The following is a 72,089-nucleotide window of genomic DNA, read 5'->3' on the forward strand; positions in this document are numbered from 1 at the left end:
AGTGTTTTTCTGTTCTAATCAGGGATTGTTTTACTATGATATTCTGAAAGACACCGCTCCTAAAATGGTTGCATTTGCTAAACAATCTTTCCATTGCACCCCATTCAGATATAACTCCCCCTTCGGGAAGCTGTTGATTACCATGGACAATCCTCACCTTGATGAAACAGGACTGTTCTTACTTATGCCAAAAGAAAAGATGGCTTATCTCCTTCTCAGAACATTAGTCGCCTTCCCAATTAGTCCTGCATCAGAGCCAACAAAATAAGGCCCAAAACAAAGTAGATGTAATTGCAAAATGTTAGTGTTGCAGTTTTCACAAACACCTGGCAACCTTCTAAGGATTGCAGGATCTATTGAGACATTTCAGGGATGTATCCTGGCCATAAACATCTTCCTGCACTAGTTAGTGACTGCCAGGAATTCCTTTTGAGTCTTACAATAATTTAAGCTCAGTTTTAAGAGTCCTCAACAACTGTCCCCTGAAGACTTTTATGTTCTTGTGTCAATACTGCTCCAAAGTGCATGGTCCAGCGTCTGTATTTAATATGGAAGGGTTTTGAAACATAGATATACTAGAATAACATTTGCAATGGGCCTTTCAACTCTGAACTTGCTAAATCACATTCCTACTGGTGACTGAATTACTTTCCTTTTCCTCTACAACTTATGCATGTTTTGCAACATTGGCAAATGTACCATCTTACCTTCTGTAATAATAACAACATAATCCTACAAAACTCTGCACATCTGGTGGGTTTAAGGAATTCTGCTCAGCTTCTCCTTTTGTTCTTGCTTATGTAAACCCATTCTCCAATGACTAAATCACTGGCAGAAAACAAAAAAAAAATTTGTATCCTTAAACCAACACACATTTCTTTGGGTTCAGTTTCAGAGTAGCAGCTGTAAGATTAATACAGATCATTTGAAAATACATCTGTCTCTGTTCATCAACTGTAACATTTGCCAGGTTATCCCCTATGTACACTCGACAAGCTGGAGGAGTATACTGACCCTTCTTATTAACCTTTCACATCTGACCTGTGAAACACTAAGTCACAAAATGTGCCCTCAAAAAACCTTCAGGTCTAATTCCACTTACTGGTAGCCACTTTTAAAACCTTCCTCTCTTTCCTATTTGTAATAAGTTAACCATTAGATGGAAAATCCTGGCCTGAGCAACACTACAGCGCTGCCTGTACCTGGCCATGCCCCACGCCAATCTGTCCCACTGGTTTGCTTCCCTCTTTAACTTTGCATCTGTTCCAACATTATGGACTGTTTTGATGATCCCTACACTCTTGGCTAAACTGGGCTATCCACCCCAGGCCTCTCTTTTCACCTCCCCTGGGCACTTTGAAACTGTGTACTTGTCAGTGAGGCCAGTGCCTTTGTCTTTCCTGCCCTCAACATATTTGTCCCAAGACATTTTTAGAATCAAGGAAAGGTTTTTACCTGCCTTCTTTACAGAGGAAGAAACAAAGGCCAAAAGCAGAAGTGTTTATCTCAAAGCCATATAAAATCCAGCATGAAACCCTATCAAACCCTAATCTAACTTGTTCTTCTTGTAGAGTTCTATTAAATTGTAGCCAGGTTCACTTTGGACTTTTAGGTGTCAGGGTAGAGTTGCACACGTGCTACATAGGAGCTTGTTGCAACATGGAGAGAGCTCAGACACACTTATTCCTTGAGCTGACAAAGGTTTTCTACCCATTTTGAGCAGAATGGGCTGTAGGCACCCAGCAGGGCAGCTCCAGTCCAACAGAGCAAAGGGCAGTGGTTTAGTAACCCCTCTGTCACAATATATAAAAAGCAGCCATGGCTATAATGAAATGCCACAGCTTAAGCACTTAACAGACAGAGCAGCCTCAACTGTGAATCATGCTTAACAGTTTGTGTCTCACTAACACTCTGTATTTGTTAAAAATACATTTTCTTTCTGCTACTCTGTCATGATTTTACAAAGCAGCAGTTACCCATAAATTTAAGCAATTGACTGAAACTGTGCTGTTCTTTAAATCAGGAAGAAGTAGGCCCTTCGGGCCTATTTTGGACAAATTATTTCTATTTATGAACTCAGACATGCATGTTTCTAGCAGCAAAGAGTAGGGGAATGAACATTCTCCTGCTTTGAAAAGAGCTAAAGCCAGCAAATGAGCAGGCACTGGACTCTGTGGGATCACTGCAAACGCAGACATTTACATGTGCAAGGGGAAACTGACTTTTTACTGACTATGCAAAACACTCACAAGTATTAAGGTATTTCCAGGTTAGGAACTATAGTAAGAACAAAAACATAAAACAAGAACAACCCCCAACACAACAACAAAACAAACAGTTCTGAGACTGCCAGAAAAACAGTACAGTCAGGCATAACTGAAGGCATCTGAGAATCTGCCAGCAAGGTTTCTGCATACCAAGCCTGTCAGAGGCACATGCTGCTACTTGAAACACATCTCCTTCTGGCATTGCCTTTTAACACAGAATCACATCTTTGGGTAAATTGCACAGTTGTGAGACTTACAATTGCACACAAACAGCCACGATTCCACACACAACTAGACAGGAAGCTGGGAAGATGGCTTTCCCCATCCCAACTGAAACAGCAAGTGTTTACCTGCAGGAAAAATGGGCTCAAATCTTCCAGGTATGTGATACTCAGTATGAACAAGAAAATTCAACAACATTCATTCACTCCCTTAATTTAAAAGCATTTTTAGTAAGAACTCCAATTAGTCTTTTCTTAATCAAGAAAAATATTAAGAATATCTCTTACTGTCTCAGAACTTAATCCCATGGAGAAAGATATGGCATGAACCATAACCCAGAAGATAACAGAATCTGAAAAAACTCACACTTTATTAGTGGTAAAAACAATAATGCTATATATCAGGCTATGAAAAGAACTGAAGGGAATTATTTTTACTTGTTTGTTTTTGGGGTTTTCATGTCTTCACATCAAGACTCCCTGCCTTTTTAGAGAATATCCTTAACCAGACATTTTATTTCCGGTGTTAATACAGCATATTTGAAAAAAAAATCTTCCAGGCCTGGACTAAGTAGGGAATGGATTAAGTGAACCAATGGTCTCTTCTAGTCTTGGTCTTCCTTCAACTATGAAATTAATTTATATAATTTTAAGCACATATAATAGCTTTTTAAATTATGTATTAAATGTACACCTGCATGTGTCCCAAAGAAATAGCTCATGGCTATATTAAAATATCCTATTTAATACTAAGAATTTAATATGGATGTTAGAATAGAATATTTGTGTTTGAATGTACCTACAACAATCATGTAGTCCAACTCTCCAGATGCTAATTGACCTTAACACATCACACCTGTTTTCCCCTTCTCCATAAAATATGCCACAGTCTGAGCAAAGGACAACACAGTGAGATAAAAGTACTAGTATTCAGTCTGCAGGGATGTTCTTCCTTGATAGCACTACTAGAGATAACAGTCAAGAATTTCAAAATAATCAGTAGTTTATTTGGTTTATTGCTCGAACAATTTCTCCATAGCTGTAATAGATAAATGAGAGGCCATTCAACAGGTCACAGCAGCTGCTTCCACCACTACCAGGTTGGTCACCCTAACTAAGGCTGGGAGAGCTGTATCCACACTGCCTGCCAATACCATCACTGGATTATTCTTTCACCCTGTTTTGCAAGTCCTCAAATTCCCAGTATATTCCTAAAGTTCAGCTTAAGCCAGATTCACCATGCACTTGCTCATACTCTACCAGACAACCAACTGGTCTGAAAAAGGGACACAAAAGGTCTCATGTCACTACAGGTCTGCATTTCTCTTTCTAACCCTGCTGCAGATGCTCCACACAATGAGCTGGAGGGTGAGAAAACAGAATCAGTTGAGCTTTCAGCTGTCTGTTACTGCCCAGTTCTTTCCTCTGGGGTTTCTCAGAATAACTTGCCTTGCTGTTAAGAATTTGCTAGCATTGCCAAAATAAACTAAAATTGTAAGAGGATAATTGTTTTAATTTAGATTACCCTGGAGCTTGGCAGTCTGTCCCTGGAATTATTTGGAGGTGGTCTCCACTTTCTAAAAGACAGAAATTCACAATATTAAGTTATAAGCTATCCAAGTGGGCTCTTACCACTGCTTCAGCCTTGGATTACTTCATAGCTTTACTCTGCCTTCCCTATGCCTATTACAGCATAATACTGCTGCCAAAAGGGCTCAAACTAGAAAGCAGCTTCACACTCTGCAGTTGGGTGCCTGGCAATGATGTAGACCCAGCACCTCCACTGCACAAAGCTAATCACCACTAGTCAAGGAATTAGGAAATTCAATCACAGGTCTCCCATCCAGTGTCACATCATTCATTTAGTTAAGCCATGGAGACATTACTTTTTCTGTGGTTGCACTTATAAGAGGCAATTGTGGCTATGGCCTCTCCCCTTTGCTCTGACAGCACAATCCCAGGGCAGCAGAGTTCACTGCCTCTGGACAGCAGTAGACTGGTGAATAAGGCAAACCAAGTCAAAGCAGTTCACCAAGAGGCAAGTCATGAATACAAAAGGAAGACAAGTGCTCTGCTTTTTCTCTGGGCAGTGCACTAACTGTTGAACCCTCTAAGGAGAGAGATTTCTAACTAGTTGAAGACCTGGCAAGGCTCATTAAATTCTTACATTTTCCTGATTTTCCATTAAGAGAACGTACTTTTCAAGGCCACTGACAATTCTGTTGTTCAATAGCTCACAAGTATGAAGTAGGAGGACCTAAACTTAAATTTGCAAAGTCCTCATATTAAAACCACAAACAAATCAAGTTGTTAAAGATGTGATAACTCCAGAGCTTCACATTTCCTCTTCAGGATCTGAATCTGTATTTCTCCTTCACACAGGATCTCCCACTGACCTTCAGGGGGAAGAATGTAGTAAAGAACAGATTCACCATTCGTGAAATTCTGGATCACGGGTGCACACTGACAAAGATGACAACATAAGGCACAAGAAGATTTTAGTAGGGAAATTAAGATCAAAATCTCAAATTTAAGGAATATTAACATTTCACTATAGGCCCCTTACCAGGTATCTCTCCAATCACAGACATAATGGTGAACACAAACTCCAACCCAATTGGAAAGACACTCTCAGATGACATTCTTGTCAGGTTACCTTCAGGACAATAAATACCATTGATTTCTCCACCGTGTTAGCAATTCTTCACATTAAATTATTGAAAGCCACCCTTACCCTACAGATAGCTATTAAACATAGATTGCTTATAATGCAGAGCTACAGTGATGAGAAGGAACCACACAATGGGCAACCCCAAGTTAAAAAAAAATATTTAAGAAATTCTGCTGCTCAAACATCACCAAAAAAGCACCTAGAACACCAACTGAGTGTGACTGCTGACTAGTACTGTCCAATTATCTTTCCCAGTGGAGAGATCTTCACCTGTGACCTTGGAAAGCTTAAAAATACATATGTTCCACCATGCTTTACAGAAGTGTGACAAAATACATTGGAGATACAGACAGTAGTCAATAAAAACCATTTGCACCCGCTAAGTGAGTTCAGAGAACTTATTTGCACTAATGGACAGAATGCACAACTCCAGCATTTAAGCCTGGATTCAATCAGGGAAAAATCCCATAACTAGATTGACAAATGCCAAAAGTATCTGAAAACACAGGAAAGAGTATGGCTAAAATTAAAAGCTGTGTGGATTCTGAAATCTTACAGGGCCTCTGCGTGTGAAAAATCAAAATTTTTTTTAAATAATTCTAGTCCTTTGAAATTTCTGCTCCATAAATTCTGGCCATGCACAACTGAATGTGGTCTCCGAAGAGTAACACTAACATCATAATAAATACTGCTAACATATCTTTAGAATATTTCATTCTTCCTCATTTGTATTTTAATCACTGCTAGCAAAGGCTAAGATCTATGGAACCTGAGGGGCTTAAAAACACACATTACAACATCCATTTAGTTGCTCATTTTTTGCAATTAACTTCAGTTTTTTTCATGTTGAATTGGCCCTGGTTTCTCTATTTAAAAAATTTAGAGATAATGACCTTCTCTGCAAGTGTACCATGAATCCTAACTATATTTTGCAAGATAAGTGCAAAGATCTCTCAAAACCATAAAAGAATCCAGACTCACAGCTCCATATGCTTCACCAGCACAATACGGCCCCACAGGAGAACCCACCTTCCCACATTTCCAAATCAAAATTTTATGAGAAAATGGGCCCTCTTAGGTTTCACACTCTTTGTGGGAATTCATGCAAGTTTTTCAAAAGTGAAAAACCACCCAAAATGGACCAAAAGGAAACACATTGCTGCTTTCAGGTATATCTGGAATGCCATGATTAGCAAACTATTCAGAATTTCTATTCCATTTTCTTGTTGAGAATATACACAAATAAAATGAACTGCTGCAGAGAAAGCACCTAGAAAAAAACCACTGTTTTAAATACCTGTGTCTCCATATAAGATGTACCTCGTTGCTTACCAATGTTTACATTCTTAAGAATTATACTTAAAAAAGGAGTATGATGTGAATAACTGTGACATGAGCTGAGCTGCTGTAGACACGACATGGCACACTGAGAATAGGCCAAAGGAGTCTCTGCAAAAATTACAGTGGAAATAACACAAAGTTCATCAGACTTACATAATCCTACTTTCTCCTCAAGTTTGGAACCAGGCTGCATTCTCGCTAGACTCCCACATACAATCCCAAGGTAGGCAGCTTATTCAGAAGGTCATTTAGGAAATGTGGATGTAAACATGAGGTGTTCCTGAATTTCGAGAAAATCCTCTGCAGAGCCAAGAAGCAGCTTTACAATAATGAATGGGTTTAAAGCAAACCGAGGGAGAGTTATTGCAGTTGACACAGCATTGCTTCTAGTTTGATTTCAGTTCGAGTCAGCAGACGGGCTGTCACAGGCAAACATTTGAGGAGTTATTTTGGAATTCCTCCCTCCCGGTGCGTTTTCCCGCAGCCCGGAGCGCTGGGCCGTGCCCGGGCCGGCAGCGCCACCTGCGGGCGGCAGCGCCTCCCTGCACCGCCCGCCTCGGAGCCCCCGCACGGCCCCGCTGCCCAAAGCCTCCCAACCGCCACCGCCCCGCAGGAAAGCTCGGCCCGGAACGAGCCTGTGCACCAAAGACAGCACAGAAAACAGCTGTATCCCTTCGAGTCCTCGATGCACAGCAAAAGACTGCCAAGTAGGAGGCTTGGAGGATTTTGTTCTTAGTGCCAGTAGTTTTGGGGAAATACCAAGCTATTCAAAAAGATAAAGGGTATTTAAACATCAGAAATAAAGCATATTTTGTTGGGAGTAAGTGTGAAAATTCATTTACAAAAGCATTTTTTTAAAGAGGAGGAGAACTGTTGTACCATGTTGCAATGTACACTTTGCTATATATACACAGTACTCATTCTGGGGAAATTTTTCCCTGAGTTTGTCTGTCCTTCTCTCTTCTCAGTGTCCCTCAGGCTCTGCCTTTTAGTGACCATTCCCTCAAGCCAAAGAAGGAAAGTCATCCAAAACCGCACAGTCTTCAGCCAGGACAGGGTGGGGAGGGATTGAGTCGAGTTCAAGGCATTTCCTTATTGTAGGAGGTAAGTCCCCCACAGCAATTCCTGCCAGTCTGAAGAGCAAGTATCATCTTTATAGCAGCACATTGTGTTGCCAGTAAATCTCTGCTCTGGCCACATCCCAGAACTATCTCAGCCATGCACTATGGATATTCTAACCCATTATCTATATTTTTTTCCAGACATTGTTAAAGTCTTTTTTCTTTAAACTGGTACCACTTGAATGTAATTTGAACAAGTCACCTCACTGCAGTTCTCTGGTATAATTCAACACATGAAACTGTTTATTTAATTCTAAAATTCCTTTTGCAAAGTAAGTTTTTAGAGATTTTGGTACATGATTGGCATTCCAACTTCTCAGCCTGGAAAATGGGAAATGAGGCAGGCTTTGCCTCTATGAATAAAAAGCATGGCACAACACTGGCATCACAGTGGAAATACAGCCTGAAATATCTTTGTGTGCTTGAGAATACAGGAGATACAGTGAGAAATCTTGCTAATTAGGGGTGATGATGCTGCACACTCACATCCCTAACACACGACTTTGGAGAGCATTGAAGGCAGAAGGGCAGTGCAATCCACTCTCGCATTAACAGTGAAACTACAGAGCTACTACCCAGTTACTTCACAGGATGAACCAAAATGTAGGTGAGAATGGCCATAGAAAAAGAGCAAGAGAAGTGGTAAATTTATATCTGAGATAAGTCGCCATGTGGTTCATCTTCACAGAGATTTTGTTCCTGTTTCACCCTTGAGAAGCCAGCCCTGGCCCCGCTCCCCCTGCCATCCCACGTGAACATCACCCAGCACTCACTGCTGAACCCTAAGGGGCTGCAACACAAAGCTACACTTTGAGTCCAAAAATTACTCTTCTTGACCGAAGAGCTGCTACAGCTGCTACTGCAGTTAGGCAGATATCAAAACTTCAGGCATCATGGAAATATTAACAAAGTATTGACAGTATAAAATAAATATTCAGCAAATATTTATCTCAAAACTCTGGGATGAACTACCTTGTCATTAGAGGGTCAAAGTAGAGGTCTTCCTTCTGCTATTATTTGCAAGAGGGAAGAGGAGGGAGAAAAAGAATAATCAGAAGCACGGTAACAGATAAATTATTGCTAGAGACAGAACTACTGAATTCCATTCCAGCACTTGGGCATGTTTCACATAACCATGGAGAGTTATCAGGATATAAAATCAATTCAAAACATAGACCATGCTCCTGGAAGGCTCTTTACTGCAGCAGATGTGTGTCAATAAACAGAAATTTAACTGTGCCTTGATGGCATTTCATTATCTGGAGCTGAAGAATACTACTAAATACTTCACATTTATATAGATTAATCCATTCTCCCTTACTGTCTAATATCCATCACAATCTAATCTATACTGGCAAGACCTCTCCATTTCCTTGATGGGATGGGTACATACTATTAACATGAACAGGTTTTATCTGTTTCACAGTACTGGTGGCTGTTCCTAAACACATTTTCAGTTGATTAAAATGCAAGGTGTCATTGTTGTTATTATCATTATTAATCGACCTGGACTTAAACACAACAGCATTACATTATGAATAAAGGAGGAATGTTCTTTTTTTCCTTCCCAGTTGCATGGCACTTTAAAATAACTCTATATTCATGCTGACTTTGGGGAAGGGAGGGTTAAAGCAAAGGCCCCATGCTCCCCCCAGTGCTTTAGACCAGTAGATACTCATTTCAAAATAAATGTGGTACATAAAAGTCTGATTATGCATATGCACAGTGTTGCTTTTGCAGCTTTTACTCTTGAAGGAACACTGTGATAATTTAGCCTGATCTCCTTAAATGTCCCCTCAAATTTCAACCACTGATTACCACATCAATCACAGTCACTTTTAGATAGCCAACATCCCTTGATTTAAGGGCTATAAACAACAGAAAATTTACCAAATCCAATGACTGTCTTTTCAAGTAGTTCAGTTTCCACAATGCCATGAATGACAGCTTATTTTTCATCCAACATGAAGGATATGAGGAAACCATAGGACATGACTGGGTTCCAAATCATGCTGTTTACGAACTATGTGCAAACATACAAACCCTGGTAGCTGAGTGTCTATCCAAAGCCTGTATCAGACCTCCAGAGCCCAGGAATTATGCTGTTTATATATATGCACAAGAATTTCATATCCAATATAGAGTATGCTTTCAATGAATTTCTCCATAACACTCTGTACCCTTCTCAAGATTATTGACTTCAGACGTGTTTCTTAAAACAAGTTTCATGTTAGATTGTTAATGGCAACTTTGTTCTATAATATTCACTAAATCAAGCTAACCCTGGTGCCCTAAGCAGAAGCCAGAACTACTTGGTCTTCCTAGAACCAAACCATTTGGGAAGGTTAAATTCACATTTTCAGAAGATAAACTAGAACAAATAAATAACACAACTATTATTTTTTTAATCAGTGTTTCCACAATATTACTCTGTCCATCTTTTCAGGCAAAGACATGTATGTGGTCTGGACTTCTCAAGCTCAGTGAGACTCAGAGTCAAGGAAACAGCTCCTCATTAGAGAAAAAAGGAAAAAGAAGCTCTTGCTTTCATCACTTTACAGCGTTACGTGTGATTGACAGACAGGGAAATGCATAACTTTAAACCAGACAAACTATCAATCATTCCACAGTAATCCATGTTTATTTTACCAGTTATACCATTGGCCCACAGCAAAATCTACTTCTAACCTATCCAAGGTTTCTGATACAAAGCAACACAATGAATGAGAAATAATACACCTTACATACAAATAGATTTCCCCTTTCTTATAGTTATTCGGGAAGTCAGCAGCATTTTCTTTCAAGATTTACTTTAAAAAAACCAGCAAAAAGCCACTTTCATGAAATGCTTTCTAGCCAAGCAACAGAGACAGACAAGGAATTTCCTGAAGAGCTGAGCACAAGTACAAACTCAGCCTACTGGCATGGGTTTTTTCAGTCTAAATATTTTCAATCAAAGCAGCACTGTACGTAATTAAAAATAAAATCAGAATAAATCTAAATATTTTAACGTCAGGCAACTTCCATTCTAAATTTAAATAAGCATTTAAAAATCATATGTTCTGAAAAGTTAACTGGATGGCAACAGAAAACCACAAAGAAAAGGTCACTAGAATTGAAACAATAGAATTGTTATTCTCAGGATACATACTTTTTGTAATTAAAACCTATTAGTTTTGTATTTCTATACCAAGAGGTTGTTCAAGAGCTTTAAGTAACAGCAAAAACACTTTCTACCTTATGGCACATTATAAACATGAACTAAAAAACCCATGGGGCACTTCTGGAATCTTCTGGGAGTTTGTTGTAGAGCTGCGGAGTTGCAGTTGGCACAGGAAGAGGCACCAGATCCAGAATGTCACCTTCTCTGAAGGATGGCAGAGCAACCACAGGCATGTGCTAATCCTTCCCCCCTGGAATACTTGCATGGCAAGCAACAGGCAGGGCAGGGCAGAAGAAAGAATGGCTGTACTCCTCATAATTATGGAGCTTCTTAATTTTGGTGCAATTATGGGCAGCTAGTGGTAGACTCCTAGTGCTAACCGAAAAATCAGCAGCACTACAATATCCAGCCAGGGTTATGACTGCCCTTGCAGAATGTGTAGAACAACAGAATACAGCCTCCCTTTCAGAAAGACAAGGTCAGAGTACTCAGCATTCAACATTATTGATAAAAATCACACAATTATTTATTGGACTTCCCTCCAGTAAACATGATAGAAACTTCTGCATCTGCGGCAGTACATTCTCAACTGTTACATGAGACATTCCCAAATGCCTAACTCAATCAACCCAATGTGTAACAGTGTGACCCAAAATAGCAATTAGCTTTTTCTTTATTTCAGTAAGACTTCAACACATGCTGTACCAAGGATCTGCTCAGTGGCATTTGATTAGACCACTGTGTCACACAATCAGTAATTCCGTACATTACTTTTTCTCCATAAGGAAGCACAACAAGCTGCAACACTGCTATATAACTGTGCATGGTAAAATCCCTGGCTGTTCATCTCAGACTTCCTTAAACATGTTTATTTTCCCCTCAGAAGCTTTTAAACTCAGCCACAAACTTTGTGCTCAACCTTGCTATGACAAAGCCTGCTCATTCTAAGCTACCCAAACATATTCAGAGGTCTTGACATCCAATTCAGCTTTACTCATTCAAAGACAGACTGTTGTCCTTTGAGACAGAGAACAGGAAGACAAATTTCAAAAGAAACCCCAAAGAATTCTCCAATGTTTTTTATGCCTCCTTTATTAAACTACCTTCTTCCACAACATCATCTCCAAGGGAGATGGGCCTTAGATCTATGCAAGCAACTTTGCTTCCATGGATAAGCATTGCAATTGTCAGTCTTAGCCACAGAGAAACAGGTCTCCTAAACCAGATTCAGACCTAATCCAACCTCGCCAAGTAAGCCGTGAGCAGCCTTAAGAACACTGCAACTCCAGCTTTTTCTAGTCCATGCAAAGCTAAACAGTCGCCGCACCACTCAGCGCAATACAGGCAGCCCTATGGTTCTACAGAACTCCCTTACAATGTTCCTCTTTAGAAAGAACGAGGAGAGAAAGCTCTGCATGACAGATAACAGTTGTCTTGCCTAAAAAACTACACAAAAGCTCTCAAATGACATGTGGAAGAGAGTAGAGCAAAAGCACAAGCAGAATATAAAACTGAAGTGGAGGCTCTGCCTTTCATTCTGAAAATACTACTCAAGAGAGATTTCTTCAAAGGATGGAGTCACAAACTGGACCTGTTACAACCTACCTTTTACACTTGATTCCCACTTGGTTCCTAAATTGGCCCTCCAGGGATGCAATGAAACACATTGAAAGAACTCCCAAGGAAAATCAGGTGTATCAGCAAACATTTACAAAAACAGTTACAGATACATCTTCAAACATTCAAGGCTCAGCCTGATTTCAAAGTGTTGACTAGGAGAGTTAGTAGAGTTACTGAGGAAGACTTCAGCCAAGGACAGCACTGGCCTTGCATTTAGGAAAGGAAGTACTTTGACACAAGACACAGCAGCTCTGAAACACAAGTGCCAGCAAAGCATTAACACCTCCAGCAGCCAACTTTAATGCATTAATGGTTACACTAACCCTTGCCAACCCCTGAGCAGTGCTCTAAGTGATGCCTCAGGGTAAAGTAAGTGGATAAAAATGCTATCAAGGAAGATGTGAATAGAAAGCATTCTAATGGAAAAAACATAAAGACTTTCTACTAAGGACTGATAAGCACTGAGAAATAAATCCTGTGCCATACCATCTCTGTTAAGAGTGAAGCTATAAAATCTGGCGCAAGACATAAAACAAGGAAGAGACAAAATGAGCTTATTAGCACCCTTTTGTGGGTTTTGGACTCCTCCTTTTCTCTTATTTTCCAAACTTGAGCATAGATAAAAACATTGTGAAAATTGGTTCTCTAAGGCATTCTTGCTCTAAGACCATAACTGGCAATCCAACAAGCACAGAGAAAGGTTTCAGAGATTTTACTCCATATCTCATGGCCTAAACCATGTTTTAGCTTGCTTGTAGGATTTACCACTGCGGTGGGATACAGTTTTTAAAGAAAAGGCAAACACTGCTATTTACATAGAAAACACATCTCCAGTCCTCCTGAAACACAAGCTCTCATGAAAAGTGTTTATTGAAATTTAAGTAAAATAAAGAAGTGGTTCAGTAGATTTCAGATATTCATGGCAATACATTTTCCTTCAGAGGTTCTTTGTTTTCCTTTATCACTCCTGACATTTCATATAGCCTGTTATAAGCTTTTGCAGAGAAACAACACTTTTACCAGAGCAGCAAATTCTACAGGTGGGAGAGGTTGATGCTAAACATTATTAAAAGATTTTCCTTTCCTAAAAAAGAAATGAATGTAAAGGCATAAAATCATCTAGAAACACAAATCCTTTAGAAAAACACCAGAAATGAATGAGGGAGTCTGTTTTTTAATAAGAAAGTCACCTGTGCACCTGTCTGTTAGCTCTGCTTACTGTACAGGTCTTCAATGGTCAGATGAAACACTGCATTGTGATTTAACAAGACAGCACATGTAGTTTAGAAAACTTTCCAGATTTCTGTCATTTATATGTCAAAATATTCCAGCTGACATGGCTACAGCACAGTTTTCCAAGACCAATTCCAAGGAGTTATAAGCCCCCATACCAAAATCAAAATCACATTTTATTTAAAATATAGACATTAATATTCACTTCTGTAGCAACACTGAGATTAACATTACTTTTAAACTCTGATAATGGCAGTTTCTGGAAATGATTTGTTGCTTTGCCTCTCCAGCCCATTTGGTGACTGCTTTGATATATAAATTGCTAGCAGATTTATACACTCTGAAATTCTTCAGAGCAAAAGCCATGCTTCTTGTTTAATTTCATAACTGTCAGAGGTATCTCCCAAATATTAATACATTTTCAATTAATTTTATGTTGAGGTCCATTTCCACAAGGTCTTTTTTGTTTGGTTTTGGGAAGTTTTTGCTATTTTTTTCTTTCTGTTAGTTTCTCCCCATCAACTGTCACTTTTCAGTTTCCACAACAGCGGTGCACTGTATTTATTTGTAAATTCTCTCATGGATCATATGACCTATTTTAATGGCACACATCCTTCTGAATTACTGTCCTCTATTCAATTAACATAATTTATCTTATGTTCACTTTCTGCCAAAATGCCCAGGGTATTCTAACATTCTTCACCCTGCATGTTTTGTTTGCAGACAGCAATGAAGAGAGCAGTTTTCCTTAATTTTTTAAGTTAATAAATCCCTGTGTAATTAGTTGGCATGAGTGTCTATACTATACCATTGGACTACCAGGGTGAGGACTGGCATGGTGTAATTTAGCCTTCGAAAAAACCCAGATCCTTAGTCTTGGAAACTCCTGTGTTTACCTAATGCCTCCTGATAAAGCAGCCTGATCCTCTTCCTGCTGAAATCAGTGACGGAATTGCTACTGACCTCAATAAGAACAAGGTTCCAACACCACTAAGCCAAGGCTTTATTGTTTTGGTACACATCACAGGCATTAAGAAATGTGTCTCCACCTCAAAAGTAAATCCTTTGGGTGTGCAGCAGTAGATAAAACCACTTTGCACTGAGATAGCACTTTCTGTTTCAATACATTTTACATTTGGTTATGCCTTTCAATCCCTCCCGTAAGAAAACTGCTTCATACTCCAGACCAGAAAAACAGCAGTCACTGTCATTTGCCCAGTGAAACATGGGTGAAATTCCAACATACAGTCCCTGTGGGTCCATGGCCCTCTACTGCTGGGAAGGAAGTTCACAAGTCTCTGTAACTAATCGCCATTTCTGTTCATGAGAACTGGGCTACAGCTCCATAACCCTTTGTTAACATCCACATCTGTGATCTTATTCCACAGAAGAAAGAGGCTATTTTACCATTCAAGGCCAATCCCAGTCTGTTGAACCTGCCTCACATATCAGTGTCCAAAAGCTTCTCCAAGCCAGCTGGGTAGTGTTGAAGCAGTGTTTCTAATCCTACAGCACAACTCCAGACTCAAATCTTCTTTGAAATAAGGAGTGAAATGCTTGGAAAAGCACCTGTAACCAGCATCTGAAATGTCCCGGTTACACACTCACACTTTCTCAGAACTTCCTCTGCCTTTTGGCTGGCCACAGACTTTGGCTACAGTCAGCAGAAAAAGCAGAATGTTTATTCTTCATGCACAAATAGTAGCACATCCCTGAAAACTGTGAAGCTGTATCAAGCCTGTTTCCTAGTATTCACTCCTTTTTTGCAAGATTGTCATTATTTCCATCCTTCCTGCCCTTTCCTCTAGAAAAATATTTGTTTTAACCTGTACTCCAATGCTCACAATAGATCTCCTCTATGTGCTCCACAGCAATATTCTAGGCTGTTCCCTCTGTCATATCAACCTTATCTGTGAGTACCTGTGCAGAAGAGACACTGCCATGATCTTCATGTGTCTGGGCTGCCAAACAGTACAAATTCTTGGTCTTGCTTTAAATTACCCAGTGTCCTCACCATCAGCAACGAACCTGCAGTATTTGAAAAGACAGAGGAGCTCAGAGCAAATTGTATCAGCTTTAACTGAGTTCACACACCTGAATTTTGCTGCTCTCCTTACAATCTTGTAGCCACACCTGTCACATTATTTGCATTAGGATGGCTTCAGTGTTAGCAATTAAAAAGGCATCCAGAAACTGGTTTGAGCAAAGCAAATAGCTGTTACACTACACAATGGACAGTCTTCAGTCATATCCAGACTTACATCCACGCATAGGGTAAAGTGGACTTCATGGTTTGGTGCAACCCAGGCCATGTCCTAGGCTTTCCACTGTTTTTGTGGAGTCAGTGATACCACTGAATCTTCAGTTTTCTACTGCTAAAGCAAGTTCTTCGTGATTTTCTTGTTCTACCCATGGCAAGAAGCCCATAAACTTTAAAAAAAATAATCTGAAGTTGGAGATCATCTTCCTACAGTTGCTAGATAAAAAAGGCTGATTGCATGCCTTCCTCTCTGAAGTGAGTCACAGTTACTGAGTCGGTTGGAAATGCTTCACTTGCTCTTGCTTGTTCACTCTCAAGTCCATTCTATTTCTTGAAAATATATAAAAAGGATTGGCCCATCTGCATACTCTCCCTTTAAAGTGGTGCACTTAAGACTTTAAATATTATGACAAAAATATGACTCACATATCTTTCTGACATGTGGATGGAGTTCTGGAGGGCACATAGTTGTGGTAAGAGAAGTTTGTTTTCGTTAGCTGGAAACACATGAGTTATACATTAGTGGGAAGCAGATCATATTTACAACTGAATGTGCCCTATTAAGACTTTCATACCCTCAGATGCACAGCAGAGCTGGGGCTGCATCTGCCAAGTCAGTTTGGAGATGTTAATGAAGCACACAGAATTCTGCTGCTGGCCAGAGAAAAACTGATAGTAAACCAACAGACACAGTCACATGGGTTTGTTATATAATTTTGGTCTTTACTAAAATAGCCGAAGTGCCTGACTGTACTGAGATACCTGTGGGAAGGAGCTTGTGTTTAAAGTCATGCTCCCAACTTGGGAACTAATGGCTGTGGCAAGACACCCGTTAAAACACTCTGGGCTTTGGAGTTGAGAAAAATCAGTAGAGGCCATACACCTAGCCTGGTGATTAGGAAAGGAATGGGGCAGGCTCTAATTTCACTTAAATAGAGTACAAGTTTTTTCTCAAAACTCCCATCTGCATCTCTTCCAAGTTCCGCCTGTTGCCCAGTCACGCTTGTGTTTGCACTCAGGTGCCAGTAGTGCAGGAGAACTGTTGCTACAGCCAAGGACAGCACTGCCCTTGCACTGGTGCAGCCCCTGCAGACACCAGTGGTGAGGGAGGGGTGGAGGTGAATTGTGAAGGTTGTTACAGGCAAGATAATATCAAAGTAGATAAGCAATTGGTAGCCCTGCTTTCTTACAGCTCCCTCATACTGCAGGCCTGAGGTAATCAGCAACTGGGCAAAGGGCCAGGCAAGGCTCAGTCTCTGCAACCAGAGACAACATAAAGTTGTTGTTGAAAGTTGAAAGAAGTTGTTGAAAGACAATATAAAGGTGTTTTCTGTCTCATCTGACTGCAGAAGGAACCTCAAGAGCCATGGACCTGTCTCATTATTTAAGAGCTATGTTGGAAGCCACATTATTTGAAGCTCTTAAACTCAGTTGGACACTGTATTAACACCTTGAGCAAATGCCTCAGTGCATTGCTAGAAGCTTTCGGCATTTATTTTTCATATTAAGACACAGAGTGAAAACATTCTTCAGAGGTCATACTATACTGTAAATTATTAAGAATTTGTTCCAATACTGACATATTAAAAATTGCATGGGCTGGGTCATGGAACTTTAGAGCTGGAAGAAATTCACCTCTTTCAAACACAGGAGCTGGAATGAACTCAAATAACATCAACAGTCATGAAATTATTTAGTACACTGAGCCAGTTTTTCTTTTGTTTTCCCCTTATTTCTTATTCTGTGTAAAACTCCTGAAATTATTCTCATCATGAAATGTTAAACAGAAACTATTTGAGACAATGGATATGAAAGTAAATAAATCTAAATATTGAAAATATAATAGCATAGTAATAAATTAAAAAATTTTCTACACATACAGAAAAATCACAGGACTAATGGCAGCTTTCCATAGTAATATTTTCACCATAGAAAGGCTTGTATTTGGATGAAATAGCATTGTACTTAAGGGGGAGGTTCAACAGAAAAGATACTTTAATTCAAGCAAAGGATTATAGTTAAGAAATAGAAGATTCTGATTACCAAAGAAACTTTCACTATGAGTTAAAAATAAACATACTAAACAACCTTTAGGCTATGGGAAATTCTCCTCAATGGTATTTTGAAAATCGGGGGTTTCTTAAAGCACTTGACATTCATCTGAATTTAATATTTGTTTTTGTACCATGAAGAAAACACATTTTTACTGTGTTTGGAAGGGATATGACAAATAACTTTTCCACATCTAGTTTCTACTGACGGTAGGGTCTACAGTGGGATGAAATGAACAGAGCACAGCCTAAACTTCCCATAAATCAAAACAAAAGGCATTGCAATATTTTATCGAGATTGGTATACGCACACATATATATATCAGTTTTCTGACAGTGAGCTGCTCTTTATGTCATTCTGCAGTGAGGTACTGATCACTTAATAGAAGCTGGATAAAGATGACTGGGTATTTATCGCCCTCTTGTGAATAGGGAAGAAGTTGCAATCTTTTTGAAAAAACATCCTGTAGTATAAACACATCTGTACAATTAGCAACAGAAATTCAGATTACTAAAGGTAGGACCACTGATTTACTGTAATAATCTATAATATTTTTATCAGAAAAGGATAAATTGCAAAACTAAAAATAATTCAAATGCAAATCAGACCAAGCAAGATATTTTTCCATTTAAACAGGAAGATAGCAATCTAAATTTCACAAAATCATTGCCTAAAGCACTGACATCAAATGGCACAGATTAACTCAAAGGTGTGCTAACCGTCCCCGCTTACAGCTCCAAAACATCCTTCAATTTCATAGTGAGCAGGAGAATGAAAACATCTATTTTTGCCATGCTGAAGATATGGCCTTTCAACTGCAGTAAGTAATCATGGGCCTAAGTCAAAATTTTTTTACAAATGCCAGGGAAGTTCCCAGTCAGGAGGAGGTGTGTCTTGGTATAGCCCTCCACAGCAGCTCCAGAAGAAAACATGCTAAGTAAACACTAGGAAACCATCAGACCTCTGCTGAGTTATTTTTAAGGATCTTCCTCTGTGTGTCACTTCTTTCTTCCCTGCTGCTCTGCACCCACTCAGGGTGTCGCTGCTCCTTTCCTTCTTCTCTGTCTACTGTCCCTCTTCCTTCCCAAGAGACTACTGAAATCATGGTAAAAGCCACAAAATGTTCAGGAAAAGCCAGCCCCCTTATCTCACAAAACTCCAGAGTTGAGGGAAAGCAAAGGTGAGCACCAGCTGTTGGACAGGAGGGTTTCATTTCACACCTTGCCCTAAGTGTGGGCAGCCACATCATCCCTTCCCTCTGCTTTGTCCTTCTTCATGCACCCTTTACTAATTAAATGATCTAAAGGGAACACTTCCAACCTAAGCAATTTTGCAATTGCTCACTTCCACACACTTCTCTATGTCCCTTCATCAGATGGAATGCCCACCACCCCTACCAGTTTCCTCCCAGGCTCAGCCTTTGACAGAACCATAGACTTTCCCAGGCAGGCACAGGCCCTTCCTGGGTGTATTCACAGCATATTCACTGCAAATATGACCAAATTCATTCTGCTCTTCTGTCACCACATCTAATAACAAGATGGATCTCTCCAGTAGATCTGCAACAAAGAAACCTTAGCAGAACTCTCTCCTGAGATTATTATCAGGACATAATATCAAGAAGCCAAGTGTCATCTGATCATGAGTAACAGAGGACCCTCACCCTGAGAAGCAAGGATAACACTGTCTTAGAGGAATTCGAGAGCTTCTATTTTGGATGTGCTGCCTTCCTTAATCTATAATAAATAAAGCATAAATCCTGTCCAAATGAAAGCATCACTGAGTCCTACTAGCACAACATAATAACCATTTCTCTGAAAAGCTATGTATTAATACCACTTAGCATAATAAATGTTTAAAACGATACTGCAGTAAAGAATACAAATTCACCTACATCTTTGCTGTTCTTAGTAGTGATTCTTAATAAACACAGCTTTATAGCTACTATATTTAAATGCAATTAGTTCCATACATTTCCAGCTTAATAAGAAATAATACATATTCATTTCTGCTCATTAACAGTCAGTATATAACTCTTAGCTAATGAACATTCAATTATGTTCTCTGAATACATTGTGGGATAAATTCTCTTTTTGTTGCTCATATCAGTTCACTTCAATTCAGTTGCTGCTAATTAAAATTCTTTTGCCTCATGTAGACAAACCTGGGTTTTTTGGAGTCCCTGGAGAATTTTTTAAGAGTTCTGTTTTATCTTTATGTACAGTCAGCTCCCTAATTAATGCTTTAAATAGGGTAAACTTTATGGAGACTCCTGGGTTCAGTTCAAAGGGAAAAAAAACAACTGTTAATTTTATATCTCATTCTCACACAAATCACTAGAGTCTCTCTTTTTCTTGTAAATCTACTTTTTTCTTTTGTTTTCAAGTGAATTCAATAATCAGGGAAGGTGCCAGTTTGAGAGCACTGGGAGTTGGAGGTCCCCTATCATCAGTCTCGAGCTTTCAGAGGAGCAGAAGAGAAATTCTTGTCAAGTTGTCTAGTTCTGCAGCCAGCTCAGGTGAGGAAGGAGGATTCTCCAAGGGGACATACCCAACGGACTCCCTGAGATAATCCTACCTTTGTTTTCACTCAGCATCAGCAAGAGCCAATGCTATTTTTTCAGAAGTTTTTAACAGAGCTGGCTCAGCAATTTATCTGCCTGTCTAGAACCAAAAATTTAACCAAGTCTACTTACTCCACCACTGAGACTAACACTATTCGAGATAGGCACTTACTGAAGGGCCTCCCTTTGCAGAGGTCATTATCAGGTATGAACTGCTAAATGAACTGGTCAGAATCTTGCCTCTGATTTTGCTTTTCTTATGTCCATTAAGTAGTGCACAGAGAAAGTAATTCAGCAGAAGAAGCTTCAGGGAACTCAGCATGAGGTTTCCTTCTTTGGTGCAGCATGCTAGGACTACTTGAGCCGCACCTATGGACTGGCATGCTTAACAGCCTGGGGACAGCAACTTCTCTCTGATAAAAGCAGTTAGAAACAACCCTCAAATTAAGTGAATCGTTTGAAAACTTACTAGGCAAACACTGTGAACCTTCTGTGCACCAATAACACTAACAGAGAAAGTAACGTTTACAGAAGGGAAAGACGCAGAGAAAGGAATGTCTGGAAGAGAAAAAATTTAGGAATATCCAGGAGAAAGGTTAGCTTTAGGGGTGTTTCAGTTCTATTTAACATTAAATGAAAACTCCAAGATACATGTATCTCTGCAACTCTCTTAGCAGAAAAGGAAAAGTATGTCTGTGTTTGTGTGTACATTCATGCACCTGTGTGTGCTGTTGGGATGGGTGCATGTGCCAGTCAGCACCCGCTCCACTCCACAGGTGCCTGAGCACTGTGAAATGAACAGTCCAGAACTGCTTTTCCCGCTTGAAGTCTCATTAAATCAATGAATTCCACTGAAGGACAATGCAGAGCTGGATTTCCAGGAGACTGAATTTCATGGATAGAAACTTGAAAACATTGGTCTAGTGAAAGTTTAAGAGAATCATAACACTGCACAAGTGTGCAAAAATTAACTGCAAGGAAGAAAGGGAAAAGTTCTCATGTCCATTGAGGATGGGTATCATTTGCAAGGAGACTCTTTTCAGATACAGAAAAAATCATTTCAAGACATTACCAGAGAAGTGCTGGAATGGATAAGCTAAGGAAGTCATGGGGCTTTAAAACGAGCTTGTACAATCATCTGTCAAGAGTAATGGAGGTAGAATTGATCTTTCTCCCCTGGAGCTCTCCGCAGCCTTACTCTGCAACAATTGTGCTGATCTAGTGCCTGCACAGCTCTCAGGGTTTTTCAGAGGACAGTGCTGGTTGCAAGGACAGGCAATCACAGGGGAGATCCTGGAAACCAGTCACAGGAAATCCTACACTCATAAAGCTTCAGTTAGCCCAAGTATATCATTATGATGACTCCTTAAGCACCTGCAGTTGCATAACACAATTGATTTTATCATAATAAAGTTTTATTAATAGTGATAATATCTTTGTGGAAGCAGACACGTCAAAGTGGAAACTGAACTATGAGACATTTATTTTTGTTACAGCAGTATGAACAGTCCAGCAGCATAGACTAATCACAAAATCAGCTAGATTGGAAAAGACCGCTAAGATCATCGAGTCCAACTTTTGGCCCACCACCACCTTGCCTACTAGGCCATGACACCAAGTGCCACATGCAGCCTCTGCTTAAATACCTCCAGGACAGTGGACACCACCTCCCTGGGCAGCCCATTCCAATGTCTGACCACTCTCCCTAAAGAATTTCTTCCTAATGTTGTGACAAGCAGGACCAATATTTTCGTGTGAAGGAGAAAGGGAAAAGCATCCTAACAAAACAAAGTAAACCAAAGTCACATGGGAGCCAGCGCTCCTAGTCCAGCGTTCTCTGCACAGACAGGCTGGTAGCTCAGCCCCACGACTGAAGAGGATTTCCGCGAGAACCCAAGAGCCTGTTGCTAAATATGGCCAGACTGGAACTTCCTTGTGGGCTGCAGTAGCAGCGGCAGCAGCAGCAGTAGCGGCGCTCCCCGCGCCAGGCCAGCACAGTCCCGGGGCGCGGTGTCACTGCCAGGCCGGCCCTGCAGAGGCTGCTCCTGCCGCACCCTCGGGGCGGGTGCGAGGAGATCCCAAGGGCACGGCGGCTGCTGATCCATAGCCCGCGGCTACTCAGGCCAGAATCTCTGTATCAGGCTTATGCAGTGATGAGAATTCACCATCCTCCTAGAAACGACCTCGGTCGCGTGCGGTGACCGCGCTTGCCCCTCTCCTCTCTCAGTGCTCATGCACATGCCCTGAGATGGCACGCAGCCGACCCGGCTCAGCGCTGTGCGCACACGGGCAGGGCAGGGCAGGGCAGAGCAGGGCAGGGCAGGGCAGGGCAGGGCAGGGCACAGCAGCGGGCACCGCGGCGCACACGGAACAGCAGTGGGCAGGAGACGGCAGCGAGCGGGTACGGCCGCGCAGCCCCGCCCGCCCTCACCTGCCCGAGGCGGGGCTGCCGCGGGGGCAGGGCCGGCCCGAGCGCCGCTGCCCCGGGGCTCCGCCGGCGGCTCATGCGCAGCCGCCCGGGATGGCGGAGGAGATGGCGACGCGGGTGCTGCCGCTGCCCAGGCAGCAGTCCTTCGGCCCGCCCACCGTCCCCAACCCCTTCATCCATCCGCGCCGCTTCGGCGCCACCGACAAGCTGTTGGTAAGGCTGGCGGGTCGGGCGGGCCGGGCCGCTGGGAACGGGCTGGGGCTGCCCCGAGCTGGGATGCACATCAGAGCGGATGGAGCGCGGCGGGGCGGGCACGGTATCACCGGCCGTGCTGGCATCCCTTGCCGTGCTGGCACTCCCGGCCGTGCTGTCGCCCCTGGCTGTGTGTGCTGTCACTCTTGGCTGTGCTGTGCTGTCACCCCTGGCTGTGTGCTGGCACCCTTCGATATGCCGTGCTGTGCTGGCATCTCCGACCGTGCCGTGCCGTGCTATCACCCCCGGCCGCGCTGGCACCCCTGGATGTGCCGTGCCGTGCTGTGCCGGGACCCCCGGCCGTGCTGCCCGGGCGCGGCTTTAAAGCAGCGGTGCGCTCCGGGCTCCGCACCCGCGCGGGGCTGTCCTCAGTACGGTGCGGGGCTCACTGGTGGCTCTGAGCAGCCTCCGCTCCAAGAGGATGGCAGGGCCATCCCGGTTTGAACCTCCCGCCCAGCACCGCCGGTACCCCGAGCCCCGAGGGGACGGCACCAGCCCTGACACTGTCACACATCCCACATCTACAGCTCCTGGCTTGGCCAGGAACACGCATCGGGTAAGAATACTTCCTTCCCCTGTACGGCATAGTTTGCTTCCTGATCAAGTCTAGAGATAGAGAGCAGATCCTGAAGAAGTTATGTAAGCAGTCAAAGAGCCACAATGTGGTCAGCGTAAAAAAAGTCATTGTTTTTTGAAATTAAGTTCTTCAGGCCAACACTCTTCAGAGTCCACAAACATGTTTGCTCGACACACACCAAGGCAATGGACTTAAAACTTTTAACACAAGATTTGTAGAATTTTGAAAACATTTGCATAGTCATTGCTGATAACACATAATTCCTAGAGGAAAAAAAAGAGTCCGTTTCAAAAATTAAATACTATCCATCAATCTATTATATGATGCCTCAGCTCTAGAATGAAGATGATAATTTCTCTCTGATATGAAAAGCTAAAAGAGAAAATAACTTTTTCCAGTCATCCTGTTTCAGAGGCTTAGCTCACTTTATGTTGATTTGGGGCTGGGGTGGACAGTGTTAATCTCTTGGTTCCTTATAGCAAGGTGCACAGTAGAGAAAGATAATCCAGATTCCACTGGGTTACTCACTGGCATCACTGCGCGAATTGAATTAGGCTTTGAGCTGAATTCTATCCCACTATGGCTTGTGCACAAGCACACACAAGACTTACAGGGTACTCATACTATTAACAAAGCTAAAAACAGTATTTCTGGGCTTTAATTTTTAAAAACCTTCTGTGAAAATTAGCTGATGAACCAAACATGAACTGACATATCAATGAGGACATTAGTGTGTAGGTGAAATTACAGCATTTTCTGCTGATCCTTATAACTATCTGAGCCTGACATACAACTAAATATTTTATGTTTTATATAGCTCTTCAAGTTATAAACAATGTTTGCCCTGAAGGTAACTGGGTGGAGGAAATCTGAGAAACCTGGAAAACAATTTCAAATCCTTTTATCTGTTCTGTTTTACTAGCAGCCTGGAACACATTTCAAGTGCATCTGAATCAGTAGCTTTAGGCATGAACCCTGAGGTAGGGAAACCAGTATCTTAATGAGGTTCCAGAAATGGACAGCTTTCCATGCTGGCTGTTCTTTCTAGAGGATGCACAGATTACTTTCAAAAGCTTGCATTTTTAAGCTACAGTTACCATGTTAGCTATAGTAAATATATTCTACTTTTTTTCCTTCAGGAGTTAGGGATGAAAAACATGATTATGTCTTAAAGCAAGATACATTCTATACGGAACTCCATAATGCACCTGGAAGGAAAAGCACCTGGCTAAGAGGGCCTAGTGCTAGTGAGCTTAGGAGCAAAACTGTAGTAGTCATAGAATTGTGAAGCAGAAAAACACAAGAAAGAGAACATTCTCATATTGTGGGTTGCTCCCTTCTGTTCTTTCCTCCCTATATTTCGTATTGACTGCTCTGTCCTGTGAACGTCTGCTCCCCTCTTGCTCAACGTCAGTCAGACCAGCTGGGAGTCAGTGCCTCACCAGAGGTGTTCCTATAAACTCCAAAAAAGGGAAGTGTCCCTTCTCCTTCCATTTATGTCAAGTGTAATGTTTCTCAATTCTTGCACGTTAAAGCATAGTTTTGTTTTATCCTCTCTATTCACTACTAGTGCTTTAACATGTACCAATAAAAACATACAATTTCAAAACCCTCTGGGAGCCCAAAACAGGATTTCCATATGCTGGTGAATTCCTTGAATGTAAAGGCTGCTCTGTGCCAATGAACAGTGTTTGAAAGTGAGACAGGCTAGCTGTTTACACTTCAGTCAGCTTCATATGTAAAAACAGGCTGGAGTGAGAAGATTTTACAATGTCTTGCTAGTCCCTGTATTGTTGATAGTTTACCAGCCAATGACACTTGTGTCATTCTTCAGAAAGTGCAAAGCAAGGATCAGTTGTGCTGTTAAACATCAACATGTGCCAAACAAGATTTTAAAACAGAAAGTACACAGGTGATTCAAGTACACAGAAACTGGAGTGGGTCTGATCCTACTTAGTAGTTACTAAACTTTGTATTTTCTTCTGTATGTTTTTCTCCTGTACATTCTCTTTTCTAGCCTACCTTGACCTTTCTCTTTTCTGTCCTTTTCTTACCCTACTCTGTAGCTGATGAAGCAGAAACCAACTCTGCCTCATTACACAGTGACCTAGAAAGCCAATAACTTGCATCAGCAAATCAGTACCACCTGTGCATCTGCCTAAAATAGATTAATGAATTTATTAAAGTTTTGAGGTAGGGATTGTTTTGCTTTTGCTATTGCATCCTTTATTTTTCATAGTAGGCCAGTGCATATATATTCTTTTTTTCATAAAGAAAAATGTTACTTTAATTCAAAACACACAGATTTATGCTGCCCATTTTGGATAACTGAATGCAGATGAAATGTTGAAGTGGGACTACAGATCATAGTACAAGAGGATGCATACAGAGAAAAAAGACATATCTAATTTTGGGAGACAAGGAAGGAGTCTTGGTTGCTTTAACTTCCTATCTAACTTTTTCAAATTTGCCACAACTGGCACCAGAGCCAGTGGGAGCAATAGATCTCCAGGGTCAAACCTGTCATGGCCAGCTACTGAACCCATTTTGTGATCCAGAGCTGTCCTTTTCCTGTTGTCCATGGAGTTATGGTTAAAATTCTTTAGCTAGTTATATATAACTTATATAAAAGAAGGAAATAATCATAACTTAATGTTCAGATCTCTCCTGGAAACACATTATGTGGCAGTGCTTGCCACATAACATCACCACAGTGTACCTGCTTCTCATGCCTACACTGTGTATCCACTGTCATGTTTGGTCTGTTGTCACTGTGCCTGTGGTAACACAGAACTGAATCCTGAAGGCCCCAAATTCATCTTAGTGCTCATCAGTGTCAGAGGGTTTAGAGCCAGATGGCAAAGCCTCAATGACACATTCTCATACGAGCTGTGAGGGCCTTTTAGAAACATAGCCCAAATAAATTTTTAAAAAATCACTATTACAATTCTGCTTGGGTTTGTTTTGTTGTGCATATTAGGTTTTGTGCATATATTTTTATGCAAGCTGGTTCTCATCAGTGAGTGGCAGCTGAGCTGGATTAGGTGCCAAAGGGAGTTGAACCCTTTACCAGGAATGCTTGGCTATGACTTGCACCTGCTAACACAGTTCCTGCCTCCCAGACCTGGGCTTGCTCAATCTGCACAGTGATGTGTTAAACCTTAAAGGCCAACCATCAGGATGTAGTTTCTAACCTAATGTGCTGGGGTAAAACAATTAAGAATTTCTTCCTACCCTGCCCTGTACCACAGCTTCCTGTGGTACAATATTGTGCCAGTACACCTATTTCCTGGATCATGAAAAAATGCAAGATAAACATTCCTTTGAGGGGGCTGGGGATGATATTTGAGGATTATTTGCAACCAGGGCAACTGAAAACTCGATTTTGCTTGTCTCAGCTGGGGGAAATGATGTTGTGCTGTGTGTACACAGCTTCCAGAAGTAGTAGTATCACTTGCAGCAATATTGTGACTCAACACAAGAGTTGTCATTTGAAAGGGCAAGAGTCCCGTTGAGTCATCTTAACAATCCCACTTGACTCCTAGACAGGCAGCTGGTGACAGAAGGCTCTGTGGTGGAGAGATGTGTCAGCTGGGCAGGCTCATGGGAGCTGGTTGTATGCTGCAGACTGGGACCAAATATAAACTAGAGCCAGCAAAGTTTGTTTACCCTCTGTGTCTAAAAACATCCAAGCCAAAAATTTAAACAGATATTCCAGTTCTACCTAAAACAGGAACTCAAACGTGAAAGTGAAACACCATAAATGACTTCCCATAAGAACACTGGAATCTTTATTGCTTTCCTTACTAAATCATGTAGCAATAATGTCAGTATTGTAAAATCCCTGTAAAGTAACTACATAGATAGTAGTGTCATTCCTGTTGATACTATTTCTTCAGATTTTTTTCCCTCTCTTTTTCCAGACTGTTCTCCAGGGAATTATTTTGCTACCCCTCCGTGCCACATGCCTCATACTCATTTTACTGCTAGCATGGCTGTTTGCATCAATTGCAACTTTCTGGCAGCCTGGAAGAGGATCTGTGCCACTGAAAGGATGGAGAAGGTAAAAAATGACCAATATTTGTGAAAACAGCCTTTTTTTTTTTAATAACACAAATCCAGGGTCTACAGCATTTTCCCTCTCACTCCTTCTTTTGATTAAAGAAAGTGACATCTTAGTTTTACCCATTTAGATAAAGCAACTTTTTAATGAGTATATTTTACAACAATAGAGGAGATTTTTCAAACACATAGATTTTCAGTTGTCGAGGCTAAAAAGAAATCTGTATAAAAATCTGTATAGACTGTAAGCCAGGACTTTTTTTTTAGCAATACTAATAGGAATATTTGAGAAAAGAAACTCATTAAGAAATAAAAGTATTTGGTTCATTACATAAGGCGAGTTTCTGTGTAGCCTTTCTAATTTCTACTATGCAATGATTCTATGACAAAATTAGCCTTGACAGCTCCTCTCTTAGCTGCATTGCCCTTGAAGTGGTATTTTACAGCACCTTCTGTGGGTTCTGGGTTTCAGTCACAACTTCTGACCTCAGAGTAATGAAGTTCTCCTCTAGCTGCGATGCATTGCAGCTGCAGGAGGAGACTCAGGAAGTTAATTCTAACAAGTCCAGGAGGTTACGTAAAGTCCCATGAAAGGAACATGTCCCATACAGTGGGAACATGTCCCATTACGGGAACACTGTCACGTAACCATACTTGTTTAAAACAGGTGATAAAAGACTAGCATCAGTTACCTAAATTCTTGAAAAAGGACACTGAATCTGCTAATTACTCCCCTCACAAGTGTTATACTACAGTACCATGAAATGTGGCAAGAGAAATAGTGTAGCTGGGGAGGAGGGTTTCACAAGGTGGTACATTTCCTTATCTTTCATCAGGAAAATGTGGTGTTCCCTTTCCAACTTCCCCTTTAGCCCCACATGCTCCTGGCTACCCTGTGTCAGGCCCTGATGCTGGTTAGAGCTGGGAAATCTGTTATGGGCTTTTCTATTAAAGTACATGAGAAATACTGCCTGTAAGATGGATGATATTTTTGTGTTTCTGTTACCAGGAGGATGATCCGGACAGCCCTCTCAGGCCTCACTCGTACAGCGTACTTCATAATGGGTTTCCAAGTTAAAGTCAAAGGGAAAGTAGCGAGTGTACAAGAAGCCCCAATCTTTGTTGCAGCTCCTCATTCAAGCTTTTTTGATGCCATTATTTGTACCCTAACTGGAATGCCATCAATAGTGTCTCGAGCAGAGAACCTGTCCACTCCAGTATTTGGCAGTAAGTATTTATAGGGAGGAAAAAAAGAAAAAATAGTTAAAAGTCAGCAACTTGACATTAGGCCAAAAATTTTATCTCTTAAAGTGATTTAGGGGCAGACTTTAAAGTCCTTAGGTTCCAAAGATACAGAGAAATTATTTCCAGTGAAACTCCCATGACATGTTATCTTTCTGAATTAGTGAAAATGTCTAGAAGTAACCTGTTTTTTTCCAGATACAAAATATAATATCACTTTAAACTTTGCTTTATACTGAAAGCATGTTTTGCAACTGCTCAGGCTAGAAGCTTTTTCATTAATTCTCCCTGTTGGTAGCTCAAGAAATCTGTTTGACTGCTGCCTTTTAACAGTGTGGCCCATAAATGTAGAACACAGATTAGTGAAGGTTATTTCAAAACATATCCAAACTACAGCAGCCTGGAAAATACCACATTTATAAGTTTCAACTTGAAGGCACTGTTATGGATTTTTTTAATGGGAGCAAGACCAGGAAGGAATAAAAGAGGAGTTACTCAAAAAGGAAATGCAGAGAATGGAAACGATCAGATGACTCATGCTTCTATTATTTTCTCCTCCTTTTGGCACAGAAAGAATCTCCACTTGCATTATTACTGGAATCAGCTGTAGGCTTTCTGATGGCTATACAGTAACCCAGAACTAAACTCAGTAGGCAAGATAGCAGACTACCTTTGTAGGAAATAAACTAACAAGTAATATGTGGATTTTAGCTTAAAAGCACAGGATTGGGACATAGAAAATAATTCTTCACCAGATTTCTCATCACATTTCAATAGGTCCATACATTCTGATCCAGACTTCTGATTAAATGAGAATTTTTTTATCTTTAATTTACACAGAAGCTGGGCATGCTTTGTAACTGAAAAAAAGAAAGCTCAGACTACTTGTTGGGTGCAGTCTGCTTGGGTTGGGCCTGAGTGTGGCGCCTGAGTAGAGATCCAGTCAGGTCACTCTTGGAATTGTGTGGAAATGCTCAGTGAAAATAAACAGCAATATTATCAGAATGTGTTTGGGTGACTTGCACACAGCTGTACTTGTTGTAAAGCTCCTCAGCTGATAGTGTAGGTATGTCTTCTGTGCCTTATTTCCCATTCTGCAGAATAAGGAGAATAATAATAATACTTTTATCAGTTTAGTCTGAAAGTTGTTTATGTGGTGTCTGTCATCTAGTACAAGGATAACAAGTTTTTGCCACAAGGAAGCCTTGAAGTCGTGTGTTTTCTCAGCACTAGTGTAAGATAATTTTTTTTAATCTCTTTCACAGCAATTTTAAGTTCCCTTCAGCCTGTAGCAGTTTCTCGTCAGGACCCTGATTCACGGAAGAACACAGTTGCTGAGATAACTAAACGGGCATCATCCCAGGGCCAATGGCCACAGGTAATAAATACACTACTTTTCTTCTGTCATGTGTTCATATTTCCTATTTATTGTGCATCACAATATCACGTGTGTGCAGCTGAATATGATTCAGTTGATGGACTCATGTGTTCATATTTCCTATTTATTGTGCATCACAATATCACGTGTGTGCAGCTGAATATGATTCTGTTGATGGACAGAGATAAAGTCAGCTCTCAGGTGTATGACTGGTTTTAGAAAGGAAGAGGCTGGTGCCCCCTTGAAGAGTTTTTGTCATGACAAATGGGTCAGTTAAAATCCAACCAGGAACAATTGCTGTTGCAGTTGCAGATCCTCTTGACTTTCTCTTTTCCCTATTCAAGTCTAAACATGCTGTCTTCAGCACAGCAGATGACTTGCATTGGAGAGTCAGTAGAGAAGGTAGCTCCTGGGTGAGAAGTGAGGTTGTAAAGCTGTGCTCACAGCAGTCAGGGGCTGAGCAGCTGATGAGATGGGTAACCCAGACTGTCCAAGCTCCAGCACAAACAGTAATTAAGCTCAAAACAAACATCAGTTTCTCACACAGAGAATAGCTGAGGTGAAGCTCAGTTTGCTCTTTAGGTTAAAAATGGCTGAACTCAAGATTTTTAGATTGATCTGAATTGTAAAAAGATTTTAGCATGGAAGGAATAGTTACTGCTTCTGCACAGTGGTCATTCCTGAGCAGCTAGACCTGTTGTCTACTGCTCTACTTTCTGAACAGTGTCTAGAAATGGAGACCAACACTTGCCAGGTTTTTGTAATGGCATAATTTAGACATTTCATAAGCTTTCTATTATGTAGGCTACTTTATTTTGACTCATAAATGTATTTTTATAAGCTGCTGTAAATACTGTTAGAGCCTCCATTGTATTTTTCAATTTGTCAATTATACAAAGGGTTTTAAATGTCAAAGCTAGGAAGGCTTTTTTTTAATGCTGTGCTTACAAACTGCACTGATGCTTAGAATTTGCTAAACTGTTATGGATGAATGCCCTGGTGGATTTAATCTCTGCTGAAAGCAGCATGGGGAGGAAAGGGAAATTGGCTCTACACCAGTGCTGCATTTGGGATAAAACTTAGGATGTATTATGGTGTAAGTAGTCTATGAGTAGTCATATAATCTGAGAATCTGCAAGACTGAGTCAGCAGGACAACTGAGAGTGTCACTGGGTGATTCCTAGTCCTGTGCCCTGGCCACACCTTCCTCCTATTCTTTTTTTTTTCTTTTTCTTCAGAAACTTGACCACAAGGTGATGTCTGCTTTATCATCCTCAGAGTGCATGGGCTGCATTCTCTTAGCATGATAGAAAAGAAAAAGCTGGATTCCCTCTTCCCTCCTATTAAAACTCAAACACAACAGGCTGGGCAGCACTTGTGCATATTAATAGCACAACGTTCTGATTAGTGCTTCTCCAACCTGGTAACAAAGCAAGAAGGAAGAAGGGAATAATTACTTACTCTTTGGTCAGTCATTAACCTGTTTTCTGGGGATTATGACATATGCTAAGCAGAAACATACCCATATTTATGTCCATAGCCCCAGTGAAGAATTTCTGATTATGGAATGCGTAGAGGACTAACTGTGAAATGATGTGTGCGGCTCTCTCTGTCACACCTTAGAACAGTCTATGGCTCTTGGATGTGACCTATTGAGGCCCTTTCACGTCTAGCCTTGGACCTGTTCAGTCAGACTGAAGTGGGAGCACACCTTGAACTTTCTCAATCCAGACCAGTTTTTGTGCTGAGGTGTTTATATAAATGCTGTTTATGAATCTGTGAAAATGAAAAATACAAAGCTTACTCATGTTGCACAGGGGACTGGGTTCAGGGTGTCACACTGCAGCTTGCAGTGCACCTAATGTGGTATCATTCATACGCTTAATTCAGAAACCTGGGTGTTGGTGTGTGTGAGTCATTCAGGTTCAGAGGCTGCTGTGGTGTGGAATGCCCCCAGAGCTCTGCCTCATAGACACACATACTTTCTCTGCCTTTTGCTGCTGCTGCTCAAGCTGACATCCCATAACAGCTGGATTCTCACTCATATTCTTGGCATCTGTGCCTGTAAATGCTCAAATACCTCATGCACTTCCTGTCAGCCCAGTTCAATTAAGCAGCTGCTGGCAGAGGAGCAATTCTCCTATCATTACCAACACTAAAATTTCAAGTGAAACACTTTAAGCCTTTTGCACCATATTTCTGTACTGATAAATGCCTTTCCCCAGAACTTCTCTACAAAGCCTTCCAAATCAAGAGGGACCAGATTAATAATGTTGTGAACATCCTTCACTTGTCTGTTCTTTTCTTTTTGAAACAGTGATGATATTCGTGTGATACAGTACAACAGGTCACAGAGCTTGCATAAAGTCAGCCTGTGCATGACAGATACCGAAGTGTAATCTTTTCCTGAAGTATGTGAATCTGTATCTCTCTCTCTCTGTTTAAATCCAAGATACTGATTTTCCCAGAAGGCACCTGCACAAACCGATCTTGCTTGATCACATTTAAACAAGGTGAGAGATTTTATTTCATTGTTGTTGGAAAATAGTGTGATATTAATTTGGTAGGTGTAGTAAGTACTGTACTTCTGCAGGTACATCATCCACAACAGCACTCCAGTAATCCCTTATATTATTAAAGTTTCAGTGGCACTAAACCCCCTCTCATATACCAGTCAGCTTATTTTTCTGATTTGTGCTATTGTATAGGATGCAAAATATCTGTGACATCTGTGGTTAGTTGGCTGGGGCTTTTTCTGGGTACAGTTTTCATCTAATTTATTTACCCAGAAACATAACTGTCATTATTATGAGATGAATGTTTGGAGTTACTTATGATGTTCTTTTATCTCAGCTAACTGTTGTGCCATCTTAGATTCCTGTAAATTTTGCCATGCAAGATGTAGCAACCAAGTTATGAAATTTCTTTGCCTAGTGCTTAGCAAGCCAGAGCAATAGATTATTTGTAACACAGAAAGGTACATGATGGCATCAGATCATTGGATTGTTGTGCTGCACTTCAATCAGAATCATGTTGCTCTCCTTTCTTGACTGCTTGTGTAGCAAAGTTACAAAACCACTGCTGTGTGCTCAGATCGATAGCACTTACAAAGATGATCAAAACAGAGAAGGATTCAGGAAATGCTAAACACTTTGTGAACATCTAATCCTTTGAAATTAATGCCAGTCAGTGAGGAGGTAATACACAGAAAACGAGTTTGAACAATTTCAGGAATCTTAGACTGCTTTCACCTTGAAATGGAGCTTAACCCTTTTCTGTCCTGACCTCTTGCTAGCTGTGCTACTGATCTAAAACAAAAAAGCCTGAACAAAAATCAAATCAATCAACAACCAAAAAAAAAATCTCATTCTCTTTGCCTTTTTAAAAACATCTCCTTCTAGATACCATGTCTGAAATGAATCACTTAAGACTCCCAATTGCTGTACTAAGCTTAGTCATAACAATCGGTTCTAATTTGTGACTGCAGGTGCCTTTGTTGCACGAGTCCCTGTACAACCTGTGTTACTCCGATACCCCAACAAACTGGTAAGCAGAACATTCTTCTGTCACTATCCAGTAATACAGAACTCAAAATCCTGACTTAAATGGTACCTAGATAAATACTGTTAATTTTCACTGAAGAATATATTGTCCTGAGCTTTAGCACTGGATTGCTTCTGAGAGTGGCCAGGCTTCCCAAGTGTCACTGTGGTATAGTTGCTATGCTGACTGTGAAAAACTTACTGCTGGGCTTCTTAGCTGAAGTAAAAGGGAAGACAGGGATGTATTGCAGGGGAAGTTGAAACTTCCTGCAATGCCACAGAGGCTGTACTTCAAAGACTAAAATGGACACAACTTCCTTACTGGTCATCATTTTTTTTTAAGCTCATGATACTCTTGCTGCAAAGGGACTTGCAAAGTTTCTGAGCAAAAGCAAAGCTGAGCCCTGCACATCCAACACCCCTCCTTCAGGCATCTCAGGAGGGCAGCTTTGCAGATGTTCTTTTCATGCAACATTCCTTGTGTGGCTCTGCTTCACTGACATGTGTAAGTCTAGGACTTTTTTAACTTCTTTTTATTTATCTGGTCATCCAACCAATCCAGAAAAGACCAAACTTTTAATTCCTAATGTTTTTTAGGGTTAAAAACATGATTATTGTTATTTACAAAGATTCTCATATATAATCTTTTTATACAAATGAATTTCAAAAGTGAACCACTTAAGGGGATCGGTATCACATTTCACTGATAGGATTTAGGGTTTTGCCAGTATACATTGTAAAAATTATGTATAAAAAGTTTTAAAGTGAGGGATGAAAAGGAAACAGAAAAAAGCAAAGAAAAAGGATGACAGATTATGCAGTGTCCTTTAAAAACTAAATCAGACATAATTCTGAGAGTGCCTTTCTAAAGGAATTGGTAAAATTCACTGGAAAAGTCTTACTAGTTTTTTGTTTCCCTACTTCTGTTGTTTGGATCAGAGTGGATGATTTGCAGTATCTGAGTAACTATATAAATGTTATTCCCAATTGTTGATAAAAGTCTGCCATGCTGATTTCCAAATTTTTAAGGCAAGGAATCTTATTTGCCATAACACCTTTATTTATTTTCACTACAGGACTATAAAACCATCATCCGCTTTTACTGCACTTGTGCCTGTTTTAAATTGTAACTTATCTGCTCTCTAACTTGCAGCTGGTTCTGTCATACATTTCTGTGTTTTATTTTTTCCTTAGGATACTGTGACCTGGACATGGCAGGGCTATTCATGGTAAGTTGTTTAATCCTACTGAAAATTGCATACAGAACTTCTGCCCCCACTGCTAAACAGTCTGCCAAACAGATTCCACTAAGCCAAGACACATGTTCTTATAGATGTGTTTTTATGAGGGGGAAATACTTGGAGATAATGCTGTCATGCAGTAGATTTCATATCTGAATGGCTAGGGAAAGGGTTTGCAAAGGAAGGCATTATTTCCAGCTCTGCCACCCTTTTTTTTAAATCAAAGAAGCTCTGAAAGCTTAAAATCCAGTATGTTCCCCTCTTACAGAGAGGGAGCCCTGGCCACAGAGTTGTACAGAATGGTTAATGTGCGTGACAGCACATGGCAAGTTCCCTGCTCAGTGAGCAAGCAGCAGGTACATTCAGAAGCTCTGTAGAAAAAATGTCAAAAAACACTTTTCAGAGAACTTCACTGCTTAAAGACCTCTCCCAATATTGGCTTCCTTTTTTCTGTCCTTTAAGGAGTTTCATCTACTGACATGCAAATGCTTTGGTTTTAAATACGTAAAATGTGTTTTTCTTCCTCTTTGCCTGCAGTAAAGTGCTGTGCTTACTGACAATGTGTCAGCTCTTCACAAGAGTAGAGGTTGAGGTAAGAATTGGAAATATTTTTGTACTAAGATTCAGCAAGCTGGGAATTTCTGCTTTAATGTCAATGAATCATTCACATTATTAGTCACTCTAGTGAACAATAAACAAATGTCTTAGAAATGAGAACAAGAATCACAAAGTGTAATAAATTTAATTTGTTGTCCATGTGCATGTATAGACATCATAATAATCTGATGAGTTTCTAAGAGAAAACTGTCAGAAATTATTTATTTTTAAAGCATTGTAAAATCATTGTTAATTATCACCACATAAATTTTACAGATGTTAAAACAGAGAATTAGAACACATTCTAAAACGTTTTTAAAAATTGCAGCTTTCCCAGAAACATTTGTCCCCAAAGTTAAACTGATTTCTTGGCATGTATGTGAAAGTCTTTCAGTTTCTAAACAGAGAGGGGGCAGATTTTCCTGCAGAAGGAGGGAATGGAATCTGACTACTCCTTTTAGAAATGGACATTTCTGTTGCTGTCCCATACTGTGAAAAAGTAGCTTCTCCACTCCCAGCAGACTTGCACTGCCTCTACCTGCTGTGTATGAGCAGTGATGGAGTCCTGTAGTCCAGGGGTATGTGTGTTTCTGTGTTTAGTGAAACAGACTGTGGATATTGAAAATTAAACGGTGAGTTTTAGGGCTGCAGAAGATTCAGCATTTAGCAAATTCTGTAAGAAGAGAGACTAGGTCAAAAGCAGAGCAGAAAAGTATTTTTGCTACTTAAAGAGCTGTGAAGAATCTTTCTTACAGGACTCCAATGTGACAGGGAAGGTTTGCTTCCTACTCCTCAGCAGATAAGCAGCTGGGTGTGTGTGAGGCCATGCCACCACAGGGTGTCAAGAAACCAAATTCTTCCTCCCCAGCTGTGGTTTCTGGCAAACAGGTTTTATGAATAATTGTAGGTGGGTTTTTTGAAGGTGATGAAGGTGTGTTTAACCTGCCAGAAATTTATGTTGCTCTCTGAGCCAGACCTCAGCCTCAGGTGATGTCATGACCACTTTCAAGATTGTGACCTATAGTTGCACAGATAAACTTAGAGGTATGTCTTGATCTCACCCAGTGATGACAGAGTTTTCTGTGTGTCTGCCTTGTGCCTGTGCCTTCTCAATTTAAGAGTTATGTGACTTCTGAAAGGGAGTTGTAATAAGCAGGAACCTATGTCAGACCTTGAACAGAGCTGGCAACTACTTGCAGAAGGAATGAAATCTCAAGCATTCGTGTGAACCGCTGGAATCCTGCTTTCCTTACAGGGGAGACAACTTACAACTATAAACAGAAAATTGTTATGGCTATTTGACAGATAACCAATTCCATAAACTTACTGGTTTTAATCAGGAAGAGGCAGCATTCCTTAAAAACAAACATTAAAAGGCTGTTTAAATGGACTGCGTTTATATGGGACAGTTACCACTATATTAGTGCACCACCAGCAACTTCAATATTGACACATAACTGGCAGTTGTGTCTTCCAGTAAACCATGAGCAACAACTTACATTGGAATTCCTGTATTCTCAGAATTAAGGGCGAGACTGCAGGGAGGGGAGCAGCAGAACTCAGCTAAATGATAACTCTATCTGAAAAAAAGTCCCAGCAACAGAGGTGTGAGCAGACACTTTAGACTGATGTGGAAGAGCAAAATACTACACACAACACACTGCTTTGCAAACAGATGCTGCTCCACACCTCAATAGGTTATTTTAGTGAAAAGGTACTTGAACTTCTTACACATTAATATTGAATAAATCGTCAACAGTAAACGTGTTGCCATTTAGATATTTGGGATGTTTTCTAGGTGTGGGAGGACAGAGGGTGGTTGGGTTTTTTACTCTCTGCTTGGAGTTCCAAAATTTTACAGTATTGCATCCATTTAATGCACTCCTTACAACTCAGAACTATGATTCCTTAACGTTTTTGTCATGGAGGATAAAAGTAGAGGAAACTTATCAGTCACATGCTGACAGATCAAATTAACAGGTATGAGGTGGGACTGCAGTGTGTCTTTAAAAATATTAAAACTCTCACATACATTGTTGCAGTACATAACATCCCTTTGAAAAGGGGTGTCCAGTATTTCAAACTCACATTCTTGCCTGTGCAGCATTTAATTTTCTAACAAAGTAGACATTTATTACACTTTACTACTTTTGGAGGTTGATTTTTCATATTAAAGAAGCTTCTACTCTCACTTGTGTGGTGAGGGCAAAGGAGCCAGAGCTGTTTCTAAGGCGGCTGAGACCTCTAGTGCCCAGTTCCTTCATTGCATGACTAATTTTTTTCCTCCTGTTTTTCCCCAAACAATAATAAGTTGTTCATGCTGCTAATAAAATAGTGACTACTGAACTCATTGGATAACTCATCCGTTTCAGTTTCTGCCTGTTCATGTTCCCACTGAGGAAGAAAAGAATGATCCCATTCTTTTTGCCTACAAAGTCCGACAAACCATGGCATCGTAAGTAATCAGTCATCAATAAAATCTTTGAGAACTGTTCTTTTATAGCCAGAAATTCCATCGTAGCCATAAAGTACAATTTGTTCAAGTCCCAGGTACTACATATGTAGGAATTGCTCTAGATTTTCCCTAAGAGGTGTCAAATTCTTGTACTAGAAAACCCTGATTGTTTTTACATGGAGTGTAAAGGAGGTTGTCTTACCTTGGAACATAGTATGTTCAATTCACAGAAAACTGGAATAAATTGCTCTCTTTTTGCTTGGCAAGAGTAAGTGGGTGGTTTGTTCTCCAAGATTTCTGGGCTGCATTTACAAGATTGTAAACTGTAAAACATCATGACGTTGCCCTAATGTAGTTTCACAGTGTAGTTTCACAGTTCTACAAAATGCTGTGTATTGCTTTGTCCTGCTTGCAGCAGCAAGAATGAATTATCATTCGTTTTTCATATAGAGAAGAGAAAGAGTTGACAAAAAGTAATTTTCATGTAAGAAATTGATTTTTCTTTTTCCTTAATTTTATTCCAGTGCTTTGAATGTGCCAGTCACTGATCACACTTTTGAAGATTGCAGACTGATGATTTCAGCAGGACAGCTGACTTTACCCATGGAAGCTGGGCTGGTAGAGTTCACGAAAATTAGCAAGAAACTCAAGTAAGGGAAGTTTAGCTGTTGGTAGCATAATTACTGTAGTGCTGCAGGTGTCAATGGCCATATACAAAAGGATAAATTACCTGACAACTGACTTGGCCACGTGTAATGTATTTATGAATACAACTTACATGCATAAATTACATGGAAATCAGAGATGAGGAAAATCCCAGCAAGTACTGATCCCAGGTTATATCTGTGGGCAGTGTTCCAAGAGGTAAAATGCATTTTTCTAATTTTTATAGAATTAGCTCAGTAAAGGGTGAGAGAGGTAGAGCAGTACCTTTTTTAGGCACTTGATGGTAATGTTGGTGTAAATTTAAATTGCATTAGTGGAGAGGCACTGTCAGTGTGTGGCAGGAAGTAAAAAAGCCTTTCCAGCCTGAGGTTTCAGCCACTGACTTATGTTCTTAGTTGCACTGTGCAGCCACATGTCACTAGTGGTGACAACATTTTCTGATTGGATACAGTGGAATTTGAGGGCTAAACCACATAACCATACAGTAACTCCATCAAATAACCTGGCATGGCTGTGGTCAGTTCTGAAGTGTGTGTGCAGTGAATCTTGACTTACTATTTATGTGCTAAATATCCATTTATAGAACTCTGTCTGAACAGTTACATGGCGATACCAATTATTCTTACTCAGGTGCAGTGGGGTATTTCTGCAGAGATCAGATACTTCTGAGGCTATAGTGATACTGGTATTTGGGTTGAGTTTGCTGACAGAGCTGAGCTCTGCTCCTTCTGTTAAGGAAATACCCTAGAGCATGATGCAGCAAAATAATGCTTTGCCTGAATTTATGGTAATGAAAAATTCTCTACTAGAGTAGCTTAGTAATTGAACAGATGATTCTAGGTCTGGGAAGTTACTCTATGGAAGTCTGACATACCCAAGCATAGAATTGCCTGCTTTTAATATTAATAACTGGGGGGATTAGTCCTTAATCGCTGAATTAATATAAAATATCCAGACTGAAGTACAGCATTAGAAATGCTGTTTGGCAGTTTTTTGTCTTTGAACTCTGGAATCACTGTTAGTGAAATTTCATCTGAGAACTGCTGTATAGAAATACCTCCTCTCCCTCATGTTTGCATAGCCTAAAATGGAATCATGTCAGAGAGCAGCTGGATACTTTTGCTGCTATTGCAAGTGCTTCCAAAGGGGGAAGAATTGGAATTGAGGAGTTTGCAGAGCACTTGAAGCTGCCTGTTTCAGATGTCCTCAGAGAGCTGTTTCTACTCTTTGACAGGGTGAGTAGTTGGTTAACTATTGACAATATTTTGTTAACTTGTTGACAATATTTTATTAGAAATCACATCCCAAAAGGATATTTAATTCATTCTGTCCAGCTTAGTAAATGCTTCTTGGTTATCAGTTCCTGTAGGCAAGTCAGGTGACTCGGTTTCCTTCATAAGTTTTGATGGAAAAACAATGGTCGGTTTGTATCCTGGGGGATGGCAGCTGTCTCTTGGACCAAGTTGCCGCCTCATATCAGACAATAATCTTCATGCTGGTAATGGCTGAATATTTCCTTTTGCCTCGCCTAGGTTTTGCACTTACGTGCACTCTGACAGTTTAATTAACTGATGTAGTTGTAAGTAAATTTAGGGCAGAATGAAGCTAATCTGAGTGTTATCTAGAGCACTAGTGTTTATGCTGTGTTTGTGAAGAGTGCTGTTAAGAGTTTACAGGGAATCCTCTTGCCTATCTCCAGCCATAAGGATGGCAGTGCATTAATATGATGATCGTTTAGACTTTCCCTCATAGTCAGTGCTGATCTCTCCCATTTTCTATTTCTCTCTGAGAGTGACAAAGACTTGTCTGTGGATACCCTTCTGACTATACTAGAAGCATCAGTGACTAGAGCATAGCATAGTATTCATCTTGGAGGCATCCAGCATGTGTTGCAGTGCAAGCAGCATATTGTCCTTCAAGTGCTTATGAACTGGAGGTTTCTCTTATTGTAGGAGCTTTCCCAACTCAGCATTGCTCCTGCTGATTAAGTTAGCTTTAGAAGTACACCTGTCCTTGGGAGGTCATTGTGCTGTGCATGCTGATTAAAACCATTTCAGATTTTTTCCAGATCAAAAGTTTTTACAAGCTCTAAAATAGGGAAGAGTCAGATGTATTTCCTGAGTTGCTGGGATGCATTGAAGCACTAGCAGAGCTAGGTACTCATCCTTCCATCATTCTTGCCTCCTCATCTTGGACCATTGTCTCCAGTGGGCATGTAGTCAGAGTCCTGAAGCACAGTACATACATCAGAAACGTGGTGTGGCACCCAGAATAAGTAAGTGCAGTGAAGACCCCTTTCATTTTCCTTATCTAGCACAACAGCACCAGTGACTAGAACTAGCAAAGTAATGCTCAGTTCACTAAAAAATTTTAGGAATAAAAGATTGCAAGAACATACAAGTGCAAAGGTGCATTCATCTTCAAGGAGATCAGCGTAACTGAAGAACAGTCATGCTTATGTAGCAGGGCTCTTCAAATTGCTTCAGGTATGAACACAGGCATTTTGAGACTCGTGTTCTGTGGCTTTCAACTGCATCTCTAAAATGATTCCTCAAATCACAGAAAAAGCTAACCATGCAAAGAAGAAAAGAAGAAATACAGGTGTATCATCACCTGACAGAAACTAGTGAGACCTGCCTGGCAGTCAGAGACATGCACAGACATGGTGCAGTCTAAGCATGCAGATAAGCTGTGTATTTGCCCACACCCCAGTCAGACACAATATAGCTTTGGAGAGTTACAGACGTGCTGGATCTCCCTTCAGAAAATCTTGACAATGTTCCTTGCTAAAGCTTTGCTGAGTGGAGGAAGTGGCAGTAGCCATGGAGGGAACCTTGTACGTGGCCTTGGAGGTCTCCTAACAGGAGGTGGTGGACATGGAGGGAATATTGGAGGACTTGTTGGAGGTCTTGTCAATCTTATCAGTGAAGCAGCAGCTCAATATAATCCAGAGCCACCTCCACCTCCTCGCAATCATTTTACAAATGTGGAAGCTTACGAGAGTGAGGAGATCAGACGATTTCGTCGTCTTTTTGCCCAGCTGGCTGGAGATGATATGGAAGTGTCTGCCACAGAGCTGAGGGACATCCTGAACAAAGTTGTTTCCAGACATCAAGATTTGAAGACTGATGGCTTCAGCTTAGACACATGCCGTAGCATGGTAGCCGTGATGGACTGTGATACGAACGGCAAACTGGGCTTTGAAGAGTTCAAGTATCTGTGGAACAACATCAAGAAATGGCAGTGTGTATACAAGCAGTATGATACTGATCAGTCAGGCACTCTTGGGAGAGCTCAGCTGCCAAACGCCTTGAAGGCTGCAGGGTTCCACCTGAAAGAAGAGCTCTGCCGGCTCATTGTGCGCAGATATGCCGACGAAGACGGCAGCATGGATTTCAACAACTTCATCAGCTGCCTGGTACGGCTGGACAGCATGTTCCGGACCTTCAAGTCCCTGGACCAAGATGGAAGTGGACAGATCAAAGTGACCATTGAAGACTGGCTGCAGCTGACCATGTATTCGTGAAGGCATAGCAGAGAAGAATAAGCTCCATCTGGAAGATACACAAGGAAAACTACAGTCCTGTGCTATAGAACTGTAATCTTTTCCCTGTTCTGAGGCAGATGGAGCTAGAGGTAGATGGCTCAGCTTCAAGTGTTGTGATTCCTCTTGTGCATTCATTAGTCGTTTTTCTGAAGGGTTTGTGTAAGTTGTCAACTGGACAGTTGCATAAGTCTGTCTCAGAAAACTCACTCTAAACTCTAAGGTGAGGGAATATATTGGAGGGATCAAAGTTCAGCTATTTCTTTGTGTAAAGTGGCTTGTATGTGAGTGTAGCTATTATATGAAAAGCTCCTAAATTTGGTGTTGATGTTGCTGTTCTGACTTGTCAGCAGTCACTAAGCTGGAATAAAGGTCTATCTGCCTGAAGGCAATCACTGCTAAAGAGAATTGTGCAGTTATTTCTAACAAGGGGAAAAAAATATTAGGCTTGCACTAACAGTAATGATCAGTAAATTTACGTAATAATTTAATTTCCTTCCTACTTCTGCTTTTCATGGTTGGCTGCTGCAGTAAAACCTGAGTTGTATTATCAGTTCTACCTGCTAGCCAGGCCAAAATTGAAGACTTACTTGAGCCTACTTCTACAATTATTTTCTCCTTCCTACTATTCTATGAAATAGTCTTTTCTCCCTTTCCTTCAAGTCTTAATATAATTATAATGCAAACAACTTAAAATACCACATTTTATATAGAGAAATTTGCTGTAAGATGCAGTCAGCTGGCTCAAATCACCCTCTGGCTATCCAAGTTAAATTTCATCAAGGTCTGTGTCCCACTCTGGCTAGTTTTGCAGTTCTGGATAAGATGTCAACTTTTGAGAAAAAAATATGGAATAACATGAACTGTCAAAGGTACATTTCTTTGAATTAAGGATTATATTGTTGATCAAAACAGCTCTTGCACAAGGCAGATTTTTCAGCAGGTCTCTGCTGCTTTAAATGAAAATTATCTCCAGTGACTCATTGAGAAATACCACACAATACCTGCAGGGCATCTGCATATTAATGGAGTGCTGTAGTTTTGTTTTGTGTGGAAGTTTTGCTAGCTTTAATTTCTAAATCTGGCAGTTGCCCTTAGCATTTAAATAATATTTTCCAGATTATTGGAATGCCCTCCCTGGTCTACTTGAAGAAGCCTTTTCCTTGAAACTTAGGAATAACTTAAAATTTTTGCCCAGGCATTTTTCCTCCTGCACTTTGTTTAATAGCAAGATGAGTAACAGAAAAAGAGTCATATCAGCCCAAGCTGTGATGAAAGAGGTCAATTCCTTCCTGATGGCATTCACCCCCCTCCCAGTTATTCAGTGCAAAAGCACATAATGCCATTTGGGCTCTGACTAATAGAAAAGTGAGCACAAGGTAAAGTGTGATACTCCCAGGTGAGCACCATCCTATCTGTTTTGTTTTCAACTTTCCCTGTCTGACTAGTTAGAACTTGCAAGTAGCAACAGGTGATGAAAATTTTGGAGTTACAGCAATAGCCTCTCCGTGATCACCCTGGATATGAACACAAGAGGTGCATCTGCAGTTCCTCCCCAAATGGTTCAGTTGTTTCTCGCAGCCTTGTAGTGACTCGGGTTTATTTAGCTAAATGTGCATGGCAAGAACACACACACACAATACACATGTGATTTTTCCTGTTGCCTGACACAGTGAAAAAAAAGCATTGATGCAGTAGTACTTTATACTGCATCTGTCTTGCAGTCCTTGTGCAAATCTAAATGGAGGATGCTTGATGACAACACAACTTTCTTTTTTTTCCAAAGTCTAAGATTTACTGTATTATATGACAAAAACAACAAAACCTGTTACCAAAGCATGCTGTAGTGAAAATAGCAGCAGGAAACTAGTTTCCGTAAAGAAAACAAGAGTTGCTTTGATTATTTTATGTAACATAAATACAAATACCTAAATTCTGATGTTCTACTCTGCCTTTAGAGAATTGGAGCTCAGCTCACATGTTGCTTCCTTAAAATATTCTTAGGTGCATATGCTGCAAACACAGCTAGATAGGTGCAGAAAGACAATTGCATGTGCTTTTTTGCTGTGGTGTTACAGAAGCACTGAAGGTTTTCCTGTATTTTGGTTTAACTCCCATCCCTTTTTCCCAGGAACAGCCCCACCATTTCTCCTTACTGAAAATGCCAGAACACTGGGTGTTAGCCAGCGCTGAGGGCTTGCTAAACTCCTCACAACATGATCCTGCAAGCGTAGGAACTTTATTTCCTACTAAAGTGGCTGGAGCTCTGTGTATCAGACTGCACTCAGTTTTTGCACTTTAATGAAAGTAATAATGACCCTTATTTTGTCATTTTTCTTGTCATTTTTCCATGTACACCCACAGCTGTGTTAACTGCTTTCAGAAGTTCTTTTTAATTAGATTATTTTAGTTTACTTCCCAATTCTTTTCCTGTGATACGTATTCTTAACTTCAAAAATAAATTTTTAAAAAATACTCTAATCACATCAAACAATCCCTTGCTAAGAATAGTCTGCAAAACTGTCCAAAAATAATATTCTATGGAACTTTGAACAATTATTTTATGCATGCTTTCTTCAGTTGTTTTAAGAGTTTGTGTTTGTAATGTTACTCTTTAAAGTTAGATCTGTTATCTCTGAGAACTACAATGTAGCCAAATTACTTAAAGTCAATCTCTGCACCACAATGACAGCAAAGATTTGCAAATAAAACTGCATTTATGTGAAGACGTCCTTTTCTAATGATTAAAAACTGTCAAAACTTATATCCCCTAGACACACATGAAAGCAATTTAAAAGTTCATTATCTTATATATACCTTTGCTAAAAAGTGTCCCTGAAATTCAACGTTTTTAAAATTGCAAGATGTTCAAAGCTTGCCTGTCTTCAAAAAAGATTGGTTCAATATAAAGAAAATAACAGTAGTCTATGTAAAAGAGTCCTGCACTGGTTTTGAAGGGTAAATAAAATCGTATCTTAGCAGTTTTAAGTCCTGTCAAATGTATAGCTTGATGATGAAGAGTTAGTACTGAACACATTATTACAAATAATTTGTTAATCAAGAACTATCTTAAAACCTAAATTCCCTGTTTCACAGCAGCCAGGATTTTCAAAGTGCTCTGCAGAGCAGCCTTAGTGTTCTCGCCGGCACATTTCACTGTCCAGCAGCAAAAAACCAAGAACAGGAAGGTTAAGGTTGGTATACTCCAGTGGGCATTAGAAATTGGTAGGAGAGCCAGAAATAGAATCCAGATCTGGCTGTTTGCTACAGATTTACCCAGGAGACCACTCCTCTCTTGTTTGGCTGAAAAAGTTCTGTGCTATTCTCAGACGTAGGGACTCCACTTTTTTAAAAAATGTTTTTCTTCTTGAAACGCACAACACATTATCCACAAAGGGAACTCTGCTTTACCCTGCAGTTTGCTTTTAAAACATTTTTGGTGAATGCCCTTACTGTGAATGTTCCAGATGATGAGCTACTGGTCATCTGTGCTATGCTGTCGTTAACTGCTCTGTGTCCCACCACTCGTTGGCTTTTCCCCAGACAGACGTTTCCCAAAACACTCGAGAAACTTTGTGTGGTGACAGAAACACGACTGACATAAGCATAGATTTCAACAGGCATCTGCCATTTTCCCTATCTGCAAATATAATGGAGCTTACAGAGAATTATTCACAAATCCCATCAAAGCAAAGTTCAAATGTTCTGTTGATGTAGCTTTGTAGTTAACACATTGAAATGTTCATTGAGCTCAAACATGGAATTATCAGAGTGGTTGTTCCAATGAATTCCTTGTCTTTCTGGCTTAAAAGGTAGGACAGTGTATTGGTTTCAAAATAGCCATAGAGCAGTGCATTTGCTTCAAAACAAAGCTTAAAACAGACCAAGTAGATTTGGTTGTCCTTTCACTGGCATATATTTTATTGCTGAAGGTTCAAACTGAAAGCAACGGCCTCAATGTTGCATTGGTCTCTGAGCCTCAGCAAGTTCAAGTGCTCCATGCACTCTTACCTTAAACACATGTATTGCAATTCCTCCTAGAGCCTTCCTGAAGGTAATATAATAAAGAAAAACTTTCAAGTTGTTTGTATGTGTGTGTTTATAAGATAGAAATGGATACCCAGTTTCTACCTATTGAAAATACATATATTGCTACTCCAGCCTTAGTATTACATATTTAATGAGCTGTTAATATTTTTTCCAGGAAGAACAAGTATCTCTGGTGTTATAAACTGTATTAGTGGATGATATGCATTTGATTCACACAACAGCTTTAAAAGTGATTTGCATTATTAACTAACTACTGCCATGCATGTTTTGGTTACAGAATGGAGATGGCACCATTGACTTCAGAGAATATGTAATTGGTTTGTCTGTTCTTTGTAACCCAGCCAACACAGAAGAGACTATTGAGATGGCATTTAAGGTAAGTTCAATTCAGTGTGAATCTACAAATGTGACAAATCAAGACTGACTGTAAGTCTGTTAGCTTTCAAACCATAAGTTTATAGCTTCAATCTGTTATGCAAATGTAAGTAATACTCTTAAACCAATTGACATTTAGAGTGTGAAGGAGAGGGAAAGAATTGCAGGCATCATAGAAAAGGGTTTCAAAAGCCATGTGAAGGCACTAATGAATATGTAACTTGGCAGGCTAACTCCAAAAATGAATCAGCAGCCCAGTTTTTTTGCTTGAGGTTTTTTTCTGCTGTGATTCTTCCATGTCACAATAGATGGAGTAATATCCTCTTGTGGGTCAAGCCTCACTAGAGTCATTGTTCTTAACAAAGAGGAGTAGAAAAAAAAAGTCAAGGAAAAAAATTCAGAACTGGCACATGCAAAATTGAGCTGCATCTAAGAACTGGTGGCCTGTACTGTGGTGTCCTGACAGTACAAGCAGTCAAGGAGCAGTTCCACACCTCAGGTAAAAGCAGGAAAGACATGACCAGGGATACCCAGGCTGTGGATCCTTAACTTTTTTTTTCAATACCTTTTTGACAGCAGGAAACAACTAGTTCAGCTGGTAAAAGCCTGTTCCAGTCTGAAATGGAACTGTGGGTTTCTGTTTGCTACTTGTTTTCTTTGCCACTAAATGTACTTTCTTTTGCCATGGGAAAGTTTGCCTGCAGCAAATACTTAAGAATTATAGCCATCCATCTCTTGGATTTCTCAAGGGGTGATTCATAGCAGATGCTTACTGTCGCTGTGCTGGGAAGGATGGGATGGTCAGGAACCAAAATTCCTTGTTAATTAAAATAATCACATATACCAAAAATTTAGGTATTTTATGGCGGAGCATAAACTATGGCAAGTTTAGTCTGGTAACAGATGTGCCATAACCTAGTGAAAATGAAGCCTAAGATGCTCCAGTCAGTATAGAGTGGCTAAATCCAGTGGACTCTTAGCACAGCTCATGGTGACAATAAACATAAACCTTTGTTTATGTTTTATCAGTTTTGTATTAGTTTTATCACTGAACTAATGCTGTGAGGTTTCTTTATTTTTGCAGAATGTTCAAATCCCAACTATAGTGTACTAATTGTTCTGCTAAAGTGTCTGCTTAGTCTTATTCCAGAGAAAATATCAAATCTTATGCAAGAGAAAGTAGCTGAGATGCAGCAGGTCTCTTCAAATCATATGCATTGTTTACAGATAACCTTGTGAACACTAGAAAGCCAATACAGGTGGCCAGTGTGCACAACAGGTCCATCAGCAAACCAATGCCACAGCATTTCTACCCATTGTGTCTTCTGCAGCTGTTTGACATGGATGACGATGGCACGATAACGGAACACGAGTTTGCTTCTATCATTCAGTCAGCACTGGGAGTGCCTGACCTTGATGTTTCTATTCTCTTTAAAGAAATAGATGCAGATGAAACTGGGAAGTTGTCCTATGGTAAGTTAAACCCTTCTGTAATGCAGAATAATTTCACAGTCATATTTACAGGGAATTTTCTTTTTGTCTTCCCCAAAATTCTCTGATGGTTCTCATGCCTTGTTCCTGTTCAAGCACAGACCTGGATACTTCGTGTGATAGTGCTGAGATTCTTCAAAGGGAACTAACTGGAGATCAGCTTCAGTAAAATAGGCAGACACTGAAATTTTCTTTGATTCTGTTGCTGATCAGTGTTTTTAAATGTTTTTCAGATGAGTTCAAGAACTTTGCATTCAAGCATCCAGAATATGCCACGTTGTTTACTACATACCTAGATCTACAGAGACACCATGTAGACATGTCGGAAGAGCATGACATTGAGTCACACAAAGTCAAACATGGTCCAGTCAGGGGTACAGCCCCTGTCTCAGAAATAACACCAATTGCAAGAAATAAAATCTGTCCTGAAGGCAATGAGGAGGATAGCTCAAGTACCTCTGATAAAAAGGATGACTAAGAAGAGCTCTCGAATTCTGCAGGATTTTTTTTGCTAGCTGTTCATAAACACAATTGATGTAAAACAGAGGTGGAAGTTACAATTTTAAAAACATTTCTTTTTTTACTTTCATATCAGGAGGAGTTATTTCTGTTTGAGTGTAAGAGAAAAACTACTGTTCTGTCCTTAATGTCAGCATCACAATACTGGGAATGTTGTTCAGTGTCTTCCAAGTTCATGCTTCCTTAGTAACAACAGGTGTGCTAAGGGTAAGAGGCTCCAACACTGCAGTGGCCTCTCAGAATAGAGATTGAGGAGTCCTCTTGTCTAAAAACAAGTGGAATTTTTGGTGCTGCTAGATTCCTCTACATCCCCAATATGACTAAAGGGAAAAAAAATTAAGCCAGAGTGTTTTAATTTACAATATCCCCTAGCCTTTCTCAAGTTTCTGAGACACACAAATGAGTTACAGGAAGCTGGGAGTTGAAACTGGTGGTTTTTGGCTGTCCTTAGATTTCCCTTAACTGCTTGTGAACCAGAAAGCCTAAGCTTCTGAACAAGACATGCTGATTCACTGATACTAACAGAAACTACTTTAGGCTTAAAGGCTAGGTAAAGATGGAAATGGCTGCACTTCTAACAGTAGAAAACTAATTAGAATTCCAAGATAGCAGCTCTCAGTCCACGGGAAAATGGAGACAGTGAGACCCAAGAATTAATGGAATATTTCAAAATAAATAGAAAGTTGTTTACAGAAACAACTGTTCAGGATCAGAGTAGGAGAAACATTTCGAACTCCAGCATATTTTTTATTCTAGCAATTATCAAGAGAGGAATGTGACCTTACACTGCAAAACTTAAAAGGCAAATATGCTGTCAAGCCATAGTTCTAGTACTTAGTATCTACTCTAAAATTGTCTCCTAGAAACCATGTTTGCATTACTGTGCCATTACTCAATGTGTTCTTAGGGTTTGATTCAAAACCAAGCTCTTTCTAGTCAATCGTTTGAGTATGTTTTGCCTCAGTCCTCTCTAGTGCACTGGAAATTGGACCTTTACCTTTTTCCATCCTTCATCTGAATGCACTTTATACAGTATTTAAAATATAAAGGTACTTATGCAAATACTTCTAAATAAAAACTTGGAAGGGATGAAATTGCAAGATATTTTCAAATTAAAACTGAGGTGAGCAAAACCAAGAATGTCTACTACCAATAATAACCAGGTTTTCATATGTGAAATGGTAACCTCTGCCTGTAAGTATTATTTACATTGCCTGGCCATAAGCTCATTGCCATGTTTAATCTTTCTCTGTTTATAATTGTGCCTATCCTTATATTTCATGTGCTTAAAATAAACCTATATTTTTTGAAAGACTTTAGTTGAACAGCTGAGTCTTCTTAGTGCAGTGGGAAAGGTACTTTGTCTACCATAGGGGGCTGGGGGGATTTCTGGGAAATCATGCGTGTGTTGTCTTACCTTACTGAACATAATGCAACCTGATGTTGACACTTTCAGTTCTGCGTATGATGACACTTTGCTTTGTGGTAAGGCTGGAAGAGTAAGACAGAACTGATGCTCTTCCAAAGAGTAACTTCTGGTGACTGCATCAGCAAGAGGGGGTGTGGTACAAAGAAGAGCTGCAGATTTGTGGAGAGAGACCTCCATTTTTCGATATGATGGAAAATAAGGCATTGCCATTTACAGGTAGAATGGATGACCTCAACCAGAGCTGAGATCATAGCTTCCTGTAATGTAAACCTTAGGAGAGTGTTTTCTTTCACTTAGAGAAGGAGAGAGTAGTTACCCTAACGTGCCTCTACAGTTAGCTGGAATGCATGTTAAATCCTTAGCAAGGATGCCTAACCAAAGTCCTCAGCTGTTCAACCAGCAACAATCTTTTCAAAGATGACTTCTATTCTGACCAGTAAGAAAACGTTGGTGGGCAGAGATGACAAAGAAAAGCCCTTCATGGTCTCAGAATGCAAAGGCTGCCTTATGCACACCCCTGGGAATTCAGCCACATTCAGCAGCTGGAGCACTGTGCTGCCCAATAGTGCAGCATATTTAGGACTAGTGATTTTATAGAAATGTGCAAGTCACACAAGCGCTTTGCAGTTAAAGCTAAAAATATTGTGTGCATAAATCTACCTAGCCCAACAGTTTGAGGAAAGGCCACAAAAGGTTTGGTATGTAGCAGTGATCCAACCCTGCTCTGAGAAGAAATGAGCTAAAACGCTGCAGACGCTAACTCAATATACACACATCTGCTTGGTGTGCGGGAAGGGAATACATTAATTTCTAGGCATCATCATGCCTCAGGGAGCTTTTAAAAGGACCAAACTAAAAGCAGTCTGCAATAAAGAGGCATTACATTAAGTGGCAGAGCAGGAACTAAACAGAAGGAGGTTAAAAGTACTAAACCAAAAGCAGTTCTCAGTCAGTCATTGAGGGATGACACCTTTCTGCCTGAGACCCTGTGGTGCAAGTTTGTAAGTCTATGGGCTGCTTAAGCATCATTTTGAGTTCTGCACAGTAGAAAGGTATATTTGGTCTCATGTGACCATAGGAAAGATCATTTATTTAATCAGTGCTTCTCTGTCATGCTTTAACATGGATTTGATGATAAATCCTTCACAGATACTAAAACAAGACACTTTAAAGTATTTAGAAACTCCAGCAATGTTAACAGGGGTGAGAATTAGGCAAGGGCAAGTCTATCACAAGAGGAAAACACAACTAATTCACAAGAACACAGCCCCATGGGCTGCTGTTACTCATGGATTTTGATAACTATATACACCTACAATGAATAAATCTCATTTACAGTTTTTTAATTCTAGGCTCCTGTTTCTGAACATGTGAAAGGCAATGCCAGGCCACCTAGAAAAGTGAGCAAGGAAGACACAAATACTGGAATCCTGATCACTTGCAGGAAGGTGAATTAACAGGATCTCCACTGGCCACACCAGAGGTTGATTTCTGAGACCAAGATCTTGCAATCCAAGAAAATTAAAACTGACTTTTTACTTCTTTTGCTGCATCAGTGTCACTGCCTAACTAAGTGCAGAAATAGATATAACACATCCAGGTTTCATGTCAGATCGTACTCCTATAAGATCTGGTCCTAAACTGCCAAAATCATGTAATTCCTGGCTGGTTGCTGTCCATCAGTAGAACTGTGAGGAGCAGTAACACTCCTATGGAAAGTGTCTGAAAACAGATCTCCTCACAGTCAATAGCTGTGCAGCAGCAGTCGGAGGTACCAGTCACACAGTGAGTGCTGCTTCTGAGCTTTTGTACTCGTCTGCATCAGAACGAGTAGGTGCCAAATCATATTCCCACAATGTTCCTGTAAGTGTTACACTCTTCCTCACCAACTTGCTCCATAGCACAGGGGATGGGGAAGGTGGGCAACTTCAGTAATTCCTAAATGGTTTGCAAGGGAAATTTTACAAGACAATTGTGTGCTCTACCTGGTCAACCCCACGCAAGATCCTGGCAGGACTGGGAGTCCCATGAAAGGTCATGTTGTGTGACAAGTCTAATGACCATTCATAGGACTGCTGCACAGGGTAAGAGCTGTTTGGCCACATCTATTGTCTCCCTAGCAATTCCCATCTAAAACAAAGTATTCCCTGGGCATCAGAAGTCTGAGAAACATTTGTTGAGATCTTTTTTCTATGGTGGTCAGCACACCAGGGCCCTATTCCTGGGTAATTCCTCAGGCACTATGCCAGTGCAAATAAATACACCATTCTGCATGAGCACACTTCTGGTGGTGTTTGCATAGGTGCCAAGAGCTACTCAGAATCCATGGATGTGGAAAATCAGGGCCTGAAACTTAGAAACTAAAAGTAAAAAATGTCCCTACGTACGCAAACACACCCACCCTCTGGACAGTTTGCTGCGAACTGTTTGACAAAAGCTCCAACAAGGAATGCAGCCTGAGATTTCATGATGGGAATTACATAACTCTCACTTTGAGAATTCCAAAGGAGAAATTTTAAAATTAACTTCAAAGAAAGGCGTGGTAGGTTTGTAGCTACACTCTAATTTGCTAGAAAGGTTGGACTCTGGTCAGTGCCCTTTGACTTGCCTTTTCCTATTGGTTTTCCATCATGTGATATAGCCTACCTTTCTCTCTGTTTTCTCCTTCCACATTTCCATCTAAACTGTAGCTACTATAATTAGAAGTTGTATTCCACAATGATTAAAGTTAAATTGTAAGATTAAAATATAAAAATTACTGAATTGGGCGGGTTTCAGAGGCACATGCTCCATTCAGGTCCTGGCCTGCAGTAAGAGCAAACTTGTCAAAGTTTGCAAGGGATTTTAATGACACTGAATAAATTAATTTTAAATCTTTACTCATTGAAATAACATTTATTAGACTGACTAGCAGTAGGGAGACGGTTGTTAGCAGTGCTTAAGTTGGCAGACTCTCTGTTACTATACATAGCCAGGGAGGCAGAAAGTAAACATCTTATAGGATTAGCAGCTATGTTCATAGCTGAGATGAAATTTGAACATTTCATTAGTATAAGATTGATTCTGACATTTCATAAAGCCAAAACGCAAACAATAAAATGTGTCTGATATAAATACAGTATGCAGCACTTATTCAGATAAAGTTCAAGAAGCACAGCAGGTTTAGTGCCATGACAAAGGAAATACAGAAGGGTCATTTAAGGACCCAACCTCTGCTAAGCACTTAAGCATAAGCTTAATCCTGTAGATATCAACCAGCTACTTTGTACTTATTAAAAACAGACAATCCTAATAATCAGAAAACAGGAAAAAATTCCACAGCTAGTTATTGTAATGGTGGTAAGAACTGCATCACCCTCACCAAGAAACACAATATAGCAACTGGTTAAATGGTGCCATCCTCTTAGCTTAAGATATTTTATAACAACCACAACTTTACTGGTGAGACTTCAGAGACAAATAACAATGTTATGATTGAAAATACTTCATTGCCTTAGATAGACACTATATTTTAATCCCCTTCCTACCACAACAGGTCAAAGATAAATATATGCCCCCCCTCTATCCTCACCTCATGATTTTTCTAGGTTTTCATGCTGTTACATGTTTTACTGTGCTGACAGTGAATCAATATTAACTTTTTTTCATCAGTTAACTTTTATTAGAAATTTTATTCCAGAAAACAGTCTATTTAAAATCTTCTTTTGTATGTAAAAAGGAGGATCTGGCAAGGCTCATCTCTAAAGCTACACCTGCATGTGCATTGCTTTGTTCTGAATTGGGCATAGGTAAGAACATTTTGTTTGTAGAAGTGAGAATTCACTAGATTAAACATGCCATTAAAGGCCAGTGCAGAGAGAGACTGCACAATCTAGACCATTGCTTAATGATTTCTGCCATGAGAAAAGCTTTCCTCCTGGTCTAGCCTGAATACTTCTGCAGCTGAAGTCTTGTGTTCTCCTTGCTCAAGGAGAATTGATTTATTTCTACTTCTCTGCAGAGTAACTATTTATATCTGCACATACCTATATCCAGTTTATCACCACTCTTGCATCTCCCAGCCTGCCTTTCTTAAGTCAAAAAGCCAAACCTCTTTCTATTTTTCCTCCTAGGTCTCTCTTTCTAGACTACTGGTTATTTCCACTTAGGTTCTACAACTGCTCACTTCTGCTCACTGCAACATCTTGGCTTTAGCCTTACTGAATTTAAAAGACCAGTTTATCAATAACATTTTGGTCAGCTCAAATAACTGTGTAAAAAGCACTTTCTTCTTAAACAAATGCCTTTATTTCCCTTTTGTTAAGGATATTATCTTCCTAAAACTTCCCTAGGCGTCTGACAGTGCACTAGAAGCAAAGCAGTACAGATTAGAGAGACATGATGAAAGCTTAGGGGCTATAATTGTTCAAAAAGAATAATTTCCTTTTCAAAGGTAAACAGTAGCCTTGCAGACAAAGATAAGGCCAAGTGCACAATTAGATACACAACTCTGTGTTTCTGCTCATATCTCCTGATATCAAAGATTGCAGGAAAATTCAAAGTGTTTTCTTAAAACGTAAAAAAGAAATGAACAGGAAAAAGTGTAGGAGACTAGAAGGAGTCATACCAGAACTGTCAGCAGCTTTTGGAAGAGCTGTTTTCCTCAATGCCGGAAGTCCTTGAAACAGGAGATAACCGGCCCTGAACTGCAGCAGCCATTCAAAGCAGAAATCTTTTTCAATGTTTACATTTTGTACATTGGCCTTTCTAATGAAAGCATGTCAACCTCCATAGTGTTACTGAACTACATGTCTTTGACAGCCCATCTCTTGTAAGCAGAAAAATTTATTGTCAATTGTGGTCATTTTGGCTTTACTTTTAGTTACACAGGGGAGAGAGAAACAGCAGCATTTTCACCTTTACAATTTGAATGCAGGTTTGAACTATTATTACCTCAAAGCTGCACTAAACCTAAAACAACCTTTGAAACAAATAGAAACAGGACCCATTCTTTCTACTTTTGCTATTACCAGTTTTAAAGGCAAAAGTCTATGCTTTATAATAATTTTTTTAAGTAGAAAAGATACTTTGTGGACCAAAGACAACCAGCCCTTCAGACAATGACAAGTACTAGGAGACACCTTTGACAAAACTCTCCATTATTGTTCATTTTATTGCAATGGACTTTGTGGTTATAGGAGAAGAAACAGCTACTAAACTAACTACTGCATTAATAATAATAAAAGTGTCTACCTTTCCTGGATATTTAACAGTTTATAAATAGACAAGGTAAAAGGAAAGCACCTACTGTGCCAAAAATTACCCAGGAGGGTACTGGCATAGCAGACATAGAAATACAGGAGTTCTGGCTCCTGATTAAATTACCCATGGGTGCTCATGGTGTCCCAAATTCCATAGCCAAATTTCACATCCTTTGCTTTAACACTCCCACTAATTATTTTTTTTCAGATGCAAGAAGGCAAACTCAGCATAAGCCTGCAAAAAGCACAGATTAAACAGATTTGGTCATTTAGGGCATTTAAGACTCCTTCAGGATCTTATTCCCTATCAAAATACTTGTACCTCTCTCCTGCAGCTATGTAGGCATTTTCATGGTACCAAGTCTAATTCTTTCCACCATGACTTGGTGCATGCCAAGGTGCCAAAGAAAGAGATCTCAGCTCTCTATACAATTACAAAGGGACACATCAGCAAGCCCTGCCCTAGCAGACACCAGCCTGCCAGCACTGGGCAGCATCTGACCTTCTGTGGAGTCAGTCAGTCTCAATTTACTATTCTTCCAGCCTAATGTGAACAATTTCACAGTAGACAAAAAACCCCTCCCCTGCACCTAATCTCTTATTATTTTCCAAAGTGGAGTCCATCTAGCTTACATCAAAGAACTGGTCTCGTGATGCCATTGTTTTATAAGTCTGCTAATATTTTTCCTATCCATAATACAGAAGACACTGCTGATAGAAATATGTCAACAGGAAAACAAACAGGCAGCATTTGACATGTTATTAGTCTAACTTTGGGTGGATAAATAAATCATAGATCAAATATTCATACGGGGGAAAACACTGTTTATTTCCACTGGATTCATTACGCACACATCTCCCATATAACACAGTGACAAAACACATGCCATGAAAAGGATGTCACAATGTCCCCAAGAAAGGACTGTTGATGCAATCAGGACAATGTATTCCCTCCTTAGAAAGTGCTTCAGTCTCTTGGGAGTATATCATACTGGTCATACAGAACAAAGCCAGCTGGAAGTGTCCTTTAGTTGTATCACTGTATATGGCAGGGTAATTCATCAAGACTAAATCATTCCTAAACACTGGATGCTTCTCTGAAAGTAATTAGTAATTAGTGCAATAAATGTTAAGTATTTCACCCTTTTCTTTAGAATATTGAAAACTCCCACACTATTTTTAGATAAAAATATATGCTACTCCTGGTGTGATCCTACATCAGGCCTACGCATCAGGGTATCCCACCATGTTCTAACTAAGAAAACACAAAATAACTTAAGATATTGTTAGCCATCTATCTACATTTATTTCAGCTCACCATGCTCTCCTTAACAAGTTATACTGATACAGCAAAACAGAACACAACTTATTTTAATGCTTCTTAATTAAAAACAGGAGTAAAGAAACCACCTTGACAATTGCTTCAGATGCAGCCTTAACTATCATAAAGCCAGGGGGATAAGGTTAGCATTGCTTCTCTCCTAAAAGGGTCCTTTGCAATCAGATCACCCAAACTCTAAGGGATGAAACACATACAGATGTAGAGCTGCCATAGCTCAGGTTCTTAATAGTGAAATGAACCATCAAAGAATATTTACTTTGAGTTAGAAGTCTGCCACTACACAGCTGCCTGTGACCCACTGGTGGCACCCACTTTCAGCGGAGAATGATTAATAAAACTCAAGAGCTCTTTTTTATTTTTTTTTTCAGAAGCAGTTACTTCAGAGGAAGCATCTCAGATAGGTAAAAATTTACCCTGATCTCTAGACAAATGCTGTTTGAAAGTATCCAGAGACAGAAGGTTGTGTTGTTTAAAGGTCGAAGGTGCCTTTGCACTTAAGGTACCATGTTTTAAAAGCTACCTATGGCTTAGAGGACCAGGTGTCATTAAAATACATATTCAGTCTGTTTCCTCAGAAAACACAGCCAAGCTAAACACAGGGTACAAAGATGGGGTGAAAGAAGTGAAGAAAATCCATATTAACTCCATTTTCATTGTGAAAATAAGCTCTCTGGAGGACCTTAGCACAGACTGGTGAAAAAGGACACTCTTCCACCACTGCTTTCCTAGAGCAAAGACTGATGAGAAGCCAGGCAGCACTCACAGTACTGGGGGAAGGACCAGTCTCATCCTGGTAAGTAGGCAACTGCAACCAGGGGCACAGCAGCAAAACACAGACTTCTTGGCTTACCGTAATTTCCAGTCAGCACTGCTAGGGCATAATGGAAGGTTTGCCACCCAGTGCAACAAACCCTGAGTATTTTTTTTGCTGACAGCCTCATTTATGCCCGAGGAAGCTCATCTTGTTTGTATGGCACAGCAGCAGACTGGGTTAGTTATTGCTACTCAAAGTCCATGGTGGCTGACAAGACAGGTCTCTGTATGTCGGCTTTTTCCTAAAAATGGCAACTTCTGTTCGATTCTTTCATTATCCAAGGCTGGGGGAGGGAATATTCCACAAAGGAATTGCCATATTTTGCTCTGACCACTGGTTGCTTACAGGCTTCTGCTGGGACTAATCCTTATTCATCACCATACTCATTACAACTTTGGCTTCTCATTAACTGATAAATGGTTCAAAAGCCAGTGCTGCTGATCTCTGAATCCACTCATCATGACAGAGCATCTAATGAATAACTGTAATTAAACCCACTGAGCCCTGGGTTACTTCCACAGCTTGAACCTTACTTATCAGTCTTGCTACATGCGTTTCTCCTACTCCTTGACTGGCTAAAAATATTGTAAAAGATCCCACACCACCCCTCACCCCCAAAAAAGAGGAAATACAAACCACTAACGGAAACCATAACCTTCCAGAACATATTAATGTTCTTCCAGCAATATTAATGCTAAAATCAAGGTAACCTTAGTTGGATAACTATTTCAATCAATGTCTGGCAACTAGAAATATGAATTTCATATGTTCCTACAAAATAAAATAAACTGAATTTACTTCTTTTAATGGCTGAAATACTTCCTAAATGGGTTTAGTCTGCACTCAGTCTTAAGCCACAAAATCACTTAAACCATAGCTCTCCTCCTTTACTTTCACTCTCCATTTCTGTGCCTTCTGTATAGAACATTAAACATTGGAAGTAGCACAGATACATTTGCATTTCAAATAAGTACACTTACTAATGGGAGACAGACTCTGGAGTTTTAACAAAAAAAATTAAATCAAATAACACCTGTACAGAGTAGCATGTGGAAAAACTAACACTGAATGAATAAAGAAATGCAGCAAAAGCTATGCCTAACACTAAACACACGGAAGTGCCTTACTGCCCCTTCCTTAGGCCTTACTAAATAAGTTTCTTGGGCAAGCAGAGCAGTTGAGGCTTTCTCGAAGACAGATGAAACGAGATGTCCTCACTCCAGGAACAGGTATGCTTCATTTGTTTGTTTTAGATATCATTAAGCAACCCTGAAATTCAACTGCATCCCTCTAAGGAGAAGGTAAGGGTGATTTATGTATTTATTTATTTATTTATTTGCACATAACAGGCAAACGCTCACCATTATAAATAGATATAGCTTTTCCCTAAGAAACTTCAAATATCACACATAAAGTGTGTTATCAAGATCCTTCCCTTTCTGCTATTAAGTAAAGGCTGCATTCCCAACATGAGATAACAGCAGATTTTTACAAATTCAGCAAACTTCAAGGGAGATTCAAAGAATGGCTGCTTCATTCCTACAAAAGGAACCAACTAAAGACCCAGCACTAAAAGGAATTTTGAATGCATTGCTCTTGAATGAAACAATGCTTGAAGAAGGAAATGAATTTGTTTATGAGATATATTGTTGGCTTTGCTGAGTTTTACTACCACAGTTTTCCTCCAAGAGGAAATACAGTATTAAACAAGAAAGAAGAAAGTGTCTATCAATCCCAGTAAGGCAGCCTAGAGTTAATGACATGGTAAGACTTCCACTAGAGGGTTTTTTGGCATTTTAAATTATAAATCTTCCAGAGCTTTCAAGATCCAATTTGCATCCAGATTCCCTCCAAAAACTTGGGATTTTGAAGTAAGTTTATTGCATGTTCTTATCTGATTTAATTTTTTTTTTTTAAACTTGAATTCTTTAGGGTTTGGACTGGTCTTTATGTTAGACATTTTACAGAGCCTATAAAAACAGGGCCTCAAACCCCACCAAAATACAAACAATATTCAGCACAGAAATCAGACCTTTACATGTACATTTTTGGAAGCTGCATTATCAGGTAGATCTGTCAAGAAACAGAACCCAGAAAATAGGTACTACAAACTGTATACCAGAATCGGATAATTACATTGTATGATAATGAACTAGCACAGTTAGGGAAACATCAATACTGCCTTAGTGGCTCCTAAAAAGTAAAAAACTGAATTAGTGTGCCATCAGAGCTGTGTTATTATACCACAGAAACACAGCACAAAGCTTCCAGAACTTCTCTGTTCCTGGCCTCATGCTCATTCCAGTAAGAAGATTGCGCCCTGCTGCTGCCTCTGTAGCTCTGACCCATTTTCTCTATCTCCCTGTAGGGTCTGGAACAAAGTTTTGCTGAGATCAACTCAGAAAAAGGGAAAAAAGAATGAAGGTAAGAGAAAATAGGGAAAAACATAAATTAAATAATATGGGAGTCATCAGTGGCCAATGTTAATTATTAATAGATTGAGAAAGAGAACACTGAAGTGCTGTTGCTGCATTAAACCCTGCTTATATTTCCTTACAGACACAGAGATCAAGAGTTTGGGGGACTGAAGCCCATTGGAAAGGAAGATGTTGAAGGCAATTGCAGTAATTTTGTAAGAAAAAAAGCAGGGAAATCAGTAACTGACCTAGATGTAGTAAAATATGTGTAGTTTTGCCTTCAGTAGCTCTCTCCCTGACTAAGTTATTAACTATACCAACTACATTTGGTTCTATCTTTTTTTTTTCTCTTCTAGTCTTGCTAAGTCAGCATATACCGGCACAACTATGTATACAATATTTCCTCAGTGTAGCATCTGCCTTTCAAATTCAACCTATGGTTTCCTAGGGCATAGCCCTGATGAAAAAGAAGATGTAAGAAGAAGCTTCCCACTCTCAAACAACTCATCTTCCCACCCTCAAACTCCCCCATAATTTCCTCCCTATTTGTTAATTTGTTGAAAGGGCTCTCCTGCTAACCAGAGACCAGAGTCCAGCAAATACACTGGCCTGTTCCTTTCTGCAACCTAAATAAACAAGCCATCTCTTAGCTGCCAGCACATACAAGTTCTAACCAAGCAGTAGTTACCAGTATCTTATTTTTACTTTTCTCTCTCAAAAACAACAACAACAAAAAGCAGAAACCACATTTTGCAACTTCCTCTGAAAGCTTTGAGTCTAACTCAATTCATCTGCATGAGATTGCTTTAGCTGGGAGCCATCATTGGAAGGACTCTGAACTCCTGGCTGGAGTTGAACTCAAGGCAAACCACTCTGTGGGGCCCAGCAGGAGTCTTAGCCCCTCAGCAAGGGGTACTGAACACAACAGTCCCTTCTCAAGAAAATCTGCCAACTGCTAATGCGATGCAGAAACTGGGAATGAGACAAGCCCTTTGACTTCCTTTGGCTTCTATATGGAAGCTCAGGCTGATCCTTGCCCAAACTAATTAGCAACAGCCTGCCATTAACCTAAAAATTTCTCTGAAGAATTAGAAGTGAGGGTGTGCGACTCATTGCTCTGTGCTGCTCAGTAGCCCATACTGTGTATTCTAGTATATCTTGATTTTCTGCAGTCTGCCTTTGGTTTGACATCCTTTCACATGCATTCACCTCACTCTTCCCTTCCTTGTCCCTTTTTTAAATTTTTATTTTTAAAATTTCTTTTTGCTCCTTTGTGCAGAGAATGTAGCACTCTACACCTGCAGGACAGCACAACAGAATGGACCATTATGTACTTTGGGCCTGAGCCCATTTGTTTCCCCAGCTTTAGCTCCCTACCATGATAGACCTGCAAAATATGAAGTATCTTAGAAAGGCTCTAAGATGTCTCAGAACATTTCTGAATGCACAGAAAGAGGCTCAGATAACTTCCCTCTGGTAAGTGTCATTAAAAATCAATAAAAATTCCTCAGAAATTAATCACTGTTTTCCTTCAACAAAAAAGTGAGGGATTTAATTTTATTATCCTTTTGCTTTTGAGCCCTTATGGTTCACATTTTCAAACCTGTGAGCTAGATATCTAACTTTTCATCCTCCAGTGGAGGCTAGACAGAATCCCATGAAAACAAAATGTGGGACTTTATGAAAATATGCTAAATATTGCAAGGTTTGGGCAACTTGGCAGCCCTGGGGCCACCCACAAAGACAGAGGTTCCCTGGGGAGCTGCAAGATTCTTGCCCATCTGCACCAGGCCACACCACCCACCAGCCCTCCCCTTCTCTGTTCCAACTTAGTCTTGCTGCCAGGCACTCACTGGGGCTGGCACTCTCTCGGATTCTCTTTTAAAAGAGATTTCCTGATTTCCTCCTGCTGTAGATCTTTTCAGAGCACACTCTGCTGTTCCACCCTGTGGTCATTTGTCTGGGTTCATCTGTGTAGTCAGAAGCACCAACTCTTTGTATCCTCCAGTTTCTCCCCTTGCACAGTGAAGGCAGGCCCAGGCCACATCCCCTCCCTGTCCTTAGTGTAAGAATGGTGTCTCTTAAAGCAGGAGTAAAATGGTGCCATTTAGTTTCCCACTCTGTACCCAAATCCTGAAAAGAACAGTGGCTGTAGTTCACCAGAGGCAGAGGCACAGGCACAGATGAAGGGTAGGCGGCAAAATGTTCTGCCATGCTTGGAGAGAAGCTGTGTTTGCCTTCCCAGTGTACAGTCCTGTTCTGTCTGCCTAAATCTGAACAATCCAAACAGCAGACACAGGGAAGGCAGGAAGAACACGCTTCTGCTGATATTACATGGACTAATCAGGTAATCACCATGATCAGGGAAGGGGATATAAGTGACCAGAAGTGGGAGAGAGAATAGGGAGCCTGCAAATGTGGGTGCTAACTAAGAAAGAAAAGGAGCATAACTGTCAGCCCTTATTTTCCGAGTAAGTTCTCATGAAGTGCAATGGGACTTCAGCTGTCAATGCAGAATCCCACTGTTAAAATCTTTACACCATGATCCCTCCTGGGAATGCTAAAAACTGTATTCTAATCTGTATCAGAAGAGCAATTATCCTGATATTAAGCTACATAGGAGATGGATTTCTGGCAGAACAGCTCTGTAGAGACTGTATAGCCTGCAGATGTATCTTCAGTCTACAGAAAAGATAAGAATTTTCATTGAGAGGATCTGATTCTGTCCATGGACTAGCAATGGTCTTTTCCACAGCACAGCCTGGGGCACTCTATATGTATCTCTTCTTCTCTCCCTCTAATCTGTTGCCACCATAATTTTTTGTCCGTCTCTAACAGTGCATGAGCACAGGATAAAGTCCATTGTAGATTTGCTATAACAACAGACTCTGCATTCAAACAAGTCACAGTATTTTCTCAGAAACAGCACAGAAACTGTTAACAACAGTACAGAGGTGAATATATTCAACTTCTCCATCAAGCTTTCCCAGTGAATGATAATTTTTGACCTTTACCATGGGGAGTCACACACTTTCTCATCATAATTTTGACACAAAGAGATTGCAACATGCAACTCTTCAGAAAGCAAGAGATATTTTCAATGTTAAGAATACATCTGAATGTTGCATCTTCCCTTCAGAGTATCATGTCTCACAAAGAATCTCTCATGCTGTTTAATCTTCTGGTATCACTATGCTTTCAGTACACAAACAAAAACTTAAGCTTTAGCTTGGCAAAGTACCATCATATTTTTTAATTACATAATTTTATGTTTAGTCATTTCTATGCTTATATTTTGCTGAGAGGCAAAAAACATACTTTGAATAAAAGTACTTTGAAAACTAGATAATCACAGCAAGGAGGGATGACTGTATGTTTACCTGCTGGTTACATCTCAGCTCATTTATTTGAAACAAAGTGAAAAACAACTGATTCGTCAAATCTACATCTAACTTCAAAATCAGAATTTTCATTCCCCTTGCTTTTGCACCAAGGATTCTTTCCTGCTGAGGACAAGGCACAATCAGTCAAAATTTGGTATTGTATTGGCCTAAATGGAATTAGAAATTCATAAGTTTCAATTCCTGGAAATGGCAGAAGATGCTTGTCACATGAGAGAGGTGGACACAGGAATATCAAAGGCACAGCTACACTAATATCAGCTCTTCTATTTGTTTGTGTCACAGCAAAACCTTAACTAAAACGTTGCCGTAACAACATTTCCTAAAAATGATTGCTTGACTTCATATACAGGACTGGTCTTTAACATTGTCATTCACGGGTCTCAAATATTTACTTTAAATCAGCTTATCTGCTGCATCATTAAGTTTGCATCTTCCATATTTTCAAAGCCAGTGTCTTTAATTTCTGTGGAAAACTACTGAGCTCTAAGCCTTTCAGAGGTCTACAGTATTCGGCAGGAATAAGAGAACAGACCCATAAACCAAGATCCACCGTTCCTTAAAGGACTTCCCCACCGTTCCACGAGCAGCAGCACAAATCACGGCAGCTGCGCACCCTGTTGCCCACAGGCCGTTCATTCCCGAGGCTGAGGCACGGACAACCAGCAGGTGGAGCTTTAGGGTTGGGTTATCCAAAAAGACACTTGCTTTCCTTCCACAGCGTTTATTGGGAAGGTGCTCTTAACCGCATCCCCACAGCCCTCCACACAAGGGTTCCTGCCAGCGGAGCAGAGCCGCTCAGAGCCAAACACGGCCACTGCTTTCCTTCTGGCCAGTTCGGCCCCCCGCTCGGGGCAGCCCCAGCCCCAGCCCCAGGCGGGCACCTGCGGCCCCCGCCCTGCGGAACACAGGGCACACATGACACGGCAGCCTCGGCGGGGCCGCGCTGCCTCTGCCCCAGCCTGGGCAGCCGTGCTCGCTGCCATCACTGTAATATGTGCACTCCCAGCTCACTACAGGCACACTCAGAACAATAATGCAAATATATTGTTTTATGTATCTTTTCATTATCTGCAAAACAAGGTAAAGAACAAAGAGTTTCATAGAAATTAGTCTGGAAATGCAGAGAAGGAATTAGAAGTGAATAAAAACAGGGAAATCCTGTCTTCTACTAACCTGCAGTGTTTCCAAATACAATTAATGCATATACAAGTTTATTTGAAGTTGCTCTCACCCTGTAAAGTTTGTCCCTGACTTTTCAAAGAACACATATAAATACAAAAGGGGTTTTTTTCTTTATTTTATAGCCCTGCCCTCCAGTACCTCTCCAACTGCTAGTGTTCAGGCACTGGGTGTCTCCAGAAGGAATTTACTGCCTCCTGTGTCACTGGCCAATATTTTGGGTTCCTGCTTCTTTTAACACACCTCCCCTCACACTGCACTCCAGAAACATCTGCTGCTCTATGTAACGTGGTTGTTACAGTGCAGCCTTGCCTTGGGATCCCTGAGTTGAAAAGCAGCAGTAGATAGAGGTACATACAGGTGAGACAGTGAGCGCCGTGGGCCACCTAGGGCTTTCAGTGATGAATGACTGTAGATGCACAAATTAATACAGAGGTGGTTAATTACCATTTTCTGTTTCTCACTTAGAAAATACATTCCCTCCCTCACCCTCCACCAACACTCCCCAGGATTGGGCTGATTTGGAAATTCACAGCCACTGTACTTAGAAAAATCCAATGTCCATAGTCCATACCATATTTAGGACCTCAAAGTTAACTTGTTTTACCTAGAGTTGCATTTTCCCAGGTCCACCTTCCTTCAATTCAGCCTCTTGCTGCTAACCTTTCAGCTTATCAACATTGATTTATTTAATATAAAGTAGTGAGGTTACCTTAGATCAATTATACCTTTTTTTCTGTGCAATTTCCAATGCTTAATACATCTGTTACTGCTCAGCCGCAGGGACAGCTTGTCCAGCTGGATCCTAAATTATTTCAATCCTTAATTCAATTGTGTTTTTGCCACAGCCCAGCCAATGAGCATAATTCTTTTATGGCTAAGAAGCCTCTTTAGAAATAATCCAATAGCCCATATTAAAATATAGGTCATTGTGAAAACTGCCAAGTGCTTGACTTGTCATAACTTTGAAGACGGGCTCTGAGTCTCCTTCAGCATTGCTGATTCTTTTGGTGCTTCGAGGCTTAATTTTAAAACAATCAGCTCAACAAAAACAATTTACTTAGAACTGTCCAAACTACTCAATGTAGGCTGGGAAGCTAATTTGCTACTTGGTGCTGCACTTGGATAAATGTTACAACTGAGGGCAAGTGGAGGCTTCCAAGTACTAAAGCAGCGTACAGCTTGATTTACCTGTTGCTATAGAACTGTTAAGGCTTTGGACAGGAAAAACAAGTAAAACCCACGCAAACCTATACATGAGGTCACCACATGAAGCCACCTGTAAGATGAATGTGTAAACTTTCATAAGGCAAAAGATACAAAAAAGTTCCTAAACTTTGAGTGGAAATTATTTTTGGCTCTTTGACTAATGCCTATTATGAGACTTGGAGCCTTTAGAATGTTTATATTTTTTAAAGATTCACTTTGCCATTAAAAGAAATAAAGAACTGGTCTTGTTCAGTGTTTTGGAGAAGAACTTTTTCAATCAGCTATTGGATTTGTTTCTCCTGTCTCAAAGAGATGGAATCACAGTCTCAAAAGCTTAAGGAAATGAGTTGCCTCAGGATCACTGACAGCTGCCAATGATCCTTTCTCTCGAGTTAGAGCAATGGGAAGATAATTGCTTCTGGGCAGACAAGGTTAATCTGACTTTTTTCTGTGTTTGTGGAAGTTCAACATCTAGCACAACCGAACTCTGACTTGGATATAATGGCATGTAAGCCTAAGTAGTGGGAGCTGCTGCTTGCACACCTTTCCTTATTGACAAGGCAACTTTATTTAGCATGATTCAATTGCTTCTGAGTACTCTTAGAAAAGTAAAAAATGAGAAACAGAATTCAGATAAGTGAGGCCTTCATTTCCACATCTCCTCTCCAGATCTGTGGATACCATTCTCACTGGCCACAAAGACAGTTCTGTTTCTGTACCAAAGGAAGTAATTTGGTCCAAATGTTAGTATTAAACCTAGTAGAAAGCATCAACCACGAATAATTTAAATGTTTTTACTGTTTGTTTGGTCTTAAATGTGATCAGTGAAATCAACTGGTTTTCATTTGGCAAAAGAATCAGTCCTATTGTGTCATCAGATATAGGTGCATGATACCTCTTAAACTGAATGAGGCTTCATAAAGATTGGCTTTGAGTGTTCAATGATCAGTATAGTAAAGAATAAACTTAAGATGAGAGGCCTGTATTAAGGTACCTATTTCAAACTAAGCAAGACAGCAGGCTCATTCTCAGTCTTTTTTTCACAGCCTAAACAATTGTACATGTTTCACTTGCTGTACAAGTAGAGATATCAGCAAGAGACTGGCACCAAGAGAAAGGACCTGTCCTCCCAGCAAGCAAGGACAGATTGCTTCTGGGTTTTTGTTTAGTCTTTTTAACAGGAGGAAAATAATACCCAGCAGCTTGCTGTTGGTGCTGCATTAAAAAAATTTAATCTTAGGATCATGGAATTTTCATATCATTAGATATTTTAGGTCATGTGTCAGTCAAGCTTTGGGCATCAAGCAAAGTGTCTTGTTCTGGGTCTGCAGATGACAGAAATTATGAAGTATCTTACAAAAACCTTGATTTAGGGAGATGCAAATTACCCTATGACCACACGGAGTTCCCAAGTTCAAATGCTTTTCATGAATTCTACCCTTAGGTGCATAGGCACAGAAAACTCCAACATGCAAAACGAGCTTCCCCAAGGAAGACAGATTAATCTGGTACCTTGTTCTGATAACTGCCTTTTATAAAAGCAAGGAAAATGAGGTAGATATTAATCTATCACGACTTCACAAAAGTAACTGCTACAATGACACTTGTAATTGTTAGTCTGAGCAGAAGACATGGAGAGAAATAGAATTGTTAAGACAGGAAAGGAACTGACTAAGGAGGATATAATACTATGTTGTGCTATAAGGATAATTACAGGCTTGGAGTGAGATTATCCATCCTGAAAGATCTGTTAAGGGGAATGATCTTATTAAATATTTGCATTAATAATATGCACCCAAAACTGTGTGTTTGATAATTAAATTTGGAGATGATGAAGTGGCAGGCAATATTAAATCAGTGAAGAATGAACTTCACACAGGAAAAAAAAAAAGGAAACTTAGCAGAAAAGAAATGGAATGGAACCAGAGCAAAATGTTAAACCTGGCCTTTAAGAAATAAAGAAATGACAGAGCAGAATGACTTGGGTGTTTATAACCTGTTTGTGGACAAACATTTATCACATGCTTGAAAAAGGCAAGTGAGATCCCCTTCTCATTAAAGTCTTGGCTGATAGTCCTGGGAATCATTACTATTTCACTTAAAGTTCATAAGAATTTATCTGAAATTTAGGTCATTCTTGCTCAGGAAAGGTTTATTCCAACCCTAAAAGAGAAAGATTACAGAGATATATGACATGGTGAACTCAGAGGAAGCACTACAGAGAACCCAAGTTTACTGGTGCTCTTACTGGTCAAAGCAGAGAGCAGGTCAGTGTGTGCCCTTGCTCCCTTTTGGGCCCTGCCAAGCCAAGGTGAAGGGAGGGGGGTGGAGTGCATCTCATGCACAGTCAGACTGAATCTGGGAGTGCTCCCAACTTCACCCCACTTATATACAGTTTTGCAAGTTGCTTTTATACAACTATCTCTGAGAATAAGCCTGATGCCAAAGCAGCGGCAAGAGCTAGACATTTGAAATAAGTAGCAAAAAGGATGTTGTTGAAGCTGAGACTTAAATACTGTGTGAAATATTCCAAAGGAGATTTACAATCTATAAAAGATTGTAGGTGCAAGTAAGCTGGAAAGAGGCCAACAGGAGGTGAAGTGGGTGTGCCTATAGAGAGGGGGCAGGGGTGAAATTGTGAGGGATAAAGCCCCTCGACTTCATTATCATCCTCTCCACACAAACATTCTCTATGTTACAAAATGATAAAGATGTCATGGGATAGTTTGCTGGGGTGACACTGATAGCCCTTATGACAGCAGTCATCTGATGCCAGAGGTAGCAGATTCCAGGTAAAATGAGCTTCAGACGTTTATATTTGTGACAATCTCAAGCAACTTGATAAGGAAGACACAAATGCTACTATCACAAGAAACAGCGAGAGGCCTTGTCGTCCCCTACAACTTGGCATGCTTGCATAAACTGAATACCAAAACACTGTGGAGTGGTTTTGTAATATTCATTTTCAGTCAGAAGACAGTTTGTAGCATGACAGACACTGTCAAAATGCAGGGTTGGTCCAACCCAAACAGGTCCTTCTTAGTGAAAGAAATGTATTTCTTTAACTCTAGGGAAGAGATATTATGACAACAGCCTGCTAACAATACAACACAGAACTTTTGAATACTAAGTAAACACTACATTTGGAACAGCATTATGATTTTAGAGACACTATGAAGCAAACATGCTCAACCCTCTAGTAAAATTCCAAGTAGCTGGAGGTGTTATATCTACTGTCATCCAAAGATGTCTGATACAGTCTAGAGCATGGTATCCTTTACCTGCTAACCTAAAAAGATGGGCACCCCTGCCAATGCCATGTTCCTATCACTGTGAAATTGTTTTAACATTGATTTAGTTAGAAGGCTTTGTTCCCAGTTCCCACAGCAACTGGCTATTCCCCAAGTTTCTTCTATCACAGAACAACCAAACCTAACTTCATTCAACTTATGCACTTTGTTTGAAAAATGTTTAGTCTGGTGAGTCCCAAGGCCAGAATGAGCTCTGAGTTACTGTGGATATATCACAACATGAAATTAAATACTCGGTATATATATATATCCCTTACCCCTCTTACTCTTTTCATTATAACTTGGATTAGAATAAGAAACTGATGTCCTGAGTTTCAAGTCCAAATCCCAGTTCTCACAAGCAGCTTCATCATACAAACCTGCTCATTAAACAACATCCTGAACTTCAGGTCTCTAGTTCCCACTGCATTCACTGCTTTGAAAGTTAGAATTCTTCTCATTTTTCAACTAAATTTATCGTGACTTTTTTGTCTTTTGGTTTAAATGGTGGTGGCAGTGTATTTTTTTCTCAGTGACATTTACCTCAATTTATTTATAAAGCAATCATATCCTCCCTCAGTCACTGTTTTGTTTGGCTCAACTGCCAAGCTCTTGCACCAAGTGTATCAGACATCACATGGAGCAAGACTCTTTCAGATTCATCAACTGTAAAGTGCAAGTTCCAGCATATTTAAACACTGTTTTATACTGCCCTTCTCAAAAGATGGTTCATAGGAAGGACAATAGCCAGTCTCTGCAGTTCTGTAGTGTCAGTGGCAGAGGGCTGTGCTGCCAGCACTGGAGAATTCAAACCCTGCTGCCAACAAGAACAGTGAGCCTTCACACCAGCAGCAAATGGAGATCTGGAAGCACACACTAAATTGTTGTTCACTGGGCTTTTTTTTTCATAGACACTAACATGTGAGAGTGATAACCTCAGCTTCCTGTTAGAGCATACAGTATGTTCTCCTATACATTGAATGATCGATAAAAATCTGAATAATTGATGACTAACTTAGCAATACCTATTTCTGAAGTAAATTCCAGCCTATTTCCCAGTCAACAGTGGAATATCATGAACACCCTGCCATCTTGCCTGGCTACACTGAGGTTTCTAAATACAATATTCCCTTCTCTGACTTCAACTTTACCCACTGTCAGGCTCCATTAGGCTTAACAAGATCCAGACAGATTCAAGATTAAGCAACTTTTTTATAAAATCCAATTGAGGACTTTCTTACCTTGAGGGTGCAGCAGATATTGCATTACCCAGATTGTGCACACTTTCCATGCAAGAACTAAAGGCATATATATATATGCAGAGTGACTTAATTCTCTTAGGAAATAAGTGGGGGCTTTCTGGATTCCTCCCACCATAGCCATCATGATCAGGTTCAGCTAATTGAGACCTTGTGGGAAAAAGGGTGTTCCTTAGCAAGGCCTTATTTTTCCGGAAGCCATATAGGAGTGCTGTTGTCTAGCGTAGGAAGTCCCTGCAGATCATTAAGGCAGTAATTGTCACGTGAAGAGAATGGAACTGGGTTTTAAAAGCTCCTTACTGGCTAGGCTACAGTTTTAGTTCCCAGAGAGACTGCAATCCCTGAATGGTGGAACGAAGAAGGAGGAATCTCCCTTCAGTCATCTTCCTCCTCCCCATAGGTACCAGGGAATGGGACAGAGACATCCCCAGTGCTGCCTGGTGAGTCTGTCATCTAGATGGTTTCTGGGCTCTGCAGAGCAGAGACTCCCCTTTCGTCCTAAACAGAACATGTCCTTTATTTGCTATGGGAGAATGGGTGTGCAGCCTCACTTAAAATGTAGGGCAGTGGGGGCATATTTGGGGGCATTTAACATGGGCATGTACTGGATGCATGTGGTGGAGTGACTGATGGACAGTGTGAGGAGTAGACAGCAGCGCAGCTGCACAGGAGCACAATCCCCTAGTTGTGCTGCACAGGCAAACAGCAAGTGTTCATAGGGCAGAACATGTCCATGACTATGACAGGGGAATTACTCACTGCACATATGGCAAGAAGTGTCAAAAAGAAAAGAGAAAAAAGGTCTTTTGTGGTGTATTTGAAGACGAGGACAGATAATCAGAGTAACCAAAGGAGACCAAAGGAGCAGCATGTTCTAAGCACCCAATTGATCTGAAGCAGTATAGCCACTGCTCAAATACTTTACACAGATGAGGGCTTTAGGATCCAAGTCACAGCTTAGATCTTGGAGCTTGAACCAAGAGTTTCTTATGAAGCCAGAAAAATCTCCAAATTTTCAATATCTGTCTTACTATCATCTCTGTAGTCCGTGGCCTAGAGTAGAGAGGAGAATGCCAATATGTGAACTTTAACTGTGAATAGGGATTCTTTTTCACATTACAAGTCTGCAGAGCAATCTGGTATTCCTTGTGAACTCTGACTAGTGCCTCCTTATATATTACAATACTGCATTATCAGTCCTAGCACAGTGAGTAAGAATAGTAGGCTGTAACACCTCTGAGAATCCTCTATGATTTGACCAGTTCTCACTGATTCCAGGTGGAAGGGAAGCTTGTTTCTGCCTTTTGTGCTCAAATTTTATTCCCTTAGGTGACACTGAATGTAGAGTTACTGTTCACAGCTGTAACAAAAAGAGTTCCTGAAAAACCCTTTCTCCAGCTGAATATTGCCAACTTTTGGCACCAATCACTGTTCTGCCAGATGATCCTTTGCTCATTTTACATGTAAAGAACTAAGGTTCCATTTGGAATAGCAGCAAATAGTTAATGCCCTACAAATACCTCAACCTGACAACTGAATTCTACCAGCCTCACCCTTGCCATGAAAGAAAAAGCT

General features: G+C 40.3%; 2 protein-coding genes across 2 annotated transcripts; both read left to right on the top strand.

Moving 5' to 3' along the window:
- Positions 1-22,860: 22,860 nt before the first annotated feature.
- LPCAT2 (lysophosphatidylcholine acyltransferase 2) lies at positions 22,861-50,246 on the top strand. The gene is made up of 14 exons (XM_071567494.1): positions 22,861-23,153; positions 27,693-27,832; positions 28,841-29,058; positions 30,339-30,451; positions 32,904-32,964; positions 33,939-33,997; positions 35,188-35,222; positions 35,772-35,826; positions 38,204-38,286; positions 38,811-38,936; positions 40,034-40,187; positions 46,824-46,922; positions 48,253-48,394; positions 48,646-50,246. The coding sequence occupies exons 1-14, from the start codon at positions 23,034-23,036 to the stop codon at positions 48,888-48,890; spliced, it is 1,650 nt and encodes a 549-aa protein (XP_071423595.1). The 5' UTR covers positions 22,861-23,033; the 3' UTR covers positions 48,891-50,246.
- On the top strand, positions 41,615-42,904 carry CAPNS2 (calpain small subunit 2). Its single transcript, XM_071567495.1, is given in 3 exon segments — positions 41,615-41,647; positions 41,649-41,703; positions 41,706-42,904. Coding segments are annotated over 3 exon segments (861 nt in total). The 3' UTR covers positions 42,479-42,904.
- Positions 50,247-72,089: the final 21,843 nt, after the last annotated feature.

The sequence above is a fragment of the Pithys albifrons genome, chromosome 12 (assembly GCF_047495875.1).
Source record: "Pithys albifrons albifrons isolate INPA30051 chromosome 12, PitAlb_v1, whole genome shotgun sequence".
NCBI classification, from domain to species: domain Eukaryota; kingdom Metazoa; phylum Chordata; class Aves; order Passeriformes; family Thamnophilidae; genus Pithys; species Pithys albifrons.

Bases quoted from the DNA above. Each gene is read 5' to 3' on its own strand.
- LPCAT2 (XM_071567494.1), top strand. From the start codon at position 23,034: ATGGCGGAGGAGATGGCGACGCGGGTGCTGCCGCTGCCCAGGCAGCAG. The intron at 33,998-35,187 runs GTAAGCAGAACA...TTTTTTCCTTAG, and splicing joins TCCGATACCCCAACAAACTG to GATACTGTGACCTGGACATG. The intron at 38,287-38,810 runs GTAAGTAATCAG...ATTTTATTCCAG, and splicing joins GTCCGACAAACCATGGCATC to TGCTTTGAATGTGCCAGTCA.